Here is a 69573-nt window from a genome sequence, read left to right as displayed (position 1 = left end):
TTTTTCGCCGTCCGTGGCGGGGCAGTCCCGCTGCGGTAGCGCCTCGTACAACATGGCCTCCAGCTCCATGATCCTCTGGGCCGCAATCCTCGTCCATCAGTAGTCCGGCGGGAGATTTGAGGGCGGCTTACCTTATGAGCCTGGTCCATGGAACGCTTCCTGAAGTCCAACTCTTCATCCAGGTAGCCCTTCAGGTTGCAGAACATATCCTAGCACAGCTCAAGGTCAGAATTGTTGGGGCACATTGCCCCGAGTTCCCCTTGGCTGATGTCGCGTGTCTGTCTACCTTCTCACTTTCAATGTCCAACATCTTCTGTTGAAGTGCTGACTTGGTCACTTTGATGTATTCTAACCACTGAGGAAAGGCTGCTGTCACATAAGCAGAATGCGAGAGCGTGCGTGGACGTGCGCGTTACCTTCTCGGCTAGGGTGGGAAGGGTCCTGGCGTGAATCACGACCACCTGCTCCTCGTTGGTGAGATTCTGCAAGAGCCCAAAGGCACAGCGTCAACAAGGTTCTTTCAGCGCAAAGCCTTCCAAAAGTCACATTTGAGCCGCCGAGTCTCGTGGAGTGCGAACATAAGGAGTTCGACATACACTTACGGCGTTATCGCCCAGGATGTCCAGCTTCTTCATCAGATCACTGATGACGATGTCCTGGGGAAAGGCGCAAGGAGCAATGTAAGGTGTTCTGGGACCTCAGGTTAAGGTTAGGGTTGCGAGGGACGCCTTACGTACGCTCACGCCGTCGGCCTCGCAGTAGATCTGCAAAGGGCTGAGGCCGTCTGGGAAACGGACTTGCAGAAACTTCAAGACGGGGGAGCGCCACTCCCTCTCCTGAAAGGCAGAGGCATGCATCCGTCCGTCCGTCCGTCCGTCCGTCACATCTCTGGCCTCAAAACGCTTGTGCGAGTCTTCCCACCTCCAGCTCCAGGATGCGGAACTCAAGCAGTTCGTTTTGGTCTCGGATATCCTGGATGTGCTCTTTCAGACGCGCTTCTTCCGCCTCCATCCGCCTGACCTGAAAAGACAGTCAGACCTCATCTGCGGGGCTTCCGGACGGGTGTGACGCCAAGCGACTCCGCCCAGCGCCTTTCTTTCCGTCACCTTTTCGGCCAACTGCTGATTGCTCTGACGCAGCAGCTGCTTCTCCTCCACCCACTTGACATTCTAGAAGAGACAAACGCGTGGACAGCTTTGGAATGTTGTGTCATTTTCATCCACAAATTCTTTGGTTGACTGGAAAATGACATTTGCTTTTCTCCACATTTTCCCAGCCACGTTCAGGGGGGGGGGTGTTGGTCCAGTAATGCCAGACGAATGAGTGACTGAAGAATGTAGCTATTTTGTCTGAGAAAAAGGTGTGCTCATTGATAAGCTTACCTGTCCTTGTTGCTTCAGCGCTGACTCCAGATCTGCTACTCTGCTTTGATAGTGACCCATTTCTACTGTCATGTAACATGGGGGGAAGAGATGGTGCAAATGGTAAAATATGGATTGTTCACAGGAATAAATTGGCAGAGCTGAAATTCCAAATTTGTCCAAAAGATGGCGCCAGACCAAAACATGAGACCAAAAAAGGGGCCAAAATAAGCTAAGCAAGTTAAAATAGAAATAAAACAGGAACACGGTGTCGGATTGTGAGTCACGCATGGACGCACAAATGTGATTTTTACTTTTTGATTTCTTTGCTTGGCTAAAAATGTATTCTGTAACAGCTTAAAGCAATATTGTTAGTCAATTCGATCAAGGGACCCGTCACTATGAGAATAGTGGCGTGACATAAATTGTTTGGAGAAGCACAAATGTGATTTTTACTTCTTGATTTCTTTGCTTGGCTAAAAATTGATTCCCTCTTTCATGAACTGTGTTTTGCAATCGAATTGTTCTGGGATTGAATGATTTTATTAACACGGGTATCAGTGGGTGAAATTGTTCGGTTTCTGGAGTGATTAAGATTTGTAATTCTATTTCATGTTTCTTCAATAAATGTGTTGTGTATATTCATCTACTTTGTTGTGCGCTGATTTGTACTGAATGTACAATCGATGGTTCGGGGTTGATTTGACAATTTGATTAATGTGCAGGGGGTTATTATGGTATAACATAGGACCGTAATAAATAAAAGTAACATCAGACAATTTTAGAGAATTGAATAACTTTCGTAGTTATTTGAGACACGAGTGAATTTCAATCCGTTTGAAAGTTTGCTTCGTCTGAATAAATTAACGGAAGTGTTTGAATCGGATTATCGGTTTGGTGTAGAACTGAAAGTAATTTAATTATTTGAAGGGCGCAGGCCCGTTTCCCCTTTTGACGGGCCGCGTAAAAAGTAACTCCGAACATGTTAGAGAATTAAATAACTTTCGTAGATATTTAAGGGAAGAGTGATTATTGAAAGAGGTGCGTTTGACACTACCATCAGCTTTTCTCTGGTCTGAAAGGAGGAGGAGGGAGGCTCCTCCTCCTCCTTTCAGACCAGAGAACACCCGAGGCTGGGTGACAACGGGGAGGCTGCGACCCGGCCGGGGGTTGCGGGAAGGGGCGCCACCTTGATCTCCTTCTCGGCGTCGTAGTCCCCTCCGCTGGTCTGGGCTAGCAGAGCGTAGGCTCGTTGCAGCGCTTGATATTCTTGCGTCAGCTGGCGGTAGCGAAGCTCCGCCTCCTCATGCACACACCAATGCAACACAGCACTAGTACCAGAATCAGTCAGACCGGCGACAAAGCACCCGCGACGCAAAGACGAGTCCGATTCCAGGCTGAAGAGGAATGTTTGGCGCCAATACGCTGGCAGAAATGGCGGGCTACCTCTTCGGGTTCCGTGTCGGGGGTTCTGTCGGTGTGAAAAGACAAGGACGATCCGTCCGAGTCCACCAACACGTCTTCGTCGTAGCCGTAAAATGTTTCGATGACCTGCGGGCGCGGAAGCAAACATCTCTCTGAACAAACTGAAGCGACACCTCACGATGAATCGACGAGAGGAACGATAGCGAGAAAAAGGCCATTTCATCTTGCGCAACACCAAGCAGCCGCAAACAAACAGACTCACCTTGCAGGACCTCACGCTTTGTTCCTCCTCAGAGATTCTCGACGTCGGTATCGTAGCAGCAAATCTCTCTCCTGTCGACACAAATAATCCGCCTTTGAGATTCTTTGGATGCAAAGGGAACGAACGGCTCCGGCGCAGAAACAAACGCGACTCACGATGACATTTCTGACATGAGCTCCTGTCTCCAGAGCCTGAAAAACCCGTCACCGGCGATGATTGGAGGGACGCTCGTCTTTTCCAAAAGTGACAACTACAGGGTGTGTCAGGGTTTTCCAGATTATCTTTATCGTATGATTATGTTGCTTTGACTTTGACTGCAACCTGTAATAAATAATATTATTTATCCCTTATTTATCCCTATCGCTTATCCCTTCCTACACAAAGTCGTAAAACATCCCTTGCTATGTTTTGACTAGAGGTCAAGGGCTTTCTCTATTCAATCCACTCTTACACCCACCCTGTTTCTCTTAATAAAAATGCTCGTGCGGGAGCCGAGAGTCAGACTTCATTCGTACAACGGATGGACTCTCCACCTGCAGGTGTCCAAAAGAACTTACTTGTCTCCCGTGTGATTCTTGCAAAATAAGTTGGAGCGAGCGCAACTCTAACAGGGTGCATTTTGCCACTAGCTGCCTACGGACAATGACGTCGCGCTCGCGGCTCATGGTTGACGGGCTGAGCAGCCGGGCGAGTCCGTCGTTTTCAGCGCACAGCGAGTGGCAAAGGCGCTGACAAAACGGGAGCTTTGAGCTGGTGAAAACGGCAAAACAAGTCTAAAGCGTGTTCAAACGCGTGCGCACAATGCTCCTGCTTGAAAGGTCGGAGTTTAAGGGGCCAATTTTTTGGATGGCGGCCGCCGGCCAAGCTTTGGACGGAAAAGGTTTCCTGGCGACAGCGAGCGAGCGCGGCGCTGTCGTACGTGCACCGAGTCACCTGCCTGAAGACCTTGGACAAGTCGTCGATGATGTGCCGCTGCTCCACAACTTGAAGGAACTCCATTTCACCGTCCTGCTGGCCGCAACCGCGCTCCAGGTCATTGAGCGAACTAGGCCTTCTCTGTGGAACACAAATGCAGTGGACTCTGTTGGCACGCCGCCGTTGTCCGCGTCGACTTACCAAGCTTGCCATCTCCTCGTTCTCCTGGGTGACAAAGCGCACTTTGTTTTCAAGGCGACACAGCACCAGTGAGAGTTCTTCATTCTTCCTGCTCAGGCGTTTGTTTTTGTACAGGAGTGGCAGAAACTGGCTTTCTGTTTCTCTCAGTCGCTTAAGCTGCAAGCATGAAGTGCGGGATGCGAAAGACGCACAACACGCGGGCCAGAACGTATCCATTCCTTTTGCATCGGTTTGAACGGAATCGTGGCTTTGGCTCCCAATAAAAGACATCTACCAGGCAACCGACTCGCCGCGCCGCTCAACTAATAAGCAAGCGCAATGGGTGCCTCGCTGGATGGCGCGCATCAAACGTAGCGCAAACCTTCAAGCGTGCCGTCAATAAATTACCAGTTCATTGCGCTCTTCAGAAAGCAGGGCGTTTCGATCCTCCAGTTTCCTGATGACTGCGCTGAGCTCAGCGATTTTCAGATGAAACCTTCGCGTGTCCCGATCCTCCTGAGACTGAAAACGCCCCGCAACACACACACACAACCACTCGTTCAAAGTTCAAAACTGTTTTTGTGCTACCTTCCTCCAGCAACGAACTAAGTCATGCGTACTGCAAGTGTGTGATGAGGTGGCTTACGCTATGAAGAGGATTGCTAGTAGCGCCGTTGACCCCACTTCCAGGGTAGTTTAGGCCCGCCCTTTGGGAATCCCTCAGGGCAGCGATCTGCTGCTCGGCAGCCTGAGTCTGCAGCTGAAGGCGGTGGACGTGGCCGGCCCCAGGGATTTATCCAAAACACTAACCGCTCTGTCTTTCAGCTTGATCTCATCCATCTGGATGTACAAACGGGGAGCGCTCAGGCAGGCGGGCAAACTCATTTGCCAGAATTGTGACAAAAACAAAGAGAGCAACCGGCCAATTTTTATCTTGAATCGACTAGAACACCATTGCTGTGACAAAAGCGAAGCGAGCAACCGGACGTTTTCTTCTTGTGAAATAGAATAGAATAGAATGCCTTAGGTGTCATTGCACTGCAGGTATACAACGAAATTGGGAACATAGCCACGCACCGCGCATCTGATCAGTCCTACCAGTCGGCGGATCTCCCTCTCGCAGTCTCTCTTGGTTCGGCTCAGCTCCTCCCGATGCTGGTGATGAGCCGATCGGAGCTCGGCCGCTCGGGACTGCCAGGCCTGCTGGGCCGCTGCCAGGGCTTCTTCCGCGCTCCTGGTGGAGGCGACACCGCTCGGTCTCCCGACACCGCCGCGTCTCCTCCACTTCCGCCAGCAAAGCGCCCCCGCTCCTCACCTGAGCAGACATTGCGCCACATCGGGCCGTTGAGACCGCAACGGAGCGCCGCGACGCTTACTGAGGACAAGCTACACAATACGGTAGCGGCCGCATCGGAGCCCGACGTGGCGTGCGGATAGTCAGACACGGATTGAGCGGATCACCTTGTCCATGGAGCCGTCCCTCAGGCTGAGGACCAAGGCATTCAGTCGCTGGATCTCTCCATCTTTGATTTTGATCACTCTCATCAGCTCCATTTCATGCTGCCGCAGTAATGTCTCCCTGGTAACGGCTAACTCTTTCTGCTTCTCCTCATGGAGTTTGCTTTTGAGTTCCGTCATGGCGGCGGTGGCACGGTGGTGCTCCGCCCGCAGGTCCTGACTTCTCTCTCTCTCCAGACAGCTGACCTGACATGACTTAGACAAACTTTATTGTCATCTTGTCTGCACATGGTGCATACAAAACGAAATTTCGTTGCACACGGCTTACAACAAAGTAGTGATATTGCAGTTGAATAGAAGTAACATATCCTATGAAAATATATATATACATATACTGTATATATATATATATTACAAATAAGTATAAAGTGCAGCAGTGCTAATTATGCAATAGTGCAAGTAGGCAAAACAGTATTCAAGAGTGTGCAGAGGAATGCTAAACCATGTATTAAACTTCTATTTAAAGGGTTTACACAAGTTCAGTAAAGTTGGTAGTGCGAGATAGTGCAAGATAGAGGTCCGTAGTGTCATAAAGTACAGTTCTGTGAATGTGTGATGCAGAGTTCAGTTTAGAGCTCAACAGTTCTAATGTTCAACAGTCTGATGACAGCAGGGAAAAAGCTGTTGCAGAACCTGGTGGACCTGCAGCGGATTGTGCGAAACCTCTTCCCAGAGGGCAGCAGGGAGAACAGTCCATGGTGGGGGTGTGATGGGTCATTGATGATGTTACGGGCACGGGACATGCAGCGCTGAGATGAAATGTCCTGAATGGAGGGAAGAGGAGCCCCTATGATCCTCTCTGCTGTCCTCACCACTCTCCTCACGTTCTTCCAATCGGAGGCGGTGCAGCCTCCACACCACACAGAGAGTCAGCTTGTCAGAATGCTCTCTATGGTGCTCCTGTAGAACGTCCTCATGATGGGTGGGGGCAGGTGGGCTCTCCTCATCCTCCGCAGGAAGTACAAGCGCTTCTGTGCCCTCTTGATCAGTGCCGTAGTGTTCATAGTCCAGGTGAGGTCTTCTGTGATGTGGACCCCCAGGAATTTGGTGCTGCTGACCACCTCCACAGCTGAGCTGTTGATGATCAGTGGAGCGTGGTGAGGCTGGTTTTTTCTGAAGTCGACGATGATCTCCTTCATCTTCTCCACATTCAGGATCAGGCTGTTGTCTCTGCACCAGCCCACCAGCTGCTCCACCTCCTCTCTGTAGTCCAGGTCGTTGTTGTCTCTGATGAGCCCCACCGCCGTTGTGTCGTCTGCGAACTTCACGATGTGATTGGTGGTGAACCTGGGGACGCAGTCGTGTGTCATCAGGGTGAACAGCAGGGGGCTCAGGACGCAGCCCTGAGGGGAGCCTGTGCTGAGGGTGATGACATCAGAGGTGTTCTGTCCGACCCGGACTGACTGAGGTCTGTTGGTGAGGAAGTCTAGCAGCCAGTTGCGAAGGGGGGTGTTGAAGCCCAGGTGTTCCAATTTTCCTACTAGATGCTGTGGGATGATGGTGTTAAACGCTGAGCTGAAGTCCAGGAACAGCATCCGAACATGGGTGTTCTTCTCCTCCAGGTGAGCCAGGCTCAGGTGAAGAACGGAGGAGATGGCGTCCTGAGTGGAGCGGTTTTGCCGGTCGGCAAACTGGAACGGGTCAAATAATGGGGGGAGTCTGGAAACGATGTGATCTTTAAGCAGCCGTTCGAAGCACTTCATCATGACCGGAGTCAGTGCAACAGGCCGGTAATCATTAAATGAGGTGATTTGAGGTTTCTTCGGCACCGGAATGATGGAGGCAGTCTTAAAGCACGCTGGCACTGTGGCTTGGCCCAGCGAGGTCTTAAAAATGTCTGTGATGACCCCAGCCAGCTGACTTGCACATTCCCTGAACACACGCCCAGGAATGTTGTCGGGGCCAGGGGCCTTACGGGGGTTGACTCTCCTCAGGGTCTTCAACACATCGGCGGAGTCAAGGCAGAGTACCTCCTCTTCCTGATGGGGGACAGTTTTAACTGCTGGAGTGCCGTTTAGTGCCTCGAACCTCCCAAAGAAGTTATTTAGACCATTTAGAAAGTCAGCATCAACTTCACCCACCGGGGGGGGAGGGTGAGTTGTAGTCTGTAATCGCCCGTATGCCTTGCCACATACTCCTGGTGTTGTTGGCGTCGTGGAAACGATCCTGAATTTTTCGACTGTGGTCTCGCTTCGCTACCCTGATGGCACGGTTCAAGTTGGCTCTCGCTGTCCTCAGTGTCTCCTTGTCGCCAGACTTGAAGGCAGAGTTCCGCGCTCGTAGCGTTTGACGTACCTCCTCAGTCATCCAGGGTCGTTGGTTGCCCCGGGTGATGATATTCTTAGTGGTGCTGACGTCCTCGGTGCATTTGTTGACGTAGGCTGACACAGTCATGGCACACGCATGTCAAATCTACATCGGGGAAACTGGGAGGGAGGGAGGGCGGGAGGGAGGCAAGCAGGGAGGCAGGCAGGCAGGGAGGCAGGCAGGGAGGCAGGCAGGGAAGCAGGCAGGGAGGAAGGCAGTGTCTGTCTGTTGAGGTTTTCACCTTGTTCTTCTCCTGCTGAAGTTCTAACTGGACGTCCATCAGTTTGGCTCTCAGCTCGTCATTGGCGGCCTGAAAGGCGTCCGTTCGCTCCGCCTTGACCCGCCCTGCCGGAGCTCGTTTGGACATCTCTTACTCGAGTCTCGCCCGGTCGTCAGTCAGAGATCACAACATTTGTACCTGGAGAGCACAAACGCAGCGCTGTTTTCCACTGGCTTCGGACTCAACTTCAATCGGTACCGTAACGTACAACATCATAAACATAGATCTAGCTTGACTTATTCATTGAATAAATGCATTTGGTTCTTCAAAACTGCATCACGCAACATAGCGTGACCGAGACGGCCGTTATCCACCTGCGTGAAGTTATTTGGTGAAATGAATGAGATGTTTAAGACACCATTGTTCTGTCTCTATGTAGATGAAGGGAAATAATCGATTGCTGAAGGTCCAAAGGTGTTGTGATAAACAAATAAACATATTAGTGACATATTTGTGATAAACATATTAGGCAGGATAATCACATATGTTAACTTGACTGCCCACACTGTATTTATTTATGGTTATTTGTTAAATCGAGTACTGTTAGACATGAAACAGGAAGTGTTTAACATAAATGGACGACGAAAGGGGTACTCACCATTGTAGCTCCTGCTGGTCAATGATACGAGCCTCTTCTTGCAGTGGAAAACATACAGCCAACAAACACCGTGGAACCTAAAGGAAGGAAATTAAACATTAACATTTAGCCTCAACCAACATTCACAGATACAACGCAACGCAAACTACACAAACATAAATCTTTTAAAACACAATGAGTTGTACTTACCGTGTACGCTCTAGACGGTCCACTTGCAAGCAGAAAATAAAGATATTTCTGTTGATAATCGTCGTGTTTGTATCCGTTGTCTCGCTCAAGGCCATTGCGCCCACAGATTTGAATTTTGGCCAGAGTTCAGCCTATTGACGTCATTTCCGCGGTGTAATACCCGCATATCTGAAACGGCAAAGTTAAGAGTAGAGTTAAATAAAGTTTTTAATCAACGCAATAATTTACAAACGTTGACCAGTCGAAATAATCGTCGAAATTTGGCGTCTGTGGCTGGAAGCAGACGCCGAGTTCGACGTTCCTCCCAAATGCCACACTGCCTCGCTTTTCAGGCCAACAAAAAAACATATTTTTCAAAACAATGAGTTGTAATTACCTTGTACGCTCTAGACGGTCAAGTTGCAAGCTGAAAACAAAAATATTTGTCTTGTTAGTCGTCGTGTTACTAACCGCTGTGTCTTGTTTGCCAGCATTGCCGCTTTCCTACTTCCTGTTGGAAGCCACGCCCACGGATTATAATTTTGCCATGAGTTCCGCCTATTGACGTCATGTCCGCGTCGCATGACTGCGACGTAATATTATCTAAAACTGTTTGTGCGGCATGGTGTTGTTCTGTGCGGTATTGTGTTATTCTGTGCGGCGTCGTGTTGTTCTGTGCGGCGTAGTGTTGTTCAGTGCGGCGTCGTGTTGTTCAGTGCGGCATGTTGTTGTTCAGTGCGGCATGGTGTTGTTCAGTGCGGCATGGTGTTGTTCAGTGCGGCATGGTGTTGTTCAGTGCGGCATGGTGTTGTTCAGTGCGGCATGGTGTTGTTCAGTGCGGCATGGTGTTGTTCAGTGCGGCATGGTGTTGTTCAGTGCGGCATGGTGTTGTTCAGTGCGGCATAATATTGTTCAGTGCGGCGTAATGTTGTTCAGTGGGGCATGGTGTTGTTCAGTGCGGCATGGTGTTGTTCAGTGCGACATGATGTTGTTCAGTGCGGCATAATGTTGTTCAGTGCGGCATAATGTTGTTCAGTGCGGCATAATGTTGTTCAGTGCGGGATGGTGTTGTTCAGTGCGGGATGGTGTTGTTCAGTGCGGCATGGTGTTGTTCAGTGCGGCATGGTGTTGTTCAGTGCGGCATGGTGTTGTTCAGTGCGGCATGGTGTTGTTCAGTGTGGCATGGTGTTGTTCAGTGCGGCATGGTGTTGTTCAGTGCGGGATGGTGTTGTTCAGTGCGGCATGGTGTTGTTCAGTGCGGCATGGTGTTGTTTAGTGCGGGATGGTGTTGTTCAGTGCGGCATGGTGTTGTTCAGTGCGGCATGGTGTTGTTCAGTGCGGCATGGTGTTGTTCAGTGCGGCATGGTGTTGTTCAGTGCGGCATGGTGTTCAGTGCGGCATGGTGTTCAGTGCGGCATAATGTTGTTCAGTGCGGCATAATGTTGTTCAGTGCGGCATGGTGTTGTTCAGTGCGGCATAATGTTGTTCAGTGCGGTATATTGTTGTTCAGTGCGGTATATTGTTGTTCAGTGGGGCATAATGTTGTTCAGTGCGGCATGGTGTTGTTCAGTGCGGGATGGTGTTGTTCAGTGCGGCATGGTGTTGTTCAGTGCGGCATGGTGTTGTTCAGTGCGGCATGGTGTTGTTCAGTGCGGCATGGTGTTGTTCAGTGCGGCATGGTGTTGTTCAGTGCGGCATGGTGTAGTTCAGTGCGGCATGGTGTTGTTCAGTGCGGCATGGTGTTGTTCAGTGGGGCATGGTGTTGTTCAGTGCGGCATGGTGTTGTTCAGTGCGGCATGGTGTTGTTCAGTGCGGCGTCGTGTTGTTCAGTGCGGTGTCGTGTTGTTCAGTGCAGCATGGTGTTGTTCAGTGCGGAATGGTGTTGTTCAGTGCGGCATGGTGTTGTTCAGTGCGGCATGGTGTTGTTAAGTGCGGCATGGTGTTGTTCAGTGCGGCGTAATGTTGTTCAGTGGGGCATGGTGTTGTTCAGTGCGGCATGGTGTTGTTCAGTGCGGCATGGTGTTGTTCAGTGCGGCATGGTGTTGTTCAGTGCGGCATGGTGCTGTTCAGTGCGGCATGGTGCTGTTCAGTGCGGCATGGTGCTGTTCAGTGCGGCATGGTGTTGTTCAGTGCGGCATGGTGTTGTTCAGTGCGGCATGGTGTTGTTCAGTGCGGCATGGTGTTTTTCAGTGCGGCATAATGTTGTTCAGTGCGGCATAATGTTGTTCAGTGCGGCATAATGTTGTTCAGTGCGGCATAAAGTTGTTCAGTGCGGCATAATGTTGTTCAGTGCGGGATGGTGTTGTTCAGTGCGGCATGGTGTTGTTCAGTGCGGCATGGTGTTGTTCAGTGCGGCATGGTGTTGTTCAGTGCGGCATGGTGTTGTTCAGTGCGGCATGGTGTTGTTCAGTGCGGCATGGTGTTGTTCAGTGCGGCATGGTGTTGTTCAGTGCGGCATGGTGTTGTTCAGTGCGGCATGGTGTTGTTCAGTGCGGGATGGTGTTGTTCAGTGCGGGATGGTGTTGTTCAGTGCGGCATGGTGTTCAGTGCGGCATAATGTTGTTCAGTGCGGCATAATGTTGTTCAGTGCGGCATGGTGTTGTTCAGTGCGGCATAATGTTGTTCAGTGCGGCATAATGTTGTTCAGTGCGGTATAATGTTGTTCAGTGCTGCATGGTGTTGTTCAGTGCTGCATGGTGTTGTTCAGTGCGGGATGGTGTTGTTCAGTGCGGCATGGTGTTGTTCAGTGCGGCATGGTGTTGTTCAGTGCGGCATGGTGTTGTTCAGTGCGGCATGGTGTTGTTCAGTGCGGCATGGTGTTGTTCAGTGCGGCATGGTGTTGTTCAGTGCGGCATGGTGTTGTTCAGTGCGGCATGGTGTTGTTCAGTGCGGCATGGTGTTGTTCAGTGCGGCATGGTGTTGTTCAGTGCGGCATGGTGTTGTTCAGTGCGGCATGGTGTAGTTCAGTGCGGCATGGTGTTGTTCAGTGCGGGATGGTGTTGTTCAGTGCGGCATGGTGTAGTTCAGTGCGGCATGGTGTTGTTCAGTGCGACATGATGTTGTTCAGTGCGGCATAATGTTGTTCAGTGCGGCATAATGTTGTTCAGTGCGGCATAATGTTGTTCAGTGCGGCATGGTGTTGTTTAGTGCGGGATGGTGTTGTTCAGTGCGGCATGGTGTTGTTCAGTGCGGCATGGTGTTGTTCAGTGCGGCATGGTGTTGTTCAGTGCGGCATGGTGTTGTTCAGTGCGGCATGGTGTTGTTCAGTGCGGCATGGTGTTGTTCAGTGCGGCATGGTGTTGTTCAGTGCGGGATGGTGTTGTTCAGTGCGGCATGGTGTTCAGTGCGGCATAATGTTGTTCAGTGCGGCATAATGTTGTTCAGTGCGGCATGGTGTTGTTCAGTGCGGCATAATGTTGTTCAGTGCGGCATAATGTTGTTCAGTGCGGTATATTGTTGTTCAGTGGGGCATAATGTTGTTCAGTGCGGCATGGTGTAGTTCAGTGCGGCATGGTGTAGTTCAGTGCGGCATGGTGTTGTTCAGTGCGGAATGGTGTTGTTCAGTGCGGGATGGTGTTGTTCAGTGCGGGATGGTGTTGTTCAGTGCGGGATGGTGTTGTTCAGTGCGGGATGGTGTTGTTCAGTTTGGCATGGTGTTGTTCAGTGCGGCATGGTGTTGTTCAGTGCGGCATGGTGTTGTTCAGTGCGGAATGGTGTTGTTCAGTGCGGGATGGTGTTGTTCAGTGCGGGATGGTGTTGTTCAGTGCGGGATGGTGTTGTTCAGTGCGGCATGGTGTTGTTCAGTGCGGCATGGTGTTGTTCGGCATGGTGTTGTTCAGTGCGGCATGGATTTGTTCAGTGCGGCATGGTGTTGTTCAGTGCGGGATGGTGTTCAGTGCGGGATGGTGTTGTTCAGTGCGGGATGGTGTTGTTCAGTGCGGCATGGTGTTGTTCAGTGCGGCATGGTGTTGTTCAGTGCGGCATAATGTTGTTCAGTGCGGCATGGTGTTGTTCAGTGCGGCATGGTGTTGTTCAGTGCGGCATGGTGTTGTTCAGTGCGGCATGGTGTTGTTCAGTGCGGCATGGTGTTGTTCAGTGCGGCATGGTGTTGTTCAGTGCGGCATGGTGTTGTTCAGTGCGGCATGGTGTTGTTCAGTGCGGCATGGTGTTGTTCAGTGCGGCATGGTGTTGTTCAGTGCGGCGTCGTGTTGTTCAGTGCAGCATGGTGTTGTTCAGTGCGGAATGGTGTTGTTCAGTGCGGCATGGTGTTGTTCAGTGCGGCATGGTGTTAAGTGCGGCATGGTGTTGTTCAGTGCGGCGTAATGTTGTTCAGTGCGGCATGGTGTTGTTCAGTGCGGCATGGTGTTGTTCAGTGCGGCATGGTGTTGTTCAGTGCGGCATGGTGTTGTTCAGTGCAGCATGGTGCTGTTCAGTGCGGCATGGTGCTGTTCAGTGCGGCATGGTGTTGTTCAGTGCGGCATGGTGTTGTTCAGTGCGGCATGGTGTTGTTCAGTGCGGCATGGTGTTGTTCAGTGCGGCATGGTGTTGTTCAGTGCGGCATGGTGTTGTTCAGTGCGGCATGGTGTTGTTCAGTGCGGCATGGTGTTGTTCAGTGCGGCATGGTGTTTTTCAGTGCGGCATAATGTTGTTCAGTGCGGCATAATGTTGTTCAGTGCGGCATAATGTTGTTCAGTGCGGCATAATGTTGTTCAGTGCGGCATAATGTTGTTCAGTGCGGGATGGTGTTGTTCAGTGCGGCATGGTGTTGTTCAGTGCGGCATGGTGTTGTTCAGTGCGGCATGGTGTTGTTCAGTGCGGCATGGTGTTGTTCAGTGCGGCATGGTGTTGTTCAGTGCGGCATGGTGTTGTTCAGTGCGGGATGGTGTTGTTCAGTGCGGGATGGTGTTGTTCAGTGCGGGATGGTGTTGTTCAGTGCGGCATGGTGTTCAGTGCGGCATAATGTTGTTCAGTGCGGCATGGTGTTGTTCAGTGCGGCATGGTGTTGTTCAGTGCGGCATAATGTTGTTCAGTGCGGCATAATGTTGTTCAGTGCGGCACCTAGCACCTAGAAGGTAAATAAATAGGAAGGAAGGACTCACCGGTGACGTCGTCGCCCACGTCCAAGCGTTGTACTTTGTATTTTCATCCTTCTGACAGTGGAAAACATATAGCCAACAAACACCGTGGAACCTAAACGAATGAAAGAAAACTATCATTTGGCCACAACCAACATTCACAGATACAACACAATGTGACGTGCGGTGTTGAGGTTAAAGGTTGAGTGAAGGGCCCTCGTTTTAAACTACTTTTTTGAAAAGGAGTGGGAACAAGTAAGACGTATTTAATTTATTTATTGGGAAGTAGTAAGATTTATTAAATTTATTTAATCTACTTTTCTTCCCAGGCAAAATTTGACGTGCTGCAATTCCAAATTTCCAAAGTGAATGAAGGAATGAAATCCTTTAAATTATGATTTTGTATAAATACTAGGCATAAACACAAAATCTACGGCACAAAATGGGCAGACTTTACTTGTTTGAAAAGGACTGGTTACAAGACAGACTTTTTTAATTTATTTAATGGGAAGAAGACTTATTTAGTTTAATTGATCTATTTTTGTTCCCTGGCAAAATTCGATTTGCTGCAATTCCAAATTTCCAAAGTGAATGAAGGAATGAAGTCGTTTAAATTATGATTTTGTATAAATACTAGGCATAGACACAAAATCTACGGCACAAAACGGGCAGACTTTACTTGTTTGAAGAGGACTGGTTGCAAGACAGACTTTTCTGATTTATTTAATGGGAAGAAGACTTATTTAGTTTATTTAATCTCTTTTTGTTGCCTGGCAAAATTGGATTTGCTGAAATTGTATTTTGCCAAATCTTGACTTGAGACCTGATAGGAAGTATTAAACGCTCAGTTAAATCGATACAAGTTGGTAATAAGAGCGAGTAATGTTGGTTGAAGCGATGAATGAAGGTTAAAAGCAATTTAAATTATGACTTTGTATAAATACTAGATATTAACAGAACATCTACTGCGCAAAATGGGCAGAGTTTACTTGTTTGAGAAGGAGTGGCTTATTTAAGTCTAAGATTTATTTAATCTGTTTGTTCCCAGGCAAAATTGGATGTGATGCAATTCCAAATTTCACCACATGATGGTGCCAAATTTTGACTTCATAGGACATATTCAACACTTAACTATTATGTTCAAGGTAATCAGATTTGTTTATTATTCTAATGGCCTTTTCAAAACTATTCTGGATTACTACTTTGGATCTATTCTACATTACTTGGCAACAACATACTCTGTAACAGATTAGGCAGTATAATCACATATGTTAACTTGAGAGTGCCCACACTCAATCTACTTATCGTGATGTGTTAAATCAATTACTGTTAGACATTATTATTCTGATAATCTACCAAATCTTTGAATTGAAGAATTTGTGATTTAATTAATAGCTTGTTGTTATGTTCAGGGTAATCAGACTTGTATATAATTCTAATGGCCTTCTTTTGAAAACTATTCTGAATTACAACTTTGGATCTTATATTACTTTGCAACAATATACTCGGTGACAGATTAGGCAGTATAATCACATATGTTAACTTCAGTGCCCACACTGTATTTATTTATGGTTATTTGTTAAATCAAGTACTGTTAGACATGAAATAGGAAGTGTTTAACATAAATGTTATGGCTACTCACCGTTGTAGCTCGCTCCTGGTCAATGATACGAGCCTCTTCTTGCAGTGGAAAACTTGCAGCCAACAAACACCGTGGAACCTAAAGGAATGAAATTAAACATTAACATTTCGCCTGGACCAATATTCACACGTACAACGCAACGCGGCTACACTTCTGCTAGCGCCTCAGCTACACGTTGCTATTACAAACGTAAATCTCTTTAAACACAATGAGTGTTACTTACCGTGTACGCTGTAGACGGTCCAGTTGCAAGCAGAAAATAAAGATATTTCTGTTGATATTCGTCGTTGCTCAGTGGCTCACGGCCATCGCGCCAACAGATTTGAATTTTGGTGGAAGGTCAGCCAATTACGTCATATCCGCGGCACATGACTGCGACGTAATACCCGCTTATCTGAAACGGCAGTTAAAAGTAGAGTTACATCAAGTTTTCTTTTTTAATCAACGCAATCATTTACAACCGTTGACCAGAAAGAATCGTCGAAATTCGACGTTCCCCCCAAACGCCACACTCACTCGCTTTTCAGGGCAACAAAAGTACTTCTTTTTAAAAACGATGAGTTGTACTTACCGTGTACGCTCTGGACGGTCCAGTTGCAAGCAGAAAATAAAAATATTTCTCTCGTTAGTCGTATGTTACCATCCGCTGTGTCTTTGTCAACATCGCCATTTTCCTACTTCCTGTTGCGAGCCACGCCCACGGATTTAAATTCTGGCGGAAGAGCCCGCCCATTGGCGTCGTTTTCGCGTATAGCAAATCCGATTGGTTGGGAAGGGGGCGCGGTTATGCAGCCGAGGGGTCCTGTGATCGGTGGGATGTAAAGTAGGCGTCGACGTCACGTCCGCGTCACGTGACCACGACGTGGCAGACGTCATATAGCAACCGCTGTTTTGTTTAGTAGACTTACAGTTGTTATGCATTGACATAATGGCGCACACTCCAAATAGATTTAAATAAATTAAATAATTCTTCTGCCCACTCCCTTTTAAACAAGTTAACTCTCCCCGCGGATTTGAATTCCGGCGGAAGTTCTTACAGTTGTTATGCGTTGACATAATGGCGCACTGGTTAGCATGTCCACCTCTTAAGCATGATGTTGCGGGTTCGACGCCTGATCAATGTTAGCATGGAGTGAGCTGAAGTGCATGGCGCTGAAGATTTGAATCTTTGAAATGCGCTGAGGTCTGACGTATCAGGCAGAATGGTTTGCCATCACGTTCAACAAAAAATAGAAACTTTCCCACTCTGATAAAAACGTCCTGTGTTCATCTACATATTTTCGTTTTGCTGTGCATCTTTTCCCTGCCATTTCGAGAGCCCAATTGACACTAATAGTTTACTGGAATGTGTTTGCCCATCCTACTTTGTGGAATTTCACCACATGCGCTTTTGACGAAAATACTAAATTGAACTCAAGTGAAGCCAACACGCACAACCCCCCCCCCCCCCACACACACACACACACACACCTACACACACACACACAAATGTTGATATGAACATAAAAGAGCCGCATGCGGTTCGGGAGTTGCGGCTTGGCCAAACCTGTACTATACAACTTTATTTGTGTAAAATTTTCACAACAGCTGTCACACAAACAAAGCGGGAAAAACCGAAGACGTGCGTGTTCCGCCCACGCTGGATTTATTTGCACCTTTGAAAAGACACCGTATTGCCGCAGATGTGGCAAAGAGTACTTTTGGGCATCTGAGACGGAAGGATGTCCAAAGCATCACGTCACCTGCTCTGGTAGGAATGGTGGTGGGACGTTGAGGTCAACCGCTTTGGGGTTGGCTGAATCTTTGGTCGCAGGATGCCACACACTTGAAGACAGAAGCAGAAAAGCAGAGCTAAATGCAAAATGTACTCACCGGTGACTCCAATTTTTTCCCCCCCTGAAGAAATGGATGGACGGGTGGCCCCGGCTGGCCGGTGGGACTCTTGTTATTCTGACCCTTTTTAGTGCGCGTTTGGGGCAACAACCGTTTTTTGTGGCGCTCTCTTCTGGTTCAAGAGTGCCCTGCATGTGAATTTGCCTTTCCTGCCTTCTGATTGGATGAGCGCCGGTGTGACGCGGTGCCTCTGTCACCGTGGCGGGGGGTATACGTCGGCATCGGAGCGTCTGCCAACGTCTGAGACCGGCTGGCAGTGTATCGGAGGTGTCGAGTGCGGTGCCGCTGGAGCTCACTCACCAGCTGGTGTTAGGGCCACAGAATGAAGGCCAAGGAGAAGACTAGAAAGAGAAACAGAAACTTCTCCTCCAATTGTTTGATTTGTCTCTTGTGAGCTTCGATGAATTCTTTCAGCTCTTTGTTCCTCTAGGACGGACAAATGGAAAGTAGCCTTCAAAAGCCAGTAAGCGTGCAAGTAGTAAGTGCCGGGCTGGCTTTGGGCCCTTACCTGTTGCGCGCTGTGCAGCAGATCCATTCTCTCTTGGAGGATGCAAGCGTCGCGCTCCCTCAACTCCCACATCAGGGCTCGCTTCCATTGGTCCACGGCGCTCCTAAGCTCTTGTCTCTGATCCGCCGTCAGCACGTCATTCACGCCAGCGTGGCTGGCTTTTTCGCCGTCCGTGGCGGGGCAGTCCCGCTGCGGTAGCGCCTCGTACAACATGGCCTCCAGCTCCATGATCCTCTGGGCCGCAATCCTCGTCCATCAGTAGTCCGGCGGGAGATTTGAGGGCGGCTTACCTTATGAGCCTGGTCCATGGAACGCTTCCTGAAGTCCAACTCTTCATCCAGGTAGCCCTTCAGGTTGCAGAACATATCCTAGCACAGCTCAAGGTCAGAATTGTTGGGGCACATTGCCCCGAGTTCCCCTTGGCTGATGTCGCGTGTCTGTCTACCTTCTCACTTTCAATGTCCAACATCTTCTGTTGAAGTGCTGACTTGGTCACTTTGATGTATTCTAACCACTGAGGAAAGGCTGCTGTCACATAAGCAGAATGCGAGAGCGTGCGTGGACGTGCGCGTTACCTTCTCGGCTAGGGTGGGAAGGGTCCTGGCGTGAATCACGACCACCTGCTCCTCGTTGGTGAGATTCTGCAAGAGCCCAAAGGCACAGCGTCAACAAGGTTCTTTCAGCGCAAAGCCTTCCAAAAGTCACATTTGAGCCGCCGAGTCTCGTGGAGTGCGAACATAAGGAGTTCGACATACACTTACGGCGTTATCGCCCAGGATGTCCAGCTTCTTCATCAGATCACTGATGACGATGTCCTGGGGAAAGGCGCAAGGAGCAATGTAAGGTGTTCTGGGACCTCAGGTTAAGGTTAGGGTTGCGAGGGACGCCTTACGTACGCTCACGCCGTCGGCCTCGCAGTAGATCTGCAAAGGGCTGAGGCCGTCTGGGAAACGGACTTGCAGAAACTTCAAGACGGGGGAGCGCCACTCCCTCTCCTGAAAGGCAGAGGCATGCATCCGTCCGTCCGTCACATCTCTGGCCTCAAAACGCTTGTGCGAGTCTTCCCACCTCCAGCTCCAGGATGCGGAACTCAAGCAGTTCGTTTTGGTCTCGGATATCCTGGATGTGCTCTTTCAGACGCGCTTCTTCCGCCTCCATCCGCCTGACCTGAAAAGACAGTCAGACCTCATCTGCGGGGCTTCCGGACGGGTGTGACGCCAAGCGACTCCGCCCAGCGCCTTTCTTTCCGTCACCTTTTCGGCCAACTGCTGATTGCTCTGACGCAGCAGCTGCTTCTCCTCCACCCACTTGACATTCTAGAAGAGACAAACGCGTGGACAGCTTTGGAATGTTGTGTCATTTTCATCCACAAATTCTTTGGTTGACTGGAAAATGACATTTGCTTTTCTCCACATTTTCCCAGCCACGTTCAGGGGGGGGGGGGGGGGGGGTTGTTGGTCCAGTAATGCCAGACGAATGAGTGACTGAAGAATGTAGCTATTTTGTCTGAGAAAAAGGTGTGCTCATTGATAAGCTTACCTGTCCTTGTTGCTTCAGCGCTGACTGCAGATCTGCTACTCTGCTTTGATAGTGACCCATTTCTACTGTCATGTAACATGGGGGGAAGAGATGGTGCAAATGGTAAAATATGGATTGTTCACAGGAATAAATTGGCAGAGCTGAAATTCCAAATTTGTCCAAAAGATGGCGCCAGACCAAAACATGAGACCAAAAAAGGGGCCAAAATAAGCTAAGCAAGTTAAAATAGAAATAAAACAGGAACACGGTGTCGGATTGTGAGTCACGCATGGACGCACAAATGTGATTTTTACTTTTTGATTTCTTTGCTTGGCTAAAAATGTATTCTGTAACAGCTTAAAGCAATATTGTTAGTCAATTCGATCAAGGGACCCGTCACTATGAGAATAGTGGCGTGACATAAATTGTTTGGAGAAGCACAAATGTGATTTTTACTTCTTGATTTCTTTGCTTGGCTAAAAATTGATTCCCTCTTTCATGAACTGTGTTTTGCAATCGAATTGTTCTGGGATTGAATGATTTTATTAACACGGGTATCAGTGGGTGAAATTGTTCGGTTTCTGGAGTGATTAAGATTTGTAATTCTATTTCATGTTTCTTCAATAAATGTGTTGTGTATATTCATCTACTTTGTTGTGCGCTGATTTGTACTGAATGTACAATCGATGGTTCGGGGTTGATTTGACAATTTGATTAATGTGCAGGGGGTTATTATGGTATAACATAGGACCGTAATAAATAAAAGTAACATCAGACAATTTTAGAGAATTGAATAACTTTCGTAGTTATTTGAGACACGAGTGAATTTCAATCCGTTTGAAAGTTTGCTTCGTCTGAATAAATTAACGGAAGTGTTTGAATCGGATTATCGGTTTGGTGTAGAACTGAAAGTAATTTAATTATTTGAAGGGCGCAGGCCCGTTTCCCCTTTTGACGGGCCGCGTAAAAAGTAACTCCGAACATGTTAGAGAATTAAATAACTTTCGTAGATATTTAAGGGAAGAGTGATTATTGAAAGAGGTGCGTTTGACACTACCATCAGCTTTTCTCTGGTCTGAAAGGAGGAGGAGGGAGGCTCCTCCTCCTCCTTTCAGACCAGAGAACACCCGAGGCTGGGTGAGAACGGGGAGGCTGCGACCCGGCCGGGGGTTGCGGGAAGGGGCGCCACCTTGATCTCCTTCTCGGCGTCGTAGTCCCCTCCGCTGGTCTGGGCTAGCAGAGCGTAGGCTCGTTGCAGCGCTTGATATTCTTGCGTCAGCTGGCGGTAGCGAAGCTCCGCCTCCTCATGCACACACCAATGCAACACAGCACTAGTACCAGAATCAGTCAGACCGGCGACAAAGCACCCGCGACGCAAAGACGAGTCCGATTCCAGGCTGAAGAGGAATGTTTGGCGCCAATACGCTGGCAGAAATGGCGGGCTACCTCTTCGGGTTCCGTGTCGGGGGTTCTGTCGGTGTGAAAAGACAAGGACGATCCGTCCGAGTCCACCAACACGTCTTCGTCGTAGCCGTAAAATGTTTCGATGACCTGCGGGCGCGGAAGCAAACATCTCTCTGAACAAACTGAAGCGACACCTCACGATGAATCGACGAGAGGAACGATAGCGAGAAAAAGGCCATTTCATCTTGCGCAACACCAAGCAGCCGCAAACAAACAGACTCACCTTGCAGGACCTCACGCTTTGTTCCTCCTCAGAGATTCTCGACGTCGGTATCGTAGCAGCAAATCTCTCTCCTGTCGACACAAATAATCCGCCTTTGAGATTCTTTGGATGCAAAGGGAACGAACGGCTCCGGCGCAGAAACAAACGCGACTCACGATGACATTTCTGACATGAGCTCCTGTCTCCAGAGCCTGAAAAACCCGTCACCGGCGATGATTGGAGGGACGCTCGTCTTTTCCAAAAGTGACAACTACAGGGTGTGTCAGGGTTTTCCAGATTATCTTTATCGTATGATTATGTTGCTTTGACTTTGACTGCAACCTGTAATAAATAATATTATTTATCCCTTATTTATCCCTATCGCTTATCCCTTCCTACACAAAGTCGTAAAACATCCCTTGCTATGTTTTGACTAGAGGTCAAGGGCTTTCTCTATTCAATCCACTCTTACACCCACCCTGTTTCTCTTAATAAAAATGCTCGTGCGGGAGCCGAGAGTCAGACTTCATTCGTACAACGGATGGACTCTCCACCTGCAGGTGTCCAAAAGAACTTACTTGTCTCCCGTGTGGTTCTTGCAAAATAAGTTGGAGCGAGCGCAACTCTAACAGGGTGCATTTTGCCACTAGCTGCCTACGGACAATGACGTCGCGCTCGCGGCTCATGGTTGACGGGCTGAGCAGCCGGGCGAGTCCGTCGTTTTCAGCGCACAGCGAGTGGCAAAGGCGCTGACAAAACGGGAGCTTTGAGCTGCTGAAAACGGCAAAACAAGTCTAAAGCGTGTTCAAACGCGTGCGCACAATGCTCCTGCTTGAAAGGTCGGAGTTTAAGGGGCCAATTTTTTGGATGGCGGCCGCCGGCCAAGCTTTGGACGGAAAAGGTTTCCTGGCGACAGCGAGCGAGCGCGGCGCTGCCGTACGTGCACCGAGTCACCTGCCTGAAGACCTTGGACAAGTCGTCGATGATGTGCCGCTGCTCCACAACTTGAAGGAACTCCATTTCACCGTCCTGCTGGCCGCAACCGCGCTCCAGGTCATTGAGCGAACTAGGCCTTCTCTGTGGAACACAAATGCAGTGGACTCTGTTGGCACGCCGCCGTTGTCCGCGTCGACTTACCAAGCTTGCCATCTCCTCGTTCTCCTGGGTGACAAAGCGCACTTTGTTTTCAAGGCGACACAGCACCAGTGAGAGTTCTTCATTCTTCCTGCTCAGGCGTTTGTTTTTGTACAGGAGTGGCAGAAACTGGCTTTCTGTTTCTCTCAGTCGCTTAAGCTGCAAGCATGAAGTGCGGGATGCGAAAGACGCACAACACGCGGGCCAGAACGTATCCATTCCTTTTGCATCGGTTTGAACGGAATCGTGGCTTTGGCTCCCAATAAAAGACATCTACCAGGCAACCGACTCGCCGCGCCGCTCAACTAATAAGCAAGCGCAATGGGTGCCTCGCTGGATGGCGCGCATCAAACGTAGCGCAAACCTTCAAGCGTGCCGTCAATAAATTACCAGTTCATTGCGCTCTTCAGAAAGCAGGGCGTTTCGATCCTCCAGTTTCCTGATGACTGCGCTGAGCTCAGCGATTTTCAGATGAAACCTTCGCGTGTCCCGATCCTCCTTGATGGAAATGATATACTTTTTATCATTGGATTCTATGTAACTACTTTTGTGTGCAAGATTCTCCGCAGAATCTGGCCTCGTGAAAATGACTTGGGGGCATATGGCAGTCATTAGCCGCGCTATACAATAAGCCCCACAGTTAGCTAGACATGTGTAGATCATGAGATTGTCATGGGACGGCTGAAGCGGACAAAGGTCATGGGTACGACACAGCAATGTATTCCCAGAGGCACTAAAGACTACATCTTTGTTGAGCTAATGGTCATGAGACGTCCATACTGCCCACTCATAAAGAGTACTCCCTGTGTTCTGTGGTAATGGGATATAACTATGGAATGTTGTTCTTTCTGTCTGGAAACCTATTCGACCATGTACACTTGCCCCTTTGTTTCTCTCTCAATAAATGCACGGCGATTCTCAGAGCAGAGCGCGTATTCTCAGCCACACTTGCTGCGTGTGTTTGGGGTGCGCCCTTCTGCGCAGAAGAAAACGCTAAGCCAAGAAAGACCTACCGTCTCCGAGATTGATTTCAGATAAATGTTGTCAACCCAACATTTTTGGGGGCTCGTACGGGATTTCCTGAAAATCTGCTCGCTGATCCGAAGAGTGTTGAAGACGCCGAATCCGTGCACGGCAGAGGTCACAGGACGCCTGAAGGAAAGCCCTGGGGAACAATGTTCATCCACCAGGCCGGCGTCCGGTTCAGCACCTCTCGGCAGCGAGGATTGACGGAAACTTCACAAGAAATCTCTCGGAGACTCGGTGAGACCTTTTTGTTGGCTGCGTGGTTGGGGTATTTTAGTCCCCAGAAAAAGGGTACCTGGGTAAGGACGGCGGAGTCCTTGTTGTGAATTCCAAGTGATAGGAATTCGGTCTACAGATGGAACTTGTAGACGGAAATACACCTCGTTGTGTTAAGAAAATTCCGCGGTGTGAATGTGTGTGAATGGTAGCACGTATCACTCGCTATTGTGCTGCATGTAACATGGTGGGGAGAAATGGCAAATTTCTGTGGAATTCCTCACCAGAAAACTGGTCAAAGCAGGAATTACCACAGAAAGTTGTTATTGCACTAAAGAAACATTCCATCTTTAGAAATCCCTATGATTTAAATGTTGAACTAAATTGATTACAATGGGGGGGCCGTCAAAGTGTTACTGACAATGTATCAGGGGATGAGAAGTATACGTTAAATAAGTTACCAAACTTGAGGCTGCAAGTATGATTGTCAGACAATGAAGCTATAGTGCGTAGGCGCACTGTTAGGCGTGGCTCAAGAAGAGGAGCCTGAGGCAGAAGCTCCTTCTGCTCCTATGCAAAACATGCATCTAATTTAAAAGACCTGAACCCCCCCCCATATGATAGCAAAATATATTATGGTCAGTCAATAAGAACTCCTGTACAAACAAGAAGCATGACCAAGGCTGTTAAATTTCCCCAAAGTATAAATGACGCTGATGTATGCGAATGATACAGTTGTCAAACCTTATTGAAAGGCCAGTAATGTGAGAAAAAATAAATAAAAATAGTAAAACCAAAACATCAAATAGAGGAAGACGTTTGCGCAGCATTGTTTGTTAATGTTGTTTGTGCACTGTGTTTTGTTGTGGGCCTTTGTGTTGTCCTTGTGTTCTCTGTGTGTTTATGTGTGTCTATGTGTTAAAATTTTGAAATTGGCTACAATAGTGTGCAAGGAAAGTTACTAGACTGGGGTCTATTCGATTTGCACTGCAAGAAAAAATAAAATAAAAAAGGAGACATTGAAACTGGAAAATGCATTTTTTGGAGAAATTGGTGTAAAGACAGGCGAAAAAGATGAATAAATATTTAGGAGATGCAACAGAATGATGTTCGAGCAGAATTGAATCAGTTGAAACATGTAGAACTTAGAGGTGAAATATGAATTTTGTAAAATTTTGCAGAAATTTTAATCAATCTTTTATTGGCCAAGTTTGAGCATGCCATACAAAGAAGTAATAATTTAACGTGAAAATATGAATTTTTTAATTTTGCAATTTCGGGAATGTTTAAAAACTTTCCCAGTGTGATTTAAATGGGCTGAATGATGTGAATTTCAAACTGGGACAATGTAAAGGTGAAATGTAGAATTTGCCTTTAAGAATGAGTGGAAGGAAAATTGCCCTAAATTTGCAAATTTTGTGGAAATGAAAAGCTTATGGAATTAATTGAATGCAAGCATCTCTTGAGTGAATTTTTGGAATATGTCAAAATCGGAATGAGTGGGTTGTTTTACCAAGAACCTTGAGATAGGACAGATTCAAATGAGGACTGTGAATTAAAAATGATGTAGTATGACTGTGTGGACAGCTTGAAGAGAGCTTGAGGAGAGTGAGAACAGTGCATGCGTGCGTGCCTGTGTGTGTGTGCGCGTGTGTGAAATGCAAATGAGCAGGAATGAATGACAAGATTTGACTTAAAAAGAAAAAAAAAGATACAGCTTGACTGGTTGACGTTGTTGGAGACTACTATGTGAAAAGTAGTAGAACAACTTTGAAGAAAGAATGATTTTGAGCATATTTAATGCTAAGAAAAGAAAATAGGGCTTATTTCACAGTGGTTGACTGATTATCATGAATTGAATGGCTCGTTTTAGGCTTTCATCTAAAAGTCAAGTCAAGTTTATTTGTATAGCCCTAAATCACAAACAGTCTCAAAGGGCTCCATATAGAGAAAAAATCAAGTTTTCGTCTACAATGATGATAATTGCTTTTGAAACAAAGGAAGTGTAAGGATGAGATTCCTTTCTCCTCATGCAGCATTTAGGCCAGAGAGGAAGTGAAGTCAAGTAACAGAAGTTAGGATGGGTAAAAACCAGAAGTAAACTATCTTGGTTTACTCTCAGCGAAAGGGAGAGCAGGGAACAGGTTATATTAGACACACCACGACCTGTCACGAAGAACAACTGATGTTTTTTTTGTCATTACTGCAGAGCTTGGGCTCCATGCTATGCTGAAATTGCTAACCCACTAACAGGAGTGGCACATGGATAGCCGTTAGCAGTCAAAGATACATTCGCGTGGACACCAAAAGTAGAAGAAGGATTGACAAGATTGAAAATGATATTAGTTCAAACAACAAAGGGTGTGATAATGGATAAGGTGCTATTGACGATGTCAATAACAAAACTGTTTTGCCAAAATGACTTTTAAGGCAACGCCTGTTGTGTCACTTATGTGACAACAGGGGGGAGATGAGTTATTAGTTACCTATTAGTTACCTTTGGTTTAGATTCTTGAAAAAAAAAAATAATTTTTAAGCATGTCCTGTTTGTGTGAAACATGATCCACACAGGAACCTAAAAGAAACTCTATATGAAAATTCGAAGATTCGAATAGTGGAGCCTAGCAGCAACATGGAAAAAGTGAACAGCTGAGAAATGGCCTTCGATGTACTGGCAGTGAATTATAAATTCAGGACAGTTCAGTAATATCTGTAAAGTGAGCATAACACCATTAATACTGAGGTCAAAATAGAGATGATACTAGGCAAAATTTGGAAACTAGATCAGAAATTGAAGGCTCAAATCAGGAAAGGTGGAAAGGTAATAGAGAGAATGGCATAAAATCAAAGTTAGGAAAACAAAAGATAGATAGTAGCCTGGAAATAGGAGGAGTTTCTGGAAATTACAGTATAATTGAGAGAAATCACAGTTAAGACTTGCAATTTAAGTTTAGGGTAATGTCAATTTAAAATGGTTCAAATGAGGTCCATCACAATACATCCGAGCGCTCATGAAGGAAAGGCGCTGTCCTTCTCAGGTAGATTAGATTATTGATAATAGTAGAATTTGAAGTTTGATTAACAGAAGGCACTATGGAATTTATGTCAAATTGGAAGATGATAATTAAGTTTGGTACCCCAGTCTGTTTTTTCAGTATCCATCAGTGACTCTGAAACTCGATCCCGAGACTCCACCGACAGCTGAGAACATCAAGAAAAATGGTGCATGGCTCTAAGGCACCTTTGACCTTTGCAAGAGCAAAGAAGGACTAAATTTGTGCTTTGGGGGGAGCACAACGCTTCTGGAGGAGAACGACCTCCTCGGCGGCGGAGTACAAAGAGTGAATGGACTCACAAGATGAGAATGGACTCAGTTGAAAATGGACTCATCCAAGAGTGAGGGATGAGTTGACTCTGAGACTACAACCAAAGATAACAACCTGACAATGAGGTGCGGCGAAAGACACACAAGACCTGAAAGATGCATCAAGACGTTATCAAACTTGGTGGAGCTTGGGTCAGAGTGGATGGAAGCTTGCTTGGGCACTGAGTTTGACACAACTGAGGAGTCTTGCTAAAAGATAAACAAATAAGGAACAAATTGTGTAGTGTTACGAAGAAAGAAGAAGTATCATAGTCAGAGGATAAATTTGGATGAAACAGATAGGCTAAAATTGTAAGAAATAAGAGTAGAATCACATTTAGCCCATCCAGCTTAACAATTAGACATTTAGTCATTAACAGTTCGGAGAAGGAAAAATAGGGCATTAGGATCTACTAGGATGCAGTCAAAAGGTGATTAGATTATTCAATGGAGGTAATTAATAAAGTAGAAGTTAATCACACCTCATAGGGAAATTCTGGTGTCAAAACAAAAAGTTTGATAAGATCAAGGAATAACAGCCATGAAAACTTTTGACAGTTAAGAATAACACTGCATGAGACTCACACCAAGTGACAGTGAACGCGATGACAAATGTGATAGGACTCGGAAAACAAATGCCTTAACATGGCAAAGTGAAAATAATGTAGTGGAGTGGACTGTTGGAGGAAGACTTTTGAGTATCTTTACCCAGGTGCTCGATCAGAACGATGGATTAGGACAAGATTATTTAAGGACCTACTGAGGCTGCTTCTTTTCCCATGCTCATCCATGAACATGCTCAGCAGTACAAATGACTGAATTTTTAGGCATTTAATTGGCAATTTTACAGTAAAGGTCCGGTACGAATGTACGAAATATTCACTTGGGAAGAACATCCAGAAATGAAGGGTTTACCGTTAATATTCGCTGATTGCCTGTTCACTTACACATACTAAATTTGTTTGCTGTTGTATGAGTGATAGATGCAAATGGATTGGCGCTTGTGTGGTTACGAATATGTGTGTGTGTGTGTTGAGGGCAGTATGAAAGGCCAAAGTATTTTGTGGTTGGTATGAAAGGGTCACAGTTGAGGGTGAGATTCCTCTCACCTGAGACGGGAACACCCAAGCGTGATGACTAACAGCCGATGGTTAATCAAAGGCACCATGAACAACAAAAATAGTTCATGGAGAAGGCCGAATTCAGCAACACGGATGGACAAGACAGGACTGATATCGAACACTAGGACGATGGACATATGACATGACGAACCTGAACTCACCCGACAAGGTGACAGACTATGTAGATGACAACCATACATATGGAACTTAAGCTTGCTTGTGGCAAGTGCGAGCTTGGCTTTGTTTCTGTGTGTCACTTGACTTATTGCAGCGTCAACCGACAGCCAAGGAGCAGATTGCTGGTTGTTTTATAACTTGTATTACTTTTGCAGGTTGTCGATTGCAGTCTTGGAAAGTTTATGTTGAATTCACGTGAAAATGTTAACCCTAACCCTTTTGATTTTTATGATGATTGATGATTTTCAGGACGGAATCCCCGTGCGCCATGATTCATGGTGTGTCTATTTTCATTCAGTAGATACTCGATGCCTGTGTAGTTTTGTGAGCACAAGTGTCCGTTGTTGGTATTGCCGAGTGTGAGGTGCACAGTCAATTTTCAGGAACTTGGGGATGACGATCCTGGATGACTGCAAGATTCGACAGGACTGGCTGCAAGACGTGATGATGTGGTAGGACGTTTGCCGGTTCCTTTTTAAATACCTAATGACACATTGGCCGAATGTGTCAAAGGGGGGTGGAGTTACGTTTGAGTGCGTAAGTAGATACATATAAAATTTAATTGTGACATTCAATGCTTTTTTGGATTCACTTGTTTTGGAGGCTTTAACAGGACGTGCCAGAATTCAACAGGCAGCAGTCACAGGAGAAATCGTGCGAGACTGACAGCACGATGAGAAATAAGGAAGATAATTCATAACTCCTGGGGGGAGTGTTGTTGTTTGTTTGTTTGTTTTAGGTTCACGCGGGCCTCTGGATCGTAGGAGTAGATGCAGGGACGCTTGGAGGTTCTATTGAACACTCCGATGAGACAACGACCACCAATCATCCCCGTGCCCCGAACAACCACAAAGGAGAAGAATGGTTTGCTGACGACTGGTTATGGAGATGTCGATTACTAGGGAACTCCTGGACGCTGACCGGGGCCTGGGAAGAGACTCTGAGGACAGTGAAGTGGACATAAAGATCTTGGATGGACAACAGGCCCTGGGCAGTGATCCCAGAGCAATTCATCGACAGACACATACATATGCAAGGGGGGCAAAACTAAGAGCATTTCAACTTTGCAGTATGCTGTGATATTGTGTCAATATTATGTCCTTCATTACTTTATCAAATGACCACATGCGGCATTATTTTAATTAGTCACATGACTAAAGGGTTGACATCAGCATCTGCTGTCCAGAATATCATGTTGGCCCAGTGTGAACAAGATGAGTGGGACCGCCTTGCATAAATCGCCTACCTGTCTATTTTTCTTGACGATCCAGAACAAAATACATTCCATTATAACGAACATAGCCAAAGCCGGATGAAGGGCTGTAGTTCTGATAAACTCTGGAATGTAAACTTTCATGCTTTTTGATGGTACTATACTATATTGTGTAAGCATATACTCATTTATACACATATGTAGTTATTAGTTGATGTTTTGTTTTCCATGAATTCCAATGTTAAACAGGGGGGAATGATGGAAATGATATACTTTTTATCATTGGATTCTATGTAACTACTTTTGTGTGCAAGATTCTCCGCAGAATCTGGCCTCGTGAAAATGACTTGGGGGCATATGGCAGTCATTAGCCGCGCTATACAATAAGCCCCACAGTTAGCTAGACATGTGTAGATCATGAGATTGTCATGGGACGGCTGAAGCGGACAAAGGTCATGGGTACGACACAGCAATGTATTCCCAGAGGCACTAAAGACTACATCTTTGTTGAGCTAATGGTCATGAGACGTCCATACTGCCCACTCATAAAGAGTACTCCCTGTGTTCTGTGGTAATGGGATATAACTATGGAATGTTGTTCTTTCTGTCTGGAAACCTATTCGACCATGTACACTTGCCCCTTTGTTTCTCTCTCAATAAATGCACGGCGATTCTCAGAGCAGAGCGCGTATTCTCAGCCACACTTGCTGCGTGTGTTTGGGGTGCGCCCTTCTGCGCAGAAGAAAACGCTAAGCCAAGAAAGACCTACCGTCTCCGAGATTGATTTCAGATAAATGTTGTCAACCCAACACTCCTGAGACTGAAAACGCCCCGCAACACACACACACAACCACTCGTTCAAAGTTCAAAACTGTTTTTGTGCTACCTTCCTCCAGCAACGAACTAAGTCATGCGTACTGCAAGTGTGTGATGAGGTGGCTTACGCTATGAAGAGGATTGCTAGTAGCGCCGTTGACCCCACTTCCAGGGTAGTTTAGGCCCGCCCTTTGGGAATCCCTCAGGGCAGCGATCTGCTGCTCGGCAGCCTGAGTCTGCAGCTGAAGGCGGTGGACGTGGCCGGCCCCAGGGATTTATCCAAAACACTAACCGCTCTGTCTTTCAGCTTGATCTCATCCATCTGGATGTACAAACGGGGAGCGCTCAGGCAGGCGGGCAAACTCATTTGCCAGAATTGTGACAAAAACAAAGAGAGCAACCGGCCAATTTTTATCTTGAATCGACTAGAACACCATTGCTGTGACAAAAGCGAAGCGAGCAACCGGACGTTTTCTTCTTGTGAAATAGAATAGAATAGAATGCCTTAGGTGTCATTGCACTGCAGGTATACAACGAAATTGGGAACATAGCCACGCACCGCGCATCTGATCAGTCCTACCAGTCGGCGGATCTCCCTCTCGCAGTCTCTCTTGGTTCGGCTCAGCTCCTCCCGATGCTGGTGATGAGCCGATCGGAGCTCGGCCGCTCGGGACTGCCAGGCCTGCTGGGCCGCTGCCAGGGCTTCTTCCGCGCTCCTGGTGGAGGCGACACCGCTCGGTCTCCCGACACCGCCGCGTCTCCTCCACTTCCGCCAGCAAAGCGCCCCCGCTCCTCACCTGAGCAGACATTGCGCCACATCGGGCCGTTGAGACCGCAACGGAGCGCCGCGACGCTTACTGAGGACAAGCTACACAATACGGTAGCGGCCGCATCGGAGCCCGACGTGGCGTGCGGATAGTCAGACACGGATTGAGCGGATCACCTTGTCCATGGAGCCGTCCCTCAGGCTGAGGACCAAGGCATTCAGTCGCTGGATCTCTCCATCTTTGATTTTGATCACTCTCATCAGCTCCATTTCATGCTGCCGCAGTAATGTCTCCCTGGTAACGGCTAACTCTTTCTGCTTCTCCTCATGGAGTTTGCTTTTGAGTTCCGTCATGGCGGCGGTGGCACGGTGGTGCTCCGCCCGCAGGTCCTGACTTCTCTCTCTCTCCAGACAGCTGACCTGACATGACTTAGACAAACTTTATTGTCATCTTGTCTGCACATGGTGCATACAAAACGAAATTTCGTTGCACACGGCTTACAACAAAGTAGTGATATTGCAGTTGAATAGAAGTAACATATCCTATGAAAATATATATATACATATACTGTATATATATATATATTACAAATAAGTATAAAGTGCAGCAGTGCTAATTATGCAATAGTGCAAGTAGGCAAAACAGTATTCAAGAGTGTGCAGAGGAATGCTAAACCATGTATTAAACTTCTATTTAAAGGGTTTACACAAGTTCAGTAAAGTTGGTAGTGCGAGATAGTGCAAGATAGAGGTCCGTAGTGTCATAAAGTACAGTTCTGTGAATGTGTGATGCAGAGTTCAGTTTAGAGCTCAACAGTTCTAATGTTCAACAGTCTGATGACAGCAGGGAAAAAGCTGTTGCAGAACCTGGTGGACCTGCAGCGGATTGTGCGAAACCTCTTCCCAGAGGGCAGCAGGGAGAACAGTCCATGGTGGGGGTGTGATGGGTCATTGATGATGTTACGGGCACGGGACATGCAGCGCTGAGATGAAATGTCCTGAATGGAGGGAAGAGGAGCCCCTATGATCCTCTCTGCTGTCCTCACCACTCTCCTCACGTTCTTCCAATCGGAGGCGGTGCAGCCTCCACACCACACAGAGAGTCAGCTTGTCAGAATGCTCTCTATGGTGCTCCTGTAGAACGTCCTCATGATGGGTGGGGGCAGGTGGGCTCTCCTCATCCTCCGCAGGAAGTACAAGCGCTTCTGTGCCCTCTTGATCAGTGCCGTAGTGTTCATAGTCCAGGTGAGGTCTTCTGTGATGTGGACCCCCAGGAATTTGGTGCTGCTGACCACCTCCACAGCTGAGCTGTTGATGATCAGTGGAGCGTGGTGAGGCTGGTTTTTCCTGAAGTCGACGATGATCTCCTTCATCTTCTCCACATTCAGGATCAGGCTGTTGTCTCTGCACCAGCCCACCAGCTGCTCCACCTCCTCTCTGTAGTCCAGGTCGTTGTTGTCTCTGATGAGCCCCACCGCCGTTGTGTCGTCTGCGAACTTCACGATGTGATTGGTGGTGAACCTGGGGACGCAGTCGTGTGTCATCAGGGTGAACAGCAGGGGGCTCAGGACGCAGCCCTGAGGGGAGCCTGTGCTGAGGGTGATGACATCAGAGGTGTTCTGTCCGACCCGGACTGACTGAGGTCTGTTGGTGAGGAAGTCTAGCAGCCAGTTGCGAAGGGGGGTGTTGAAGCCCAGGTGTTCCAATTTTCCTACTAGATGCTGTGGGATGATGGTGTTAAACGCTGAGCTGAAGTCCAGGAACAGCATCCGAACATGGGTGTTCTTCTCCTCCAGGTGAGCCAGGCTCAGGTGAAGAACGGAGGAGATGGCGTCCTGAGTGGAGCGGTTTTGCCGGTCGGCAAACTGGAACGGGTCAAATAATGGGGGGAGTCTGGAAACGATGTGATCTTTAAGCAGCCGTTCGAAGCACTTCATCATGACCGGAGTCAGTGCAACAGGCCGGTAATCATTAAATGAGGTGATTTGAGGTTTCTTCGGCACCGGAATGATGGAGGCAGTCTTAAAGCACGCTGGCACTGTGGCTTGGCCCAGCGAGGTGTTAAAAATGTCTGTGATGACCCCAGCCAGCTGACTTGCACATTCCCTGAACACACGCCCAGGAATGTTGTCGGGGCCAGGGGCCTTACGGGGGTTGACTCTCCTCAGGGTCTTCAACACATCGGCGGAGTCAAGGCAGAGTACCTCCTCTTCCTGATGGGGGACAGTTTTAACTGCTGGAGTGCCGTTTAGTGCCTCGAACCTCCCAAAGAAGTTATTTAGACCATTTAGAAAGTCAGCATCAACTTCACCCACCGGGGGGGGAGGGTGAGTTGTAGTCTGTAATCGCCCGTATGCCTTGCCACATACTCCTGGTGTTGTTGGCGTCGTGGAAACGATCCTGAATTTTTCGACTGTGGTCTCGCTTCGCTACCCTGATGGCACGGTTCAAGTTGGCTCTCGCTGTCCTCAGTGTCTCCTTGTCGCCAGACTTGAAGGCAGAGTTCCGCGCTCGTAGCGTTTGACGTACCTCCTCAGTCATCCAGGGTCGTTGGTTGCCCCGGGTGATGATATTCTTAGTGGTGCTGACGTCCTCGGTGCATTTGTTGACGTAGGCTGACACAGTCATGGCACACGCATGTCAAATCTACATCGGGGAAACTGGGAGGGAGGGAGGGAGGGAGGGAGGGAGGCCGGGAGGGAGGCAAGCAGGGAGGCAGGCAGGCAGGGAGGCAGGCAGGGAGGCAGGCAGGGAAGCAGGCAGGGAGGAAGGCAGTGTCTGTCTGTTGAGGTTTTCACCTTGTTCTTCTCCTGCTGAAGTTCTAACTGGACGTCCATCAGTTTGGCTCTCAGCTCGTCATTGGCGGCCTGAAAGGCGTCCGTTCGCTCCGCCTTGACCCGCCCTGCCGGAGCTCGTTTGGACATCTCTTACTCGAGTCTCGCCCGGTCGTCAGTCAGAGATCACAACATTTGTACCTGGAGAGCACAAACGCAGCGCTGTTTTCCACTGGCTTCGGACTCAACTTCAATCGGTACCGTAACGTACAACATCATAAACATAGATCTAGCTTGACTTATTCATTGAATAAATGCATTTGGTTCTTCAAAACTGCATCACGCAACATAGCGTGACCGAGACGGCCGTTATCCACCTGCGTGAAGTTATTTGGTGAAATGAATGAGATGTTTAAGACACCATCGTTCTGTCTCTATGTAGATGAAGGGAAATAATCGATTGCTGAAGGTCCAAAGGTGTTGTGATAAACAAATAAACATATTAGTGACATATTTGTGATAAACATATTAGGCAGGATAATCACATATGTTAACGTGACTGCCCACACTGTATTTATTTATGGTTATTTGTTAAATCGAGTACTGTTAGACATGAAATAGGAAGTGTTTAACATAAATGGAAGACGAAAGGGGTACTCACCATTGTAGCTCCTGCTGGTCAATGATACGAGCCTCTTCTTGCAGTGGAAAACATACAGCCAACAAACACCGTGGAACCTAAAGGAATGAAATTAAACATTAACATTTAGCCTCAACCAACATTCACAGATACAACGCAACGCAAACTACACAAACATAAATCTTTTAAAACACAATGAGTTGTACTTACCGTGTACGCTCTAGACGGTCCACTTGCAAGCAGAAAATAAAGATATTTCTGTTGATAATCGTCGTGTTTGTATCCGTTGTCTCGCTCAAGGCCATTGCGCCCACAGATTTGAATTTTGGCCAGAGTTCAGCCTATTGACGTCATTTCCGCGGTGTAATACCCGCATATCTGAAACGGCAAAGTTAAGAGTAGAGTTAAATAAAGTTTTTAATCAACGCAATAATTTACAAACGTTGACCAGTCGAAATAATCGTCGAAATTTGGCGTCTGTGGCTGGAAGCAGACGCCGAGTTCGACGTTCCTCCCAAATGCCACACTGCCTCGCTTTTCAGGCCAACAAAAAAACATATTTTTCAAAACAATGAGTTGTAATTACCTTGTACGCTCTAGACGGTCAAGTTGCAAGCTGAAAACAAAAATATTTGTCTTGTTAGTCGTCGTGTTACTAACCGCTGTGTCTTGTTTGCCAGCATTGCCGCTTTCCTACTTCCTGTTGCAAGCCACGCCCATGGATTATAATTTTGCCATGAGTTCCGCCTATTGACGTCATGTCCGCGTCGCATGACTGCGACGTAATATTATCTAAAACTGTTTGTGCGGCATGGTGTTGTTCTGTGCGGTATTGCGTTATTCTGTGCGGCGTCGTGTTGTTCTGTGCGGCGTCGTGTTGTTCAGTGCGGCATGTTGTTGTTCAGTGCGGCATGTTGTTGTTCAGTGCGGCATGTTGTTGTTCAGTGCGGCATGGTGTTGTTCAGTGCGGCATGGTGTTGTTAAGTGCGGCATGGTGTTGTTCAGTGCGGCATGGTGTTGTTCAGTGCGGGATGGTGTTGTTCAGTGCGGCATGGTGTTGTTCAGTGCGGCATGGTGTTGTTCAGTGCGGCATGGTGTTGTTCAGTGCGGCATAATATTGTTCAGTGCGGCGTAATGTTGTTCAGTGGGGCATGGTGTTGTTCAGTGCGGCATGGTGTTGTTCAGTGCGACATGATGTTGTTCAGTGCGGCATAATGTTGTTCAGTGCGGCATAATGTTGTTCAGTGCGGCATAATGTTGTTCAGTGCGGGATGGTGTTGTTCAGTGCGGCATGGTGTTGTTCAGTGCGGCATGGTGTTGTTCAGTGCGGCATGGTGTTGTTCAGTGCGGCATGGTGTTGTTCAGTGCGGCATGGTGTTGTTCAGTGCGGCATGGTGTTGTTCAGTGCGGCATGGTGTTGTTCAGTGCGGCATGGTGTTGTTCAGTGCGGCATGGTGTTGTTCAGTGCGGCATGGTGTTCAGTGCGGCATAATGTTGTTCAGTGCGGCATAATGTTGTTCAGTGCGGCATGGTGTTGTTCAGTGCGGCATAATGTTGTTCAGTGCGGCATAATGTTGTTCAGTGCGGTATATTGTTGTTCAGTGGGGCATAATGTTGTTCAGTGCGGCATGGTGTTGTTCAGTGCGGGATGGTGTTGTTCAGTGCGGGATGGTGTTGTTCAGTGCGGCATGGTGTTGTTCAGTGCGGCATGGTGTTGTTCAGTGCGGCATGGTGTTGTTCAGTGCGGCATGGTGTTGTTCAGTGCGGCATGGTGTTGTTCAGTGCGGCATGGTGTTGTTCAGTGCGGCATGGTGTTGTTCAGTGCGGCATGGTGTAGTTCAGTGCGGCATGGTGTTGTTCAGTGCGGCATGGTGTTGTTCAGTGCGGGATGGTGTTGTTCAGTGCGGGATGGTGTTGTTCTGTGCGGCATGGTGTTGTTCAGTGCGGCATGGTGTTGTTCAGTGCGACATGATGTTGTTCAGTGCGGCATAATGTTGTTCAGTGCGGCATAATGTTGTTCAGTGCGGCATGGTGTTGTTCAGTGCGGCATGGTGTTGTTTAGTGCGGGATGGTGTTGTTCAGTGCGGCATGGTGTTGTTCAGTGCGGCATGGTGTTGTTCAGTGCGGCATGGTGTTGTTCAGTGCGGCATGGTGTTGTTCAGTGCGGCATGGTGTTGTTCAGTGCGGCATGGTGTTGTTCAGTGCGGCGTCGTGTTGTTCAGTGCGGCGTCGTGTTGTTCAGTGCAGCATGGTGTTGTTCAGTGCGGAATGGTGTTGTTCAGTGCGGCATGGTGTTGTTCAGTGCGGCATGGTGTTGTTAAGTGCGGCATGGTGTTGTTCAGTGCGGCGTAATGTTGTTCAGTGGGGCATGGTGTTGTTCAGTGCGGCATGGTGTTGTTCAGTGCGGCATGGTGTTGTTCAGTGCGGCATGGTGTTGTTCAGTGCGGCATGGTGCTGTTCAGTGCGGCATGGTGCTGTTCAGTGCGGCATGGTGTTGTTCAGTGCGGCATGGTGTTGTTCAGTGCGGCATGGTGTTGTTCAGTGCGGCATGGTGTTGTTCAGTGCGGCATGGTGTTGTTCAGTGCGGCATGGTGTTGTTCAGTGCGGCATGGTGTTGTTCAGTGCGGCATGGTGTTGTTCAGTGCGGCATAATGTTGTTCAGTGCGGCATAATGTTGTTCAGTGCGGCATAATGTTGTTCAGTGCGGCATAATGTTGTTCAGTGCGGCATAATGTTGTTCAGTGCGGCATAATGTTGTTCAGTGCGGGATGATGTTGTTCAGTGCGGCATGGTGTTGTTCAGTGCGGCATGGTGTTGTTCAGTGCGGCATGGTGTTGTTCAGTGCGGCATGGTGTTGTTCAGTGCGGCATGGTGTTGTTCAGTGCGGCATGGTGTTGTTCAGTGCGGCATGGTGTTGTTCAGTGCGGCATGGTGTTGTTCAGTGCGGGATGGTGTTGTTCAGTGCGGGATGGTGTTGTTCAGTGCGGGATGGTGTTGTTCAGTGCGGCATAATGTTGTTCAGTGCGGCATAATGTTGTTCAGTGCGGCATGGTGTTGTTTAGTGCGGCATAATGTTGTTCAGTGCGGCATAATGTTGTTCAGTGCGGTATAATGTTGTTCAGTGCGGCATAATGTTGTTCAGTGCGGCATAATGTTGTTCAGTGCGGCATAATGTTGTTCAGTGCGGCATAATGTTGTTCAGTGCGGGATGGTGTTGTTCAGTGCGGCATGGTGTTGTTCAGTGCGGCATGGTGTTGTTCAGTGCGGCATGGTGTTGTTCAGTGCGGCATGGTGTTGTTCAGTGCGGCATGGTGTTGTTCAGTGCGGCATGGTGTTGTTCAGTGCGGCATGGTGTTGTTCAGTGCGGCATGGTGTTGTTCAGTGCGGGATGGTGTTGTTCAGTGCGGGATGGTGTTGTTCAGTGCGGGATGGTGTTGTTCAGTGCGGCATAATGTTGTTCAGTGCGGCATAATGTTGTTCAGTGCGGCATGGTGTTGTTCAGTGCGGCATAATGTTGTTCAGTGCGGCATAATGTTGTTCAGTGCGGTATAATGTTGTTCAGTGCTGCATGGTGTTGTTCAGTGCTGCATGGTGTTGTTCAGTGCGGCATGGTGTTGTTCAGTGCGGCATGGTGTTGTTCAGTGCGGCATGGTGTTGTTCAGTGCGGCATGGTGTTGTTCAGTGCGGCATGGTGTTGTTCAGTGCGGCATGGTGTTGTTCAGTGCGGCATGGTGTTGTTCAGTGCGGCATGGTGTTGTTCAGTGCGGCATGGTGTTGTTCAGTGCGGCATGGTGTTGTTCAGTGCGGCATGGTGTTGTTCAGTGCGGCATGGTGTAGTTCAGTGCGGCATGGTGTTGTTCAGTGCGGGATGGTGTTGTTCAGTGCGGCATGGTGTTGTTCAGTGCGGCATGGTGTTGTTCAGTGCGACATGGTGTTTTTCAGTGCGGCATAATGTTGTTCAGTGCGGCATAATGTTGTTCAGTGCGGTATAATGTTGTTCAGTGCGGCATAATGTTGTTCAGTGCGGCATAATGTTGTTCAGTGCGGCATAATGTTGTTCAGTGCGGCATAATGTTGTTCAGTGCGGCATGGTGTTGTTTAGTGTGGGATGGTGTTGTTCAGTGCGGCATGGTGTTGTTCAGTGCGGCATGGTGTTGTTCAGTGCGGCATGGTGTTGTTCAGTGCGGCATGGTGTTGTTCAGTGCGGCATGGTGTTGTTCAGTGCGGCATGGTGTTGTTCAGTGCGGCATGGTGTTGTTCAGTGCGGCATGGTGTTGTTCAGTGCGGCATGGTGTTGTTCAGTGCGGCATGGTGTTTTTCAGTGCGGCATAATGTTGTTCAGTGCGGCATAATGTTGTTCAGTGCGGCATAATGTTGTTCAGTGCGGCATAATGTTGTTCAGTGCGGCATAATGTTGTTCAGTGCGGGATGGTGTTGTTCAGTGCGGCATGGTGTTGTTCAGTGCGGCATGGTGTTGTTCAGTGCGGCATGGTGTTGTTCAGTGCGGCATGGTGTTGTTCAGTGCGGCATGGTGTTGTTCAGTGCGGCATGGTGTTGTTCAGTGCGGCATGGTGTTGTTCAGTGTGGGATGGTGTTGTTCAGTGCGGGATGGTGTTGTTCAGTGCGGGATGGTGTTGTTCAGTGCGGGATGGTGTTGTTCAGTGCGGCATAATGTTGTTCAGTGCGGCATGGTGTTGTTCAGTGCGGCATGGTGTTGTTCAGTGCGGCATAATGTTGTTCAGTGCGGCATAATGTTGTTCAGTGCGGCACCTAGCACCTAGAAGGTAAATAAATAGGAAGGAAGGACTCACCGGTGACGTCGTCGCCCACGTCCAAGCGTTGTACTTTGTATTTTCATCCTTCTGACAGTGGAAAACATATAGCCAACAAACACCGTGGAACCTAAACGAATGAAAGAAAACTATCATTTGGCCACAACCAACATTCACAGATACAACACAATGTGACGTGCGGTGTTGAGGTTAAAGGTTGAGTGAAGGGCCCTCGTTTTAAACTACTTTTTTGAAAAGGAGTGGGAACAAGTAAGACGTATTTAATTTATTTATTGGGAAGTAGTAAGACTTATTAAATTTATTTAATCTACTTTTCTTCCCAGGCAAAATTTGACGTGCTGCAATTCCAAATTTCCAAAGTGAATGAAGGAATGAAATCCTTTAAATTATGATTTTGTATAAATACTAGGCATAAACACAAAATCTACGGCACAAAATGGGCAGACTTTACTTGTTTGAAAAGGACTGGTTACAAGACAGACTTTTTTAATTTATTTAATGGGAAGAAGACTTATTTAGTTTAATTGATCTATTTTTGTTCCCTGGCAAAATTCGATTTGCTGCAATTCCAAATTTCCAAAGTGAATGAAGGAATGAAGTCGTTTAAATTATGATTTTGTATAAATACTAGGCATAGACACAAAATCTACGGCACAAAACGGGCAGACTTTACTTGTTTGAAGAGGACTGGTTGCAAGACAGACTTTTCTGATTTATTTAATGGGAAGAAGACTTATTTAGTTTATTTAATCTCTTTTTGTTGCCTGGCAAAATTGGATTTGCTGAAATTGTATTTTGCCAAATCTTGACTTGAGACCTGATAGGAAGTATTAAACGCTCAGTTAAATCGATACAAGTTGGTAATAAGAGCGAGTAATGTTGGTTGAAGCGATGAATGAAGGTTAAAAGCAATTTAAATTATGACTTTGTATAAATACTAGATATTAACAGACCATCTACTGCGCAAAATGGGCAGAGTTTACTTGTTTGAGAAGGAGTGGCTTATTTAAGTCTAAGATTTATTTAATCTGTTTGTTCCCAGGCAAAATTGGATGTGATGCAATTCCAAATTTCACCACATGATGGTGCCAAATTTTGACTTCATAGGACATATTCAACACTTAACTATTATGTTCAAGGTAATCAGATTTGTTTATTATTCTAATGGCCTTTTCAAAACTATTCTGGATTACTACTTTGGATCTATTCTACATTACTTGGCAACAACATACTCTGTAACAGATTAGGCAGTATAATCACATATGTTAACTTGAGAGTGCCCACACTCAATCTACTTATCGTGATGTGTTAAATCAATTACTGTTAGACATTATTATTCTGATAATCTACCAAATCTTTGAATTGAAGAATTTGTGATTTAATTAATAGCTTGTTGTTATGTTCAGGGTAATCAGACTTGTATATAATTCTAATGGCCTTCTTTTGAAAACTATTCTGAATTACAACTTTGGATCTTATATTACTTTGCAACAATATACTCGGTGACAGATTAGGCAGTATAATCACATATGTTAACTTCAGTGCCCACACTGTATTTATTTATGGTTATTTGTTAAATCAAGTACTGTTAGACATGAAATAGGAAGTGTTTAACATAAATGTTATGGCTACTCACCGTTGTAGCTCGCTCCTGGTCAATGATACGAGCCTCTTCTTGCAGTGGAAAACTTGCAGCCAACAAACACCGTGGAACCTAAAGGAATGAAATTAAACATTAACATTTCGCCTGGACCAATATTCACACGTACAACGCAACGCGGCTACACTTCTGCTAGCGCCTCAGCTACACGTTGCTATTACAAACGTAAATCTCTTTAAACACAATGAGTGTTACTTACCGTGTACGCTGTAGACGGTCCAGTTGCAAGCAGAAAATAAAGATATTTCTGTTGATATTCGTCGTTGCTCAGTGGCTCACGGCCATCGCGCCAACAGATTTGAATTTTGGTGGAAGTTCAGCCAATTACGTCATATCCGCGGCACATGACTGCGACGTAATACCCGCTTATCTGAAACGGCAGTTAAAAGTAGAGTTACATCAAGTTTTCTTTTTTAATCAACGCAATCATTTACAACCGTTGACCAGAAAGAATCGTCGAAATTCGACGTTCCCCCCAAACGCCACACTCACTCGCTTTTCAGGGCAACAAAAGTACTTCTTTTTAAAAACGATGAGTTGTACTTACCGTGTACGCTCTGGACGGTCCAGTTGCAAGCAGAAAATAAAAATATTTCTCTCGTTAGTCGTATGTTACCATCCGCTGTGTCTTTGTCAACATCGCCATTTTCCTACTTCCTGTTGCGAGCCACGCCCACGGATTTAAATTCTGGCGGAAGAGCCCGCCCATTGGCGTCGTTTTCGCGTATAGCAAATCCGATTGGTTGGGAAGGGGGCGCGGTTATGCAGCCGAGGGGTCCTGTGATCGGTGGGATGTAAAGTAGGCGTCGACGTCACGTCCGCGTCACGTGACCACGACGTGGCAGACGTCATATAGCAACCGCTGTTTTGTTTAGTAGACTTACAGTTGTTATGCATTGACATAATGGCGCACACTCCAAATAGATTTAAATAAATTAAATAATTCTTCTGCCCACTCCCTTTTAAACAAGTTAACTCTCCCCGCGGATTTGAATTCCGGCGGAAGTTCTTACAGTTGTTATGCGTTGACATAATGGCGCACTGGTTAGCATGTCCACCTCTTAAGCATGATGTTGCGGGTTCGACGCCTGATCAATGTTAGCATGGAGTGAGCTGAAGTGCATGGCGCTGAAGATTTGAATCTTTGAAATGCGCTGAGGTCTGACGTATCAGGCAGAATGGTTTGCCATCACGTTCAACAAAAAATAGAAACTTTCCCACTCTGATAAAAACGTCCTGTGTTCATCTACATATTTTCGTTTTGCTGTGCATCTTTTCCCTGCCATTTCGAGAGCCCAATTGACACTAATAGTTTACTGGAATGTGTTTGCCCATCCTACTTTGTGGAATTTCACCACATGCGCTTTTGACGAAAATACTAAATTGAACTCAAGTGAAGCCAACACGCACAACCCCCCCCCCCCACACACACACACACACACACCTACACACACACACACAAATGTTGATATGAACATAAAAGAGCCGCATGCGGTTCGGGAGTTGCGGCTTGGCCAAACCTGTACTATACAACTTTATTTGTGTAAAATTTTCACAACAGCTGTCACACAAACAAAGCGGGAAAAACCGAAGACGTGCGTGTTCCGCCCACGCTGGATTTATTTGCACCTTTGAAAAGACACCGTATTGCCGCAGATGTGGCAAAGAGTACTTTTGGGCATCTGAGACGGAAGGATGTCCAAAGCATCACGTCACCTGCTCTGGTAGGAATGGTGGTGGGACGTTGAGGTCAACCGCTTTGGGGTTGGCTGAATCTTTGGTCGCAGGATGCCACACACTTGAAGACAGAAGCAGAAAAGCAGAGCTAAATGCAAAATGTACTCACCGGTGACTCCAATTTTTTCCCCCCCTGAAGAAATGGATGGACGGGTGGCCCCGGCTGGCCGGTGGGACTCTTGTTATTCTGACCCTTTTTAGTGCGCGTTTGGGGCAACAACCGTTTTTTGTGGCGCTCTCTTCTGGTTCAAGAGTGCCCTGCATGTGAATTTGCCTTTCCTGCCTTCTGATTGGATGAGCGCCGGTGTGACGCGGTGCCTCTGTCACCGTGGCGGGGGGTATACGTCGGCATCGGAGCGTCTGCCAACGTCTGAGACCGGCTGGCAGTGTATCGGAGGTGTCGAGTGCGGTGCCGCTGGAGCTCACTCACCAGCTGGTGTTAGGGCCACAGAATGAAGGCCAAGGAGAAGACTAGAAAGAGAAACAGAAACTTCTCCTCCAATTGTTTGATTTGTCTCTTGTGAGCTTCGATGAATTCTTTCAGCTCTTTGTTCCTCTAGGACGGACAAATGGAAAGTAGCCTTCAAAAGCCAGTAAGCGTGCAAGTAAGTGCCGGGCTGGCTTTGGGCCCTTACCTGTTGCGCGCTGTGCAGCAGATCCATTCTCTCTTGGAGGATGCAAGCGTCGCGCTCCCTCAACTCCCACATCAGGGCTCGCTTCCATTGGTCCACGGCGCTCCTAAGCTCTTGTCTCTGATCCGCCGTCAGCACGTCATTCACGCCAGCGTGGCTGGCTTTTTCGCCGTCCGTGGCGGGGCAGTCCCGCTGCGGTAGCGCCTCGTACAACATGGCCTCCAGCTCCATGATCCTCTGGGCCGCAATCCTCGTCCATCAGTAGTCCGGCGGGAGATTTGAGGGCGGCTTACCTTATGAGCCTGGTCCATGGAACGCTTCCTGAAGTCCAACTCTTCATCCAGGTAGCCCTTCTGGTTGCAGAACATATCCTAGCACAGCTCAAGGTCAGAATTGTTGGGGCACATTGCCCCGAGTTCCCCTTGGCTGATGTCGCGTGTCTGTCTACCTTCTCACTTTCAATGTCCAACATCTTCTGTTGAAGTGCTGACTTGGTCACTTTGATGTATTCTAACCACTGAGGAAAGGCTGCTGTCACATAAGCAGAATGCGAGAGCGTGCGTGGACGTGCGCGTTACCTTCTCGGCTAGGGTGGGAAGGGTCCTGGCGTGAATCACGACCACCTGCTCCTCGTTGGTGAGATTCTGCAAGAGCCCAAAGGCACAGCGTCAACAAGGTTCTTTCAGCGCAAAGCCTTCCAAAAGTCACATTTGAGCCGCCGAGTCTCGTGGAGTGCGAACATAAGGAGTTCGACATACACTTACGGCGTTATCGCCCAGGATGTCCAGCTTCTTCATCAGATCACTGATGACGATGTCCTGGGGAAAGGCGCAAGGAGCAATGTAAGGTGTTCTGGGACCTCAGGTTAAGGTTAGGGTTGCGAGGGACGCCTTACGTACGCTCACGCCGTCGGCCTCGCAGTAGATCTGCAAAGGGCTGAGGCCGTCTGGGAAACGGACTTGCAGAAACTTCAAGACGGGGGAGCGCCACTCCCTCTCCTGAAAGGCAGAGGCATGCATCCGTCCGTCCGTCCGTCCGTCCGTCACATCTCTGGCCTCAAAACGCTTGTGCGAGTCTTCCCACCTCCAGCTCCAGGATGCGGAACTCAAGCAGTTCGTTTTGGTCTCGGATATCCTGGATGTGCTCTTTCAGACGCGCTTCTTCCGCCTCCATCCGCCTGACCTGAAAAGACAGTCAGACCTCATCTGCGGGGCTTCCGGACGGGTGTGACGCCAAGCGACTCCGCCCAGCGCCTTTCTTTCCGTCACCTTTTCGGCCAACTGCTGATTGCTCTGACGCAGCAGCTGCTTCTCCTCCACCCACTTGACATTCTAGAAGAGACAAACGCGTGGACAGCTTTGGAATGTTGTGTCATTTTCATCCACAAATTCTTTGGTTGACTGGAAAATGACATTTGCTTTTCTCCACATTTTCCCAGCCACGTTCAGGGGGGGGGGGGGGGGGGGGGGGGGGGGGGGTTGTTGGTCCAGTAATGCCAGACGAATGAGTGACTGAAGAATGTAGCTATTTTGTCTGAGAAAAAGGTGTGCTCATTGATAAGCTTACCTGTCCTTGTTGCTTCAGCGCTGACTCCAGATCTGCTACTCTGCTTTGATAGTGACCCATTTCTACTGTCATGTAACATGGGGGGAAGAGATGGTGCAAATGGTAAAATATGGATTGTTCACAGGAATAAATTGGCAGAGCTGAAATTCCAAATTTGTCCAAAAGATGGCGCCAGACCAAAACATGAGACCAAAAAAGGGGCCAAAATAAGCTAAGCAAGTTAAAATAGAAATAAAACCGGAACACGGTGTCGGATTGTGAGTCACGCATGGACGCACAAATGTGATTTTTACTTTTTGATTTCTTTGCTTGGCTAAAAATGTATTCTGTAACAGCTTAAAGCAATATTGTTAGTCAATTCGATCAAGGGACCCGTCACTATGAGAATAGTGGCGTGACATAAATTGTTTGGAGAAGCACAAATGTGATTTTTACTTCTTGATTTCTTTGCTTGGCTAAAAATTGATTCCCTCTTTCATGAACTGTGTTTTGCAATCGAATTGTTCTGGGATTGAATGATTTTATTAACACGGGTATCAGTGGGTGAAATTGTTCGGTTTCTGGAGTGATTAAGATTTGTAATTCTATTTCATGTTTCTTCAATAAATGTGTTGTGTATATTCATCTACTTTGTTGTGCGCTGATTTGTACTGAATGTACAATCGATGGTTCGGGGTTGATTTGACAATTTGATTAATGTGCAGGGGGTTATTATGGTATAACATAGGACCGTAATAAATAAAAGTAACATCAGACAATTTTAGAGAATTGAATAACTTTCGTAGTTATTTGAGACACGAGTGAATTTCAATCCGTTTGAAAGTTTGCTTCGTCTGAATAAATTAACGGAAGTGTTTGAATCGGATTATCGGTTTGGTGTAGAACTGAAAGTAATTTAATTATTTGAAGGGCGCAGGCCCGTTTCCCCTTTTGACGGGCCGCGTAAAAAGTAACTCCGAACATGTTAGAGAATTAAATAACTTTCGTAGATATTTAAGGGAAGAGTGATTATTGAAAGAGGTGCGTTTGACACTACCATCAGCTTTTCTCTGGTCTGAAAGGAGGAGGAGGGAGGCTCCTCCTCCTCCTTTCAGACCAGAGAACACCCGAGGCTGGGTGAGAACGGGGAGGCTGCGACCCGGCCGGGGGTTGCGGGAAGGGGCGCCACCTTGATCTCCTTCTCGGCGTCGTAGTCCCCTCCGCTGGTCTGGGCTAGCAGAGCGTAGGCTCGTTGCAGCGCTTGATATTCTTGCGTCAGCTGGCGGTAGCGAAGCTCCGCCTCCTCATGCACACACCAATGCAACACAGCACTAGTACCAGAATCAGTCAGACCGGCGACAAAGCACCCGCGACGCAAAGACGAGTCCGATTCCAGGCTGAAGAGGAATGTTTGGCGCCAATACGCTGGCAGAAATGGCGGGCTACCTCTTCGGGTTCCGTGTCGGGGGTTCTGTCGGTGTGAAAAGACAAGGACGATCCGTCCGAGTCCACCAACACGTCTTCGTCGTAGCCGTAAAATGTTTCGATGACCTGCGGGCGCGGAAGCAAACATCTCTCTGAACAAACTGAAGCGACACCTCACGATGAATCGACGAGAGGAACGATAGCGAGAAAAAGGCCATTTCATCTTGCGCAACACCAAGCAGCCGCAAACAAACAGACTCACCTTGCAGGACCTCACGCTTTGTTCCTCCTCAGAGATTCTCGACGTCGGTATCGTAGCAGCAAATCTCTCTCCTGTCGACACAAATAATCCGCCTTTGAGATTCTTTGGATGCAAAGGGAACGAACGGCTCCGGCGCAGAAACAAACGCGACTCACGATGACATTTCTGACATGAGCTCCTGTCTCCAGAGCCTGAAAAACCCGTCACCGGCGATGATTGGAGGGACGCTCGTCTTTTCCAAAAGTGACAACTACAGGGTGTGTCAGGGTTTTCCAGATTATCTTTATCGTATGATTATGTTGCTTTGACTTTGACTGCAACCTGTAATAAATAATATTATTTATCCCTTATTTATCCCTATCGCTTATCCCTTCCTACACAAAGTCGTAAAACATCCCTTGCTATGTTTTGACTAGAGGTCAAGGGCTTTCTCTATTCAATCCACTCTTACACCCACCCTGTTTCTCTTAATAAAAATGCTCGTGCGGGAGCCGAGAGTCAGACTTCATTCGTACAACGGATGGACTCTCCACCTGCAGGTGTCCAAAAGAACTTACTTGTCTCCCGTGTGATTCTTGCAAAATAAGTTGGAGCGAGCGCAACTCTAACAGGGTGCATTTTGCCACTAGCTGCCTACGGACAATGACGTCGCGCTCGCGGCTCATGGTTGACGGGCTGAGCAGCCGGGCGAGTCCGTCGTTTTCAGCGCACAGCGAGTGGCAAAGGCGCTGACAAAACGGGAGCTTTGAGCTGCTGAAAACGGCAAAACAAGTCTAAAGCGTGTTCAAACGCGTGCGCACAATGCTCCTGCTTGAAAGGTCGGAGTTTAAGGGGCCAATTTTTTGGATGGCGGCCGCCGGCCAAGCTTTGGACGGAAAAGGTTTCCTGGCGACAGCGAGCGAGCGCGGCGCTGTCGTACGTGCACCGAGTCACCTGCCTGAAGACCTTGGACAAGTCGTCGATGATGTGCCGCTGCTCCACAACTTGAAGGAACTCCATTTCACCGTCCTGCTGGCCGCAACCGCGCTCCAGGTCATTGAGCGAACTAGGCCTTCTCTGTGGAACACAAATGCAGTGGACTCTGTTGGCACGCCGCCGTTGTCCGCGTCGACTTACCAAGCTTGCCATCTCCTCGTTCTCCTGGGTGACAAAGCGCACTTTGTTTTCAAGGCGACACAGCACCAGTGAGAGTTCTTCATTCTTCCTGCTCAGGCGTTTGTTTTTGTACAGGAGTGGCAGAAACTGGCTTTCTGTTTCTCTCAGTCGCTTAAGCTGCAAGCATGAAGTGCGGGATGCGAAAGACGCACAACACGCGGGCCAGAACGTATCCATTCCTTTTGCATCGGTTTGAACGGAATCGTGGCTTTGGCTCCCAATAAAAGACATCTACCAGGCAACCGACTCGCCGCGCCGCTCAACTAATAAGCAAGCGCAATGGGTGCCTCGCTGGATGGCGCGCATCAAACGTAGCGCAAACCTTCAAGCGTGCCGTCAATAAATTACCAGTTCATTGCGCTCTTCAGAAAGCAGGGCGTTTCGATCCTCCAGTTTCCTGATGACTGCGCTGAGCTCAGCGATTTTCAGATGAAACCTTCGCGTGTCCCGATCCTCCTGAGACTGAAAACGCCCCGCAACACACACACACAACCACTCGTTCAAAGTTCAAAACTGTTTTTGTGCTACCTTCCTCCAGCAACGAACTAAGTCATGCGTACTGCAAGTGTGTGATGAGGTGGCTTACGCTATGAAGAGGATTGCTAGTAGCGCCGTTGACCCCACTTCCAGGGTAGTTTAGGCCCGCCCTTTGGGAATCCCTCAGGGCAGCGATCTGCTGCTCGGCAGCCTGAGTCTGCAGCTGAAGGCGGTGGACGTGGCCGGCCCCAGGGATTTATCCAAAACACTAACCGCTCTGTCTTTCAGCTTGATCTCATCCATCTGGATGTACAAACGGGGAGCGCTCAGGCAGGCGGGCAAACTCATTTGCCAGAATTGTGACAAAAACAAAGAGAGCAACCGGCCAATTTTTATCTTGAATCGACTAGAACACCATTGCTGTGACAAAAGCGAAGCGAGCAACCGGACGTTTTCTTCTTGTGAAATAGAATAGAATAGAATGCCTTAGGTGTCATTGCACTGCAGGTATACAACGAAATTGGGAACATAGCCACGCACCGCGCATCTGATCAGTCCTACCAGTCGGCGGATCTCCCTCTCGCAGTCTCTCTTGGTTCGGCTCAGCTCCTCCCGATGCTGGTGATGAGCCGATCGGAGCTCGGCCGCTCGGGACTGCCAGGCCTGCTGGGCCGCTGCCAGGGCTTCTTCCGCGCTCCTGGTGGAGGCGACACCGCTCGGTCTCCCGACACCGCCGCGTCTCCTCCACTTCCGCCAGCAAAGCGCCCCCGCTCCTCACCTGAGCAGACATTGCGCCACATCGGGCCGTTGAGACCGCAACGGAGCGCCGCGACGCTTACTGAGGACAAGCTACACAATACGGTAGCGGCCGCATCGGAGCCCGACGTGGCGTGCGGATAGTCAGACACGGATTGAGCGGATCACCTTGTCCATGGAGCCGTCCCTCAGGCTGAGGACCAAGGCATTCAGTCGCTGGATCTCTCCATCTTTGATTTTGATCACTCTCATCAGCTCCATTTCATGCTGCCGCAGTAATGTTTCCCTGGTAACGGCTAACTCTTTCTGCTTCTCCTCATGGAGTTTGCTTTTGAGTTCCGTCATGGCGGCGGTGGCACGGTGGTGCTCCGCCCGCAGGTCCTGACTTCTCTCTCTCTCCAGACAGCTGACCTGACATGACTTAGACAAACTTTATTGTCATCTTGTCTGCACATGGTGCATACAAAACGAAATTTCGTTGCACACGGCTTACAACAAAGTAGTGATATTGCAGTTGAATAGAAGTAACATATCCTATGAAAATATATATATACATATACTGTATATATATATATATTACAAATAAGTATAAAGTGCAGCAGTGCTAATTATGCAATAGTGCAAGTAGGCAAAACAGTATTCAAGAGTGTGCAGAGGAATGCTAAACCATGTATTAAACTTCTATTTAAAGGGTTTACACAAGTTCAGTAAAGTTGGTAGTGCGAGATAGTGCAAGATAGAGGTCCGTAGTGTCATAAAGTACAGTTCTGTGAATGTGTGATGCAGAGTTCAGTTTAGAGCTCAACAGTTCTAATGTTCAACAGTCTGATGACAGCAGGGAAAAAGCTGTTGCAGAACCTGGTGGACCTGCAGCGGATTGTGCGAAACCTCTTCCCAGAGGGCAGCAGGGAGAACAGTCCATGGTGGGGGTGTGATGGGTCATTGTTGATGTTACGGGCACCGGACATGCAGCGCTGAGATGAAATGTCCTGAATGGAGGGAAGAGGAGCCCCTATGATCCTCTCTGCTGTCCTCACCACTCTCCTCACGTTCTTCCAATCGGAGGCGGTGCAGCCTCCACACCACACAGAGAGTCAGCTTGTCAGAATGCTCTCTATGGTGCTCCTGTAGAACGTCCTCATGATGGGTGGGGGCAGGTGGGCTCTCCTCATCCTCCGCAGGAAGTACAAGCGCTTCTGTGCCCTCTTGATCAGTGCCGTAGTGTTCATAGTCCAGGTGAGGTCTTCTGTGATGTGGACCCCCAGGAATTTGGTGCTGCTGACCACCTCCACAGCTGAGCTGTTGATGATCAGTGGAGCGTGGTGAGGCTGGTTTTTCCTGAAGTCGACGATGATCTCCTTCATCTTCTCCACATTCAGGATCAGGCTGTTGTCTCTGCACCAGCCCACCAGCTGCTCCACCTCCTCTCTGTAGTCCAGGTCGTTGTTGTCTCTGATGAGCCCCACCGCCGTTGTGTCGTCTGCGAACTTCACGATGTGATTGGTGGTGAACCTGGGGACGCAGTCGTGTGTCATCAGGGTGAACAGCAGGGGGCTCAGGACGCAGCCCTGAGGGGAGCCTGTGCTGAGGGTGATGACATCAGAGGTGTTCTGTCCGACCCGGACTGACTGAGGTCTGTTGGTGAGGAAGTCTAGCAGCCAGTTGCGAAGGGGGGTGTTGAAGCCCAGGTGTTCCAATTTTCCTACTAGATGCTGTGGGATGATGGTGTTAAACGCTGAGCTGAAGTCCAGGAACAGCATCCGAACATGGGTGTTCTTCTCCTCCAGGTGAGCCAGGCTCAGGTGAAGAACGGAGGAGATGGCGTCCTGAGTGGAGCGGTTTTGCCGGTCGGCAAACTGGAACGGGTCAAATAATGGGGGGAGTCTGGAAACGATGTGATCTTTAAGCAGCCGTTCGAAGCACTTCATCATGACCGGAGTCAGTGCAACAGGCCGGTAATCATTAAATGAGGTGATTTGAGGTTTCTTCGGCACCGGAATGATGGAGGCAGTCTTAAAGCACGCTGGCACTGTGGCTTGGCCCAGCGAGGTGTTAAAAATGTCTGTGATGACCCCAGCCAGCTGACTTGCACATTCCCTGAACACACGCCCAGGAATGTTGTCGGGGCCAGGGGCCTTACGGGGGTTGACTCTCCTCAGGGTCTTCAACACATCGGCGGAGTCAAGGCAGAGTACCTCCTCTTCCTGATGGGGGACAGTTTTAACTGCTGGAGTGCCGTTTAGTGCCTCGAACCTCCCAAAGAAGTTATTTAGACCATTTAGAAAGTCAGCATCAACTTCACCCACCGGGGGGGGAGGGTGAGTTGTAGTCTGTAATCGCCCGTATGCCTTGCCACATACTCCTGGTGTTGTTGGCGTCGTGGAAACGATCCTGAATTTTTCGACTGTGGTCTCGCTTCGCTACCCTGATGGCACGGTTCAAGTTGGCTCTCGCTGTCCTCAGTGTCTCCTTGTCGCCAGACTTGAAGGCAGAGTTCCGCGCTCGTAGCGTTTGACGTACCTCCTCAGTCATCCAGGGTCGTTGGTTGCCCCGGGTGATGATATTCTTAGTGGTGCTGACGTCCTCGGTGCATTTGTTGACGTAGGCTGACACAGTCATGGCACACGCATGTCAAATCTACATCGGGGAAACTGGGAGGGAGGGAGGGCGGGAGGGAGGCAAGCAGGGAGGCAGGCAGGCAGGGAGGCAGGCAGGGAGGCAGGCAGGGAAGCAGGCAGGGAGGAAGGCAGTGTCTGTCTGTTGAGGTTTTCACCTTGTTCTTCTCCTGCTGAAGTTCTAACTGGACGTCCATCAGTTTGGCTCTCAGCTCGTCATTGGCGGCCTGAAAGGCGTCCGTTCGCTCCGCCTTGACCCGCCCTGCCGGAGCTCGTTTGGACATCTCTTACTCGAGTCTCGCCCGGTCGTCAGTCAGAGATCACAACATTTGTACCTGGAGAGCACAAACGCAGCGCTGTTTTCCACTGGCTTCGGACTCAACTTCAATCGGTACCGTAACGTACAACATCATAAACATAGATCTAGCTTGACTTATTCATTGAATAAATGCATTTGGTTCTTCAAAACTGCATCACGCAACATAGCGTGACCGAGACGGCCGTTATCCACCTGCGTGAAGTTATTTGGTGAAATGAATGAGATGTTTAAGACACCATCGTTCTGTCTCTATGTAGATGAAGGGAAATAATCGATTGCTGAAGGTCCAAAGGTGTTGTGATAAACAAATAAACATATTAGTGACATATTTGTGATAAACATATTAGGCAGGATAATCACATATGTTAACTTGACTGCCCACACTGTATTTATTTATGGTTATTTGTTAAATCGAGTACTGTTAGACATGAAACAGGAAGTGTTTAACATAAATGGACGACGAAAGGGGTACTCACCATTGTAGCTCCTGCTGGTCAATGATACGAGCCTCTTCTTGCAGTGGAAAACATACAGCCAACAAACACCGTGGAACCTAAAGGAAGGAAATTAAACATTAACATTTAGCCTCAACCAACATTCACAGATACAACGCAACGCAAACTACACAAACATAAATCTTTTAAAACACAATGAGTTGTACTTACCGTGTACGCTCTAGACGGTCCACTTGCAAGCAGAAAATAAAGATATTTCTGTTGATAATCGTCGTGTTTGTATCCGTTGTCTCGCTCAAGGCCATTGCGCCCACAGATTTGAATTTTGGCCAGAGTTCAGCCTATTGACGTCATTTCCGCGGTGTAATACCCGCATATCTGAAACGGCAAAGTTAAGAGTAGAGTTAAATAAAGTTTTTAATCAACGCAATAATTTACAAACGTTGACCAGTCGAAATAATCGTCGAAATTTGGCGTCTGTGGCTGGAAGCAGACGCCGAGTTCGACGTTCCTCCCAAATGCCACACTGCCTCGCTTTTCAGGCCAACAAAAAAACATATTTTTCAAAACAATGAGTTGTAATTACCTTGTACGCTCTAGACGGTCAAGTTGCAAGCTGAAAACAAAAATATTTGTCTTGTTAGTCGTCGTGTTACTAACCGCTGTGTCTTGTTTGCCAGCATTGCCGCTTTCCTACTTCCTGTTGCAAGCCACGCCCACGGATTATAATTTTGCCATGAGTTCCGCCTATTGACGTCATGTCCGCGTCGCATGACTGCGACGTAATATTATCTAAAACTGTTTGTGCGGCATGGTGTTGTTCTGTGCGGTATTGCGTTATTCTGTGCGGCGTCGTGTTGTTCTGTGCGGCGTCGTGTTGTTCAGTGCGGCATGTTGTTGTTCAGTGCGGCATGTTGTTGTTCAGTGCGGCATGTTGTTGTTCAGTGCGGCATGGTGTTGTTCAGTGCGGCATGGTGTTGTTAAGTGCGGCATGGTGTTGTTCAGTGCGGCATGGTGTTGTTCAGTGCGGCATGGTGTTGTTCAGTGCGGGATGGTGTTGTTCAGTGCGGCATGGTGTTGTTCAGTGCGGCATGGTGTTGTTCAGTGCGGCATGGTGTTGTTCAGTGCGGCATAATATTGTTCAGTGCGGCGTAATGTTGTTCAGTGGGGCATGGTGTTGTTCAGTGCGGCATGGTGTTGTTCAGTGCGACATGATGTTGTTCAGTGCGGCATAATGTTGTTCAGTGCGGCATAATGTTGTTCAGTGCGGCATAATGTTGTTCAGTGCGGGATGGTGTTGTTCAGTGCGGCATGGTGTTGTTCAGTGCGGCATGGTGTTGTTCAGTGCGGCATGGTGTTGTTCAGTGCGGCATGGTGTTGTTCAGTGCGGCATGGTGTTGTTCAGTGCGGCATGGTGTTGTTCAGTGCGGCATGGTGTTGTTCAGTGCGGCATGGTGTTGTTCAGTGCGGCATGGTGTTGTTCAGTGCGGCATGGTGTTCAGTGCGGCATAATGTTGTTCAGTGCGGCATAATGTTGTTCAGTGCGGCATGGTGTTGTTCAGTGCGGCATAATGTTGTTCAGTGCGGCATAATGTTGTTCAGTGCGGTATATTGTTGTTCAGTGGGGCATAATGTTGTTCAGTGCGGCATGGTGTTGTTCAGTGCGGGATGGTGTTGTTCAGTGCGGGATGGTGTTGTTCAGTGCGGCATGGTGTTGTTCAGTGCGGCATGGTGTTGTTCAGTGCGGCATGGTGTTGTTCAGTGCGGCATGGTGTTGTTCAGTGCGGCATGGTGTTGTTCAGTGCGGCATGGTGTTGTTCAGTGCGGCATGGTGTTGTTCAGTGCGGCATGGTGTAGTTCAGTGCGGCATGGTGTTGTTCAGTGCGGCATGGTGTAGTTCAGTGCGGCATGGTGTTGTTCAGTGCGGGATGGTGTTGTTCAGTGCGGCATGGTGTTGTTCAGTGCGGCATGGTGTTGTTCAGTGCGACATGGTGTTGTTCAGTGCGGCATAATGTTGTTCAGTGCGGCATAATGTTGTTCAGTGCGGCATGGTGTTGTTCAGTGCGGCATGGTGTTGTTCAGTGCGGGATGGTGTTGTTCAGTGCGGCATGGTGTTGTTCAGTGCGGCATGGTGTTGTTCAGTGCGGCATGGTGTTGTTCAGTGCGGCATGGTGTTGTTCAGTGCGGCATGGTGTTGTTCAGTGCGGCATGGTGTTGTTCAGTGCGGCGTCGTGTTGTTCAGTGCGGCGTCGTGTTGTTCAGTGCAGCATGGTGTTGTTCAGTGCGGAATGGTGTTGTTCAGTGCGGCATGGTGTTGTTCAGTGCGGCATGGTGTTGTTAAGTGCGGCATGGTGTTGTTCAGTGCGGCGTAATGTTGTTCAGTGGGGCATGGTGTTGTTCAGTGCGGCATGGTGTTGTTCAGTGCGGCATGGTGTTGTTCAGTGCGGCATGGTGTTGTTCAGTGCGGCATGGTGCTGTTCAGTGCGGCATGGTGCTGTTCAGTGCGGCATGGTGTTGTTCAGTGCGGCATGGTGTTGTTCAGTGCGGCATGGTGTTGTTCAGTGCGGCATGGTGTTGTTCAGTGCGGCATGGTGTTGTTCAGTGCGGCATGGTGTTGTTCAGTGCGGCATGGTGTTGTTCAGTGCGGCATGGTGTTGTTCAGTGCGGCATAATGTTGTTCAGTGCGGCATAATGTTGTTCAGTGCGGCATAATGTTGTTCAGTGCGGCATAATGTTGTTCAGTGCGGCATAATGTTGTTCAGTGCGGCATAATGTTGTTCAGTGCGGGATGGTGTTGTTCAGTGCGGCATGGTGTTGTTCAGTGCGGCATGGTGTTGTTCAGTGCGGCATGGTGTTGTTCAGTGCGGCATGGTGTTGTTCAGTGCGGCATGGTGTTGTTCAGTGCGGCATGGTGTTGTTCAGTGCGGCATGGTGTTGTTCAGTGCGGCATGGTGTTGTTCAGTGCGGGATGGTGTTGTTCAGTGCGGGATGGTGTTGTTCAGTGCGGGATGGTGTTGTTCAGTGCGGCATAATGTTGTTCAGTGCGGCATAATGTTGTTCAGTGCGGCATGGTGTTGTTCAGTGCGGCATAATGTTGTTCAGTGCGGCATAATGTTGTTCAGTGCGGCATAATGTTGTTCAGTGCGGCATAATGTTGTTCAGTGCGGCATAATGTTGTTCAGTGCGGCATAATGTTGTTCAGTGCGGCATAATGTTGTTCAGTGCGGCATGGTGTTGTTCAGTGCGGCATGGTGTTGTTCAGTGCGGCATGGTGTTGTTCAGTGCGGCATGGTGTTGTTCAGTGCGGCATGGTGTTGTTCAGTGCGGCATGGTGTTGTTCAGTGCGGCATGGTGTTGTTCAGTGCGGCATGGTGTTGTTCAGTGCGGCATGGTGTTGTTCAGTGCGGCATGGTGTTGTTCAGTGCGGGATGGTGTTGTTCAGTGCGGGATGGTGTTGTTCAGTGCGGCATAATGTTGTTCAGTGCGGCATAATGTTGTTCAGTGCGGCATAATGTTGTTCAGTGCGGCATGGTGTTGTTCAGTGCGGCATAATGTTGTTCAGTGCGGCATAATGTTGTTCAGTGCGGTATAATGTTGTTCAGTGCTGCATGGTGTTGTTCAGTGCTGCATGGTGTTGTTCAGTGCGGCATGGTGTTGTTCAGTACGGCATGGTGTTGTTCAGTGCGGCATGGTGTTGTTCAGTGCGGCATGGTGTTGTTCAGTGCGGCATGGTGTTGTTCAGTGCGGCATGGTGTTGTTCAGTGCGGCATGGTGTTGTTCAGTGCGGCATGGTGTTGTTCAGTGCGGCATGGTGTTGTTCAGTGCGGCATGGTGTTGTTCAGTGCGGCATGGTGTTGTTCAGTGCGGCATGGTGTTGTTCAGTGCGGCATGGTGTAGTTCAGTGCGGCATGGTGTTGTTCAGTGCGGGATGGTGTTGTTCAGTGCGGCATGGTGTTGTTCAGTGCGGCATGGTGTTGTTCAGTGCGACATGGTGTTGTTCAGTGCGGCATAATGTTGTTCAGTGCGGCATAATGTTGTTCAGTGCGGTATAATGTTGTTCAGTGCGGCATAATGTTGTTCAGTGCGGCATAATGTTGTTCAGTGCGGCATAATGTTGTTCAGTGCGGCATAATGTTGTTCAGTGCGGCATGGTGTTGTTTAGTGTGGGATGGTGTTGTTCAGTGCGGCATGGTGTTGTTCAGTGCGGCATGGTGTTGTTCAGTGCGGCATGGTGTTGTTCAGTGCGGCATGGTGTTGTTCAGTGCGGCATGGTGTTGTTCAGTGCGGCATGGTGTTGTTCAGTGCGGCATGGTGTTGTTCAGTGCGGCATGGTGTTGTTCAGTGCGGCATGGTGTTGTTCAGTGCGGCATGGTGTTTTTCAGTGCGGCATAATGTTGTTCAGTGCGGCATAATGTTGTTCAGTGCGGCATAATGTTGTTCAGTGCGGCATAATGTTGTTCAGTGCGGCATAATGTTGTTCAGTGCGGGATGGTGTTGTTCAGTGCGGCATGGTGTTGTTCAGTGCGGCATGGTGTTGTTCAGTGCGGCATGGTGTTGTTCAGTGCGGCATGGTGTTGTTCAGTGCGGCATGGTGTTGTTCAGTGCGGCATGGTGTTGTTCAGTGCGGGATGGTGTTGTTCAGTGCGGGATGGTGTTGTTCAGTGCGGGATGGTGTTGTTCAGTGCGGCATGGTGTTCAGTGCGGCATAATGTTGTTCAGTGCGGCATGGTGTTGTTCAGTGCGGCATGGTGTTGTTCAGTGCGGCATAATGTTGTTCAGTGCGGCATAATGTTGTTCAGTGCGGCACCTAGCACCTAGAAGGTAAATAAATAGGAAGGAAGGACTCACCGGTGACGTCGTCGCCCACGTCCAAGCGTTGTACTTTGTATTTTCATCCTTCTGACAGTGGAAAACATATAGCCAACAAACACCGTGGAACCTAAACGAATGAAAGAAAACTATCATTTGGCCACAACCAACATTCACAGATACAACACAATGTGACGTGCGGTGTTGAGGTTAAAGGTTGAGTGAAGGGCCCTCGTTTTAAACTACTTTTTTGAAAAGGAGTGGGAACAAGTAAGACGTATTTAATTTATTTATTGGGAAGTAGTAAGACTTATTAAATTTATTTAATCTACTTTTCTTCCCAGGCAAAATTTGACGTGCTGCAATTCCAAATTTCCAAAGTGAATGAAGGAATGAAATCCTTTAAATTATGATTTTGTATAAATACTAGGCATAAACACAAAATCTACGGCACAAAATGGGCAGACTTTACTTGTTTGAAAAGGACTGGTTACAAGACAGACTTTTTTAATTTATTTAATGGGAAGAAGACTTATTTAGTTTAATTGATCTATTTTTGTTCCCTGGCAAAATTCGATTTGCTGCAATTCCAAATTTCCAAAGTGAATGAAGGAATGAAGTCGTTTAAATTATGATTTTGTATAAATACTAGGCATAGACACAAAATCTACGGCACAAAACGGGCAGACTTTACTTGTTTGAAGAGGACTGGTTGCAAGACAGACTTTTCTGATTTATTTAATGGGAAGAAGACTTATTTAGTTTATTTAATCTCTTTTTGTTGCCTGGCAAAATTGGATTTGCTGAAATTGTATTTTGCCAAATCTTGACTTGAGACCTGATAGGAAGTATTAAACGCTCAGTTAAATCGATACAAGTTGGTAATAAGAGCGAGTAATGTTGGTTGAAGCGATGAATGAAGGTTAAAAGCAATTTAAATTATGACTTTGTATAAATACTAGATATTAACAGACCATCTACTGCGCAAAATGGGCAGAGTTTACTTGTTTGAGAAGGAGTGGCTTATTTAAGTCTAAGATTTATTTAATCTGTTTGTTCCCAGGCAAAATTGGATGTGATGCAATTCCAAATTTCACCACATGATGGTGCCAAATTTTGACTTCATAGGACATATTCAACACTTAACTATTATGTTCAAGGTAATCAGATTTGTTTATTATTCTAATGGCCTTTTCAAAACTATTCTGGATTACTACTTTGGATCTATTCTACATTACTTGGCAACAACATACTCTGTAACAGATTAGGCAGTATAATCACATATGTTAACTTGAGAGTGCCCACACTCAATCTACTTATCGTGATGTGTTAAATCAATTACTGTTAGACATTATTATTCTGATAATCTACCAAATCTTTGAATTGAAGAATTTGTGATTTAATTAATAGCTTGTTGTTATGTTCAGGGTAATCAGACTTGTATATAATTCTAATGGCCTTCTTTTGAAAACTATTCTGAATTACAACTTTGGATCTTATATTACTTTGCAACAATATACTCGGTGACAGATTAGGCAGTATAATCACATATGTTAACTTCAGTGCCCACACTGTATTTATTTATGGTTATTTGTTAAATCAAGTACTGTTAGACATGAAATAGGAAGTGTTTAACATAAATGTTATGGCTACTCACCGTTGTAGCTCGCTCCTGGTCAATGATACGAGCCTCTTCTTGCAGTGGAAAACTTGCAGCCAACAAACACCGTGGAACCTAAAGGAATGAAATTAAACATTAACATTTCGCCTGGACCAATATTCACACGTACAACGCAACGCGGCTACACTTCTGCTAGCGCCTCAGCTACACGTTGCTATTACAAACGTAAATCTCTTTAAACACAATGAGTGTTACTTACCGTGTACGCTGTAGACGGTCCAGTTGCAAGCAGAAAATAAAGATATTTCTGTTGATATTCGTCGTTGCTCAGTGGCTCACGGCCATCGCGCCAACAGATTTGAATTTTGGTGGAAGTTCAGCCAATTACGTCATATCCGCGGCACATGACTGCGACGTAATACCCGCTTATCTGAAACGGCAGTTAAAAGTAGAGTTACATCAAGTTTTCTTTTTTAATCAACGCAATCATTTACAACCGTTGACCAGAAAGAATCGTCGAAATTCGACGTTCCCCCCAAACGCCACACTCACTCGCTTTTCAGGGCAACAAAAGTACTTCTTTTTAAAAACGATGAGTTGTACTTACCGTGTACGCTCTGGACGGTCCAGTTGCAAGCAGAAAATAAAAATATTTCTCTCGTTAGTCGTATGTTACCATCCGCTGTGTCTTTGTCAACATCGCCATTTTCCTACTTCCTGTTGCGAGCCACGCCCACGGATTTAAATTCTGGCGGAAGAGCCCGCCCATTGGCGTCGATTTCGCGTATAGCAAATCCGATTGGTTGGGAAGGGGGCGCGGTTATGCAGCCGAGGGGTCCTGTGATCGGTGGGATGTAAAGTAGGCGTCGACGTCACGTCCGCGTCACGTGACCACGACGTGGCAGACGTCATATAGCAACCGCTGTTTTGTTTAGTAGACTTACAGTTGTTATGCATTGACATAATGGCGCACACTCCAAATAGATTTAAATAAATTAAATAATTCTTCTGCCCACTCCCTTTTAAACAAGTTAACTCTCCCCGCGGATTTGAATTCCGGCGGAAGTTCTTACAGTTGTTATGCGTTGACATAATGGCGCACTGGTTAGCATGTCCACCTCTTAAGCATGATGTTGCGGGTTCGACGCCTGATCAATGTTAGCATGGAGTGAGCTGAAGTGCATGGCGCTGAAGATTTGAATCTTTGAAATGCGCTGAGGTCTGACGTATCAGGCAGAATGGTTTGCCATCACGTTCAACAAAAAATAGAAACTTTCCCACTCTGATAAAAACGTCCTGTGTTCATCTACATATTTTCGTTTTGCTGTGCATCTTTTCCCTGCCATTTCGAGAGCCCAATTGACACTAATAGTTTACTGGAATGTGTTTGCCCATCCTACTTTGTGGAATTTCACCACATGCGCTTTTGACGAAAATACTAAATTGAACTCAAGTGAAGCCAACACGCACAACCCCCCCCCCCCCACACACACACACACACACACACACCTACACACACACACACAAATGTTGATATGAACATAAAAGAGCCGCATGCGGTTCGGGAGTTGCGGCTTGGCCAAACCTGTACTATACAACTTTATTTGTGTAAAATTTTCACAACAGCTGTCACACAAACAAAGCGGGAAAAACCGAAGACGTGCGTGTTCCGCCCACGCTGGATTTATTTGCACCTTTGAAAAGACACCGTATTGCCGCAGATGTGGCAAAGAGTACTTTTGGGCATCTGAGACGGAAGGATGTCCAAAGCATCACGTCACCTGCTCTGGTAGGAATGGTGGTGGGACGTTGAGGTCAACCGCTTTGGGGTTGGCTGAATCTTTGGTCGCAGGATGCCACACACTTGAAGACAGAAGCAGAAAAGCAGAGCTAAATGCAAAATGTACTCACCGGTGACTCCAATTTTTTCCCCCCCTGAAGAAATGGATGGACGGGTGGCCCCGGCTGGCCGGTGGGACTCTTGTTATTCTGACCCTTTTTAGTGCGCGTTTGGGGCAACAACCGTTTTTTGTGGCGCTCTCTTCTGGTTCAAGAGTGCCCTGCATGTGAATTTGCCTTTCCTGCCTTCTGATTGGATGAGCGCCGGTGTGACGCGGTGCCTCTGTCACCGTGGCGGGGGGTATACGTCGGCATCGGAGCGTCTGCCAACGTCTGAGACCGGCTGGCAGTGTATCGGAGGTGTCGAGTGCGGTGCCGCTGGAGCTCACTCACCAGCTGGTGTTAGGGCCACAGAATGAAGGCCAAGGAGAAGACTAGAAAGAGAAACAGAAACTTCTCCTCCAATTGTTTGATTTGTCTCTTGTGAGCTTCGATGAATTCTTTCAGCTCTTTGTTCCTCTAGGACGGACAAATGGAAAGTAGCCTTCAAAAGCCAGTAAGCGTGCAAGTAAGTGCCGGGCTGGCTTTGGGCCCTTACCTGTTGCGCGCTGTGCAGCAGATCCATTCTCTCTTGGAGGATGCAAGCGTCGCGCTCCCTCAACTCCCACATCAGGGCTCGCTTCCATTGGTCCACGGCGCTCCTAAGCTCTTGTCTCTGATCCGCCGTCAGCACGTCATTCACGCCAGCGTGGCTGGCTTTTTCGCCGTCCGTGGCGGGGCAGTCCCGCTGCGGTAGCGCCTCGTACAACATGGCCTCCAGCTCCATGATCCTCTGGGCCGCAATCCTCGTCCATCAGTAGTCCGGCGGGAGATTTGAGGGCGGCTTACCTTATGAGCCTGGTCCATGGAACGCTTCCTGAAGTCCAACTCTTCATCCAGGTAGCCCTTCTGGTTGCAGAACATATCCTAGCACAGCTCAAGGTCAGAATTGTTGGGGCACATTGCCCCGAGTTCCCCTTGGCTGATGTCGCGTGTCTGTCTACCTTCTCACTTTCAATGTCCAACATCTTCTGTTGAAGTGCTGACTTGGTCACTTTGATGTATTCTAACCACTGAGGAAAGGCTGCTGTCACATAAGCAGAATGCGAGAGCGTGCGTGGACGTGCGCGTTACCTTCTCGGCTAGGGTGGGAAGGGTCCTGGCGTGAATCACGACCACCTGCTCCTCGTTGGTGAGATTCTGCAAGAGCCCAAAGGCACAGCGTCAACAAGGTTCTTTCAGCGCAAAGCCTTCCAAAAGTCACATTTGAGCCGCCGAGTCTCGTGGAGTGCGAACATAAGGAGTTCGACATACACTTACGGCGTTATCGCCCAGGATGTCCAGCTTCTTCATCAGATCACTGATGACGATGTCCTGGGGAAAGGCGCAAGGAGCAATGTAAGGTGTTCTGGGACCTCAGGTTAAGGTTAGGGTTGCGAGGGACGCCTTACGTACGCTCACGCCGTCGGCCTCGCAGTAGATCTGCAAAGGGCTGAGGCCGTCTGGGAAACGGACTTGCAGAAACTTCAAGACGGGGGAGCGCCACTCCCTCTCCTGAAAGGCAGAGGCATGCATCCGTCCGTCCGTCCGTCCGTCCGTCACATCTCTGGCCTCAAAACGCTTGTGCGAGTCTTCCCACCTCCAGCTCCAGGATGCGGAACTCAAGCAGTTCGTTTTGGTCTCGGATATCCTGGATGTGCTCTTTCAGACGCGCTTCTTCCGCCTCCATCCGCCTGACCTGAAAAGACAGTCAGACCTCATCTGCGGGGCTTCCGGACGGGTGTGACGCCAAGCGACTCCGCCCAGCGCCTTTCTTTCCGTCACCTTTTCGGCCAACTGCTGATTGCTCTGACGCAGCAGCTGCTTCTCCTCCACCCACTTGACATTCTAGAAGAGACAAACGCGTGGACAGCTTTGGAATGTTGTGTCATTTTCATCCACAAATTCTTTGGTTGACTGGAAAATGACATTTGCTTTTCTCCACATTTTCCCAGCCACGTTCAGGGGGGGGGGGGGGGGGGGGGTTGTTGGTCCAGTAATGCCAGACGAATGAGTGACTGAAGAATGTAGCTATTTTGTCTGAGAAAAAGGTGTGCTCATTGATAAGCTTACCTGTCCTTGTTGCTTCAGCGCTGACTCCAGATCTGCTACTCTGCTTTGATAGTGACCCATTTCTACTGTCATGTAACATGGGGGGAAGAGATGGTGCAAATGGTAAAATATGGATTGTTCACAGGAATAAATTGGCAGAGCTGAAATTCCAAATTTGTCCAAAAGATGGCGCCAGACCAAAACATGAGACCAAAAAAGGGGCCAAAATAAGCTAAGCAAGTTAAAATAGAAATAAAACAGGAACACGGTGTCGGATTGTGAGTCACGCATGGACGCACAAATGTGATTTTTACTTTTTGATTTCTTTGCTTGGCTAAAAATGTATTCTGTAACAGCTTAAAGCAATATTGTTAGTCAATTCGATCAAGGGACCCGTCACTATGAGAATAGTGGCGTGACATAAATTGTTTGGAGAAGCACAAATGTGATTTTTACTTCTTGATTTCTTTGCTTGGCTAAAAATTGATTCCCTCTTTCATGAACTGTGTTTTGCAATCGAATTGTTCTGGGATTGAATGATTTTATTAACACGGGTATCAGTGGGTGAAATTGTTCGGTTTCTGGAGTGATTAAGATTTGTAATTCTATTTCATGTTTCTTCAATAAATGTGTTGTGTATATTCATCTACTTTGTTGTGCGCTGATTTGTACTGAATGTACAATCGATGGTTCGGGGTTGATTTGACAATTTGATTAATGTGCGGGGGGTTATTATGGTATAACATAGGACCGTAATAAATAAAAGTAACATCAGACAATTTTAGAGAATTGAATAACTTTCGTAGTTATTTGAGACACGAGTGAATTTCAATCCGTTTGAAAGTTTGCTTCGTCTGAATAAATTAACGGAAGTGTTTGAATCGGATTATCGGTTTGGTGTAGAACTGAAAGTAATTTAATTATTTGAAGGGCGCAGGCCCGTTTCCCCTTTTGACGGGCCGCGTAAAAAGTAACTCCGAACATGTTAGAGAATTAAATAACTTTCGTAGATATTTAAGGGAAGAGTGATTATTGAAAGAGGTGCGTTTGACACTACCATCAGCTTTTCTCTGGTCTGAAAGGAGGAGGAGGGAGGCTCCTCCTCCTCCTTTCAGACCAGAGAACACCCGAGGCTGGGTGAGAACGGGGAGGCTGCGACCCGGCCGGGGGTTGCGGGAAGGGGCGCCACCTTGATCTCTTTCTCGGCGTCGTAGTCCCCTCCGCTGGTCTGGGCTAGCAGAGCGTAGGCTCGTTGCAGCGCTTGATATTCTTGCGTCAGCTGGCGGTAGCGAAGCTCCGCCTCCTCATGCACACACCAATGCAACACAGCACTAGTACCAGAATCAGTCAGACCGGCGACAAAGCACCCGCGACGCAAAGACGAGTCCGATTCCAGGCTGAAGAGGAATGTTTGGCGCCAATACGCTGGCAGAAATGGCGGGCTACCTCTTCGGGTTCCGTGTCGGGGGTTCTGTCGGTGTGAAAAGACAAGGACGATCCGTCCGAGTCCACCAACACGTCTTCGTCGTAGCCGTAAAATGTTTCGATGACCTGCGGGCGCGGAAGCAAACATCTCTCTGAACAAACTGAAGCGACACCTCACGATGAATCGACGAGAGGAACGATAGCGAGAAAAAGGCCATTTCATCTTGCGCAACACCAAGCAGCCGCAAACAAACAGACTCACCTTGCAGGACCTCACGCTTTGTTCCTCCTCAGAGATTCTCGATGTCGGTATCGTAGCAGCAAATCTCTCTCCTGTCGACACAAATAATCCGCCTTTGAGATTCTTTGGATGCAAAGGGAACGAACGGCTCCGGCGCAGAAACAAACGCGACTCACGATGACATTTCTGACATGAGCTCCTGTCTCCAGAGCCTGAAAAACCCGTCACCGGCGATGATTGGAGGGACGCTCGTCTTTTCCAAAAGTGACAACTACAGGGTGTGTCAGGGTTTTCCAGATTATCTTTATCGTATGATTATGTTGCTTTGACTTTGACTGCAACCTGTAATAAATAATATTATTTATCCCTTATTTATCCCTATCGCTTATCCCTTCCTACACAAAGTCGTAAAACATCCCTTGCTATGTTTTGACTAGAGGTCAAGGGCTTTCTCTATTCAATCCACTCTTACACCCACCCTGTTTCTCTTAATAAAAATGCTCGTGCGGGAGCCGAGAGTCAGACTTCATTCGTACAACGGATGGACTCTCCACCTGCAGGTGTCCAAAAGAACTTACTTGTCTCCCGTGTGGTTCTTGCAAAATAAGTTGGAGCGAGCGCAACTCTAACAGGGTGCATTTTGCCACTAGCTGCCTACGGACAATGACGTCGCGCTCGCGGCTCATGGTTGACGGGCTGAGCAGCCGGGCGAGTCCGTCGTTTTCAGCGCACAGCGAGTGGCAAAGGCGCTGACAAAACGGGAGCTTTGAGCTGCTGAAAACGGCAAAACAAGTCTAAAGCGTGTTCAAACGCGTGCGCACAATGCTCCTGCTTGAAAGGTCGGAGTTTAAGGGGCCAATTTTTTGGATGGCGGCCGCCGGCCAAGCTTTGGACGGAAAAGGTTTCCTGGCGACAGCGAGCGAGCGCGGCGCTGCCGTACGTGCACCGAGTCACCTGCCTGAAGACCTTGGACAAGTCGTCGATGATGTGCCGCTGCTCCACAACTTGAAGGAACTCCATTTCACCGTCCTGCTGGCCGCAACCGCGCTCCAGGTCATTGAGCGAACTAGGCCTTCTCTGTGGAACACAAATGCAGTGGACTCTGTTGGCACGCCGCCGTTGTCCGCGTCGACTTACCAAGCTTGCCATCTCCTCGTTCTCCTGGGTGACAAAGCGCACTTTGTTTTCAAGGCGACACAGCACCAGTGAGAGTTCTTCATTCTTCCTGCTCAGGCGTTTGTTTTTGTACAGGAGTGGCAGAAACTGGCTTTCTGTTTCTCTCAGTCGCTTAAGCTGCAAGCATGAAGTGCGGGATGCGAAAGACGCACAACACGCGGGCCAGAACGTATCCATTCCTTTTGCATCGGTTTGAACGGAATCGTGGCTTTGGCTCCCAATAAAAGACATCTACCAGGCAACCGACTCGCCGCGCCGCTCAACTAATAAGCAAACGCAATGGGTGCCTCGCTGGATGGCGCGCATCAAACGTAGCGCAAACCTTCAAGCGTGCCGTCAATAAATTACCAGTTCATTGCGCTCTTCAGAAAGCAGGGCGTTTCGATCCTCCAGTTTCCTGATGACTGCGCTGAGCTCAGCGATTTTCAGATGAAACCTTCGCGTGTCCCGATCCTCCTGAGACTGAAAACGCCCCGCAACACACACACACAACCACTCGTTCAAAGTTCAAAACTGTTTTTGTGCTACCTTCCTCCAGCAACGAACTAAGTCATGCGTACTGCAAGTGTGTGATGAGGTGGCTTACGCTATGAAGAGGATTGCTAGTAGCGCCGTTGACCCCACTTCCAGGGTAGTTTAGGCCCGCCCTTTGGGAATCCCTCAGGGCAGCGATCTGCTGCTCGGCAGCCTGAGTCTGCAGCTGAAGGCGGTGGACGTGGCCGGCCCCAGGGATTTATCCAAAACACTAACCGCTCTGTCTTTCAGCTTGATCTCATCCATCTGGATGTACAAACGGGGAGCGCTCAGGCAGGCGGGCAAACTCATTTGCCAGAATTGTGACAAAAACAAAGAGAGCAACCGGCCAATTTTTATCTTGAATCGACTAGAACACCATTGCTGTGACAAAAGCGAAGCGAGCAACCGGACGTTTTCTTCTTGTGAAATAGAATAGAATAGAATGCCTTAGGTGTCATTGCACTGCAGGTATACAACGAAATTGGGAACATAGCCACGCACCGCGCATCTGATCAGTCCTACCAGTCGGCGGATCTCCCTCTCGCAGTCTCTCTTGGTTCGGCTCAGCTCCTCCCGATGCTGGTGATGAGCCGATCGGAGCTCGGCCGCTCGGGACTGCCAGGCCTGCTGGGCCGCTGCCAGGGCTTCTTCCGCGCTCCTGGTGGAGGCGACACCGCTCGGTCTCCCGACACCGCCGCGTCTCCTCCACTTCCGCCAGCAAAGCGCCCCCGCTCCTCACCTGAGCAGACATTGCGCCACATCGGGCCGTTGAGACCGCAACGGAGCGCCGCGACGCTTACTGAGGACAAGCTACACAATACGGTAGCGGCCGCATCGGAGCCCGACGTGGCGTGCGGATAGTCAGACACGGATTGAGCGGATCACCTTGTCCATGGAGCCGTCCCTCAGGCTGAGGACCAAGGCATTCAGTCGCTGGATCTCTCCATCTTTGATTTTGATCACTCTCATCAGCTCCATTTCATGCTGCCGCAGTAATGTTTCCCTGGTAACGGCTAACTCTTTCTGCTTCTCCTCATGGAGTTTGCTTTTGAGTTCCGTCATGGCGGCGGTGGCACGGTGGTGCTCCGCCCGCAGGTCCTGACTTCTCTCTCTCTCCAGACAGCTGACCTGACATGACTTAGACAAACTTTATTGTCATCTTGTCTGCACATGGTGCATACAAAACGAAATTTCGTTGCACACGGCTTACAACAAAGTAGTGATATTGCAGTTGAATAGAAGTAACATATCCTATGAAAATATATATATACATATACTGTATATATATATATATTACAAATAAGTATAAAGTGCAGCAGTGCTAATTATGCAATAGTGCAAGTAGGCAAAACAGTATTCAAGAGTGTGCAGAGGAATGCTAAACCATGTATTAAACTTCTATTTAAAGGGTTTACACAAGTTCAGTAAAGTTGGTAGTGCGAGATAGTGCAAGATAGAGGTCCGTAGTGTCATAAAGTACAGTTCTGTGAATGTGTGATGCAGAGTTCAGTTTAGAGCTCAACAGTTCTAATGTTCAACAGTCTGATGACAGCAGGGAAAAAGCTGTTGCAGAACCTGGTGGACCTGCAGCGGATTGTGCGAAACCTCTTCCCAGAGGGCAGCAGGGAGAACAGTCCATGGTGGGGGTGTGATGGGTCATTGTTGATGTTACGGGCACCGGACATGCAGCGCTGAGATGAAATGTCCTGAATGGAGGGAAGAGGAGCCCCTATGATCCTCTCTGCTGTCCTCACCACTCTCCTCACGTTCTTCCAATCGGAGGCGGTGCAGCCTCCACACCACACAGAGAGTCAGCTTGTCAGAATGCTCTCTATGGTGCTCCTGTAGAACGTCCTCATGATGGGTGGGGGCAGGTGGGCTCTCCTCATCCTCCGCAGGAAGTACAAGCGCTTCTGTGCCCTCTTGATCAGTGCCGTAGTGTTCATAGTCCAGGTGAGGTCTTCTGTGATGTGGACCCCCAGGAATTTGGTGCTGCTGACCACCTCCACAGCTGAGCTGTTGATGATCAGTGGAGCGTGGTGAGGCTGGTTTTTCCTGAAGTCGACGATGATCTCCTTCATCTTCTCCACATTCAGGATCAGGCTGTTGTCTCTGCACCAGCCCACCAGCTGCTCCACCTCCTCTCTGTAGTCCAGGTCGTTGTTGTCTCTGATGAGCCCCACCGCCGTTGTGTCGTCTGCGAACTTCACGATGTGATTGGTGGTGAACCTGGGGACGCAGTCGTGTGTCATCAGGGTGAACAGCAGGGGGCTCAGGACGCAGCCCTGAGGGGAGCCTGTGCTGAGGGTGATGACATCAGAGGTGTTCTGTCCGACCCGGACTGACTGAGGTCTGTTGGTGAGGAAGTCTAGCAGCCAGTTGCGAAGGGGGGTGTTGAAGCCCAGGTGTTCCAATTTTCCTACTAGATGCTGTGGGATGATGGTGTTAAACGCTGAGCTGAAGTCCAGGAACAGCATCCGAACATGGGTGTTCTTCTCCTCCAGGTGAGCCAGGCTCAGGTGAAGAACGGAGGAGATGGCGTCCTGAGTGGAGCGGTTTTGCCGGTCGGCAAACTGGAACGGGTCAAATAATGGGGGGAGTCTGGAAACGATGTGATCTTTAAGCAGCCGTTCGAAGCACTTCATCATGACCGGAGTCAGTGCAACAGGCCGGTAATCATTAAATGAGGTGATTTGAGGTTTCTTCGGCACCGGAATGATGGAGGCAGTCTTAAAGCACGCTGGCACTGTGGCTTGGCCCAGCGAGGTGTTAAAAATGTCTGTGATGACCCCAGCCAGCTGACTTGCACATTCCCTGAACACACGCCCAGGAATGTTGTCGGGGCCAGGGGCCTTACGGGGGTTGACTCTCCTCAGGGTCTTCAACACATCGGCGGAGTCAAGGCAGAGTACCTCCTCTTCCTGATGGGGGACAGTTTTAACTGCTGGAGTGCCGTTTAGTGCCTCGAACCTCCCAAAGAAGTTATTTAGACCATTTAGAAAGTCAGCATCAACTTCACCCACCGGGGGGGGAGGGTGAGTTGTAGTCTGTAATCGCCCGTATGCCTTGCCACATACTCCTGGTGTTGTTGGCGTCGTGGAAACGATCCTGAATTTTTCGACTGTGGTCTCGCTTCGCTACCCTGATGGCACGGTTCAAGTTGGCTCTCGCTGTCCTCAGTGTCTCCTTGTCGCCAGACTTGAAGGCAGAGTTCCGCGCTCGTAGCGTTTGACGTACCTCCTCAGTCATCCAGGGTCGTTGGTTGCCCCGGGTGATGATATTCTTAGTGGTGCTGACGTCCTCGGTGCATTTGTTGACGTAGGCTGACACAGTCATGGCACACGCATGTCAAATCTACATCGGGGAAACTGGGAGGGAGGGAGGGAGGGAGGGAGGGAGGGAGGCCGGGAGGGAGGCCGGGA

At 48.3% G+C, this 69573-nt stretch overlaps 2 protein-coding genes and 4 long non-coding RNA genes across 7 annotated transcripts; all 6 read right to left on the bottom strand.

Annotated features, from left to right (window-relative positions):
• Positions 1–377: 377 nt before the first annotated feature.
• LOC137840516 (uncharacterized) lies at positions 378–838 on the bottom strand. The gene is made up of 3 exons (XR_011087208.1): positions 738–838; positions 603–656; positions 378–482 (listed from the first exon to the last, which is right to left on the bottom strand). It is a non-coding gene; the product is annotated as an uncharacterized lncRNA (long non-coding RNA).
• A 544-nt stretch (positions 839–1382) lies between these two features.
• LOC137840501 (uncharacterized) lies at positions 1383–3127 on the bottom strand. Its single transcript, XR_011087182.1, has 4 exons — positions 3049–3127; positions 2808–2912; positions 2551–2664; positions 1383–1447 (listed from the first exon to the last, which is right to left on the bottom strand). It is a non-coding gene; the product is annotated as an uncharacterized lncRNA (long non-coding RNA).
• Positions 3128–17349: 14222 nt separating this feature from the next.
• Positions 17350–18040, bottom strand: LOC125973738 (uncharacterized). Its single transcript, XR_011087171.1, has 2 exons — positions 17925–18040; positions 17350–17555 (listed from the first exon to the last, which is right to left on the bottom strand). It is a non-coding gene; the product is annotated as an uncharacterized lncRNA (long non-coding RNA).
• A 24568-nt stretch (positions 18041–42608) lies between these two features.
• LOC125973737 (uncharacterized) lies at positions 42609–44411 on the bottom strand. The gene is made up of 6 exons (XM_068651722.1): positions 44285–44411; positions 44150–44203; positions 43834–44029; positions 43679–43756; positions 43184–43622; positions 42609–42814 (listed from the first exon to the last, which is right to left on the bottom strand). Exons 3-6 carry the CDS (start codon positions 43855–43857, stop codon positions 42729–42731), a joined length of 627 nt encoding a protein of 208 aa, XP_068507823.1. The 5' UTR covers positions 43858–44029; positions 44150–44203; positions 44285–44411; the 3' UTR covers positions 42609–42728.
• Positions 44412–44951: 540 nt separating this feature from the next.
• On the bottom strand, positions 44952–46696 carry LOC125973743 (uncharacterized). Of its 2 annotated transcripts, none has more exons than XR_007483286.2 (4): positions 46618–46696; positions 46377–46481; positions 46120–46233; positions 44952–45016 (listed from the first exon to the last, which is right to left on the bottom strand). It is a non-coding gene; the product is annotated as an uncharacterized lncRNA (long non-coding RNA). The 2 variants fall into 2 exon arrangements; XR_011087180.1 differs by having other exon boundaries at positions 44952–45013.
• Positions 46697–60481: 13785 nt separating this feature from the next.
• LOC125973602 (uncharacterized) lies at positions 60482–62258 on the bottom strand. Its single transcript, XM_068651723.1, has 6 exons — positions 62158–62258; positions 62023–62076; positions 61707–61902; positions 61552–61629; positions 61057–61495; positions 60482–60687 (listed from the first exon to the last, which is right to left on the bottom strand). The coding sequence occupies exons 3-6, from the start codon at positions 61728–61730 to the stop codon at positions 60602–60604; spliced, it is 627 nt and encodes a 208-aa protein (XP_068507824.1). The 5' UTR covers positions 61731–61902; positions 62023–62076; positions 62158–62258; the 3' UTR covers positions 60482–60601.
• Positions 62259–69573: the final 7315 nt, after the last annotated feature.

This window comes from Syngnathus scovelli, chromosome 8 (assembly GCF_024217435.2).
Source record: "Syngnathus scovelli strain Florida chromosome 8, RoL_Ssco_1.2, whole genome shotgun sequence".
Lineage (NCBI taxonomy): Eukaryota > Metazoa > Chordata > Actinopteri > Syngnathiformes > Syngnathidae > Syngnathus > Syngnathus scovelli.
This window is presented reverse-complemented; position numbering and strand designations above follow the sequence as displayed.

What these genes read in the sequence shown, in the direction of transcription:
- LOC125973737 (XM_068651722.1), bottom strand. Translation starts at nt 43,857, where the DNA reads ATGTTGGACATTGAAAGTGAGAAG. An exon ending in TGGACATTGAAAGTGAGAAG is followed by an intron (nt 43,757 to 43,833) that starts GTAGACAGACAC and finishes GAGCTGTGCTAG; the next exon opens with GATATGTTCTGCAACCAGAA. An exon ending in TGTGGCCCTAACACCAGCTG is followed by an intron (nt 42,815 to 43,183) that starts GTGAGTGAGCTC and finishes TCTGTCTTCAAG; the next exon opens with TGTGTGGCATCCTGCGACCA.
- LOC125973602 (XM_068651723.1), bottom strand. Translation starts at nt 61,730, where the DNA reads ATGTTGGACATTGAAAGTGAGAAG. An exon ending in CCATGGACCAGGCTCATAAG is followed by an intron (nt 61,496 to 61,551) that starts GTAAGCCGCCCT and finishes ATTGCGGCCCAG; the next exon opens with AGGATCATGGAGCTGGAGGC. An exon ending in TGTGGCCCTAACACCAGCTG is followed by an intron (nt 60,688 to 61,056) that starts GTGAGTGAGCTC and finishes TCTGTCTTCAAG; the next exon opens with TGTGTGGCATCCTGCGACCA.